This window comes from Hevea brasiliensis, unplaced genomic scaffold (assembly GCF_030052815.1).
Source record: "Hevea brasiliensis isolate MT/VB/25A 57/8 unplaced genomic scaffold, ASM3005281v1 Scaf314, whole genome shotgun sequence".
In the NCBI taxonomy this organism is placed as follows: Eukaryota; Viridiplantae; Streptophyta; class Magnoliopsida; order Malpighiales; family Euphorbiaceae; genus Hevea; species Hevea brasiliensis.
Window position 1 is genome coordinate 9,767 of NW_026614823.1, and position 72,089 is coordinate 81,855.

At 30.7% G+C, this 72,089-nt stretch overlaps 3 protein-coding genes, 1 non-coding gene and 2 pseudogenes across 12 annotated transcripts; 2 read left to right on the forward strand and 4 right to left on the reverse strand.

The window, feature by feature from the left end:
- The first annotated feature begins 18,745 nt into the window (after positions 1 to 18,745).
- On the forward strand, positions 18,746 to 18,853 carry LOC131177057 (small nucleolar RNA R71). Its single transcript, XR_009146777.1, has one exon. It is a non-coding gene; the product is annotated as a small nucleolar RNA R71 (small nucleolar RNA).
- Positions 18,854 to 22,423: 3,570 nt separating this feature from the next.
- LOC131177055 (receptor-like protein 7) lies at positions 22,424 to 26,054 on the reverse strand. Of its 2 annotated transcripts, XM_058142048.1 has the most exons (2): positions 23,994 to 26,054; positions 22,424 to 23,810 (listed from the first exon to the last, which is right to left on the reverse strand). In XM_058142048.1, exons 1-2 carry the CDS (start codon positions 25,906 to 25,908, stop codon positions 22,534 to 22,536), a joined length of 3,192 nt encoding a protein of 1,063 aa, XP_057998031.1. In that variant the 5' UTR covers positions 25,909 to 26,054; the 3' UTR covers positions 22,424 to 22,533. The 2 variants fall into 2 exon arrangements, with proteins under 2 accessions (XP_057998031.1, XP_057998030.1); XM_058142047.1 differs by having other exon boundaries at positions 22,424 to 26,053.
- A 9,876-nt stretch (positions 26,055 to 35,930) lies between these two features.
- LOC110662723 (receptor-like protein 35) lies at positions 35,931 to 39,203 on the reverse strand (annotated as a pseudogene).
- Positions 39,204 to 41,736: 2,533 nt separating this feature from the next.
- On the reverse strand, positions 41,737 to 45,259 carry LOC110662753 (receptor-like protein 33; annotated as a pseudogene).
- Positions 45,260 to 55,008: 9,749 nt separating this feature from the next.
- Positions 55,009 to 59,483, forward strand: LOC131168790 (transcription factor bHLH140-like). Of its 7 annotated transcripts, none has more exons than XR_009146776.1 (7): positions 55,009 to 55,177; positions 55,259 to 55,386; positions 55,795 to 56,750; positions 57,234 to 57,900; positions 57,995 to 58,165; positions 58,258 to 58,416; positions 58,859 to 59,001. XR_009146776.1 is itself a non-coding variant. In XM_058142043.1 (7 exons), exons 1-6 carry the CDS (start codon positions 55,141 to 55,143, stop codon positions 58,333 to 58,335), a joined length of 2,037 nt encoding a protein of 678 aa, XP_057998026.1. In that variant the 5' UTR covers positions 55,009 to 55,140; the 3' UTR covers position 58,336; positions 58,859 to 58,997. The 7 variants fall into 7 exon arrangements, 5 of the variants coding, with proteins under 5 accessions (XP_057998026.1, XP_057998025.1, XP_057998027.1 ...); XR_009146775.1 differs by having other exon boundaries at positions 58,258 to 58,530; positions 58,859 to 58,996; XM_058142043.1 differs by having other exon boundaries at positions 58,258 to 58,336; positions 58,859 to 58,997.
- A 3,797-nt stretch (positions 59,484 to 63,280) lies between these two features.
- On the reverse strand, positions 63,281 to 66,350 carry LOC131177056 (pyruvate decarboxylase 2-like). 2 transcript variants are annotated; one of them, XM_058142049.1, is made up of 6 exons: positions 65,570 to 66,350; positions 65,215 to 65,378; positions 64,453 to 65,103; positions 64,245 to 64,374; positions 63,775 to 63,963; positions 63,281 to 63,666 (listed from the first exon to the last, which is right to left on the reverse strand). In XM_058142049.1, exons 1-6 carry the CDS (start codon positions 66,092 to 66,094, stop codon positions 63,496 to 63,498), a joined length of 1,830 nt encoding a protein of 609 aa, XP_057998032.1. In that variant the 5' UTR covers positions 66,095 to 66,350; the 3' UTR covers positions 63,281 to 63,495. The 2 variants fall into 2 exon arrangements, with proteins under 2 accessions (XP_057998032.1, XP_057998033.1); XM_058142050.1 differs by having other exon boundaries at positions 64,245 to 64,362; positions 65,570 to 66,347.
- Positions 66,351 to 72,089: the final 5,739 nt, after the last annotated feature.

Genomic DNA, 72,089 nt, shown 5'->3' on the forward strand with positions numbered 1-72,089 from the left:
CAAAATAGAAAAACTTCAGAAACCAGTTTTCTAAAGTATTTCCATTGAAGGAGTGTTGGACACTGAAACTCTTCATTTTCAGTTTGTTCATTACTCTGCGATACCATCTCTCAGTTTCAGTTTTGTCTTCATCATCTTTATATCCACTTTTTATTTTCCAAGCTCAATCTCATTCCAACCCGGTTACTGTTATAACTTGGTATTCTTTATTTCAAGGCAAGCATTAGTCCCCAGACTATTAGCACGCAGCTCTACAATATTTGTGACTCCATAGTTAGTTCAATAGATTCAACCCCCTACAGGTGAGCGTCTAGACCGTTGCTTTATCAAGTGCTCATTTTTAATTTTTTTGTTTTCATGCTCGTAATTTTCGTCAAGTTTATGTTATGTCAAAGAGCCCCACGAAGGTGGTTATTCTCTTGAGTTTACCTTTTTGTTCATCAGTTCATGTTATTTATTTGTTCTTAGCCTTTATTACCTTCAAATGTAGGTGTTCTGGTTACGGGTAACGTGTAGGTAGTTTGATAAAATGTTGGTAGCTGTATCTTAACACGAGAGTTTCTTTAAAATAATAAAAGTTTGGATAATAAATCGGAGGAAAAGTTATGAAGTCGAACCACTAAACAAGCTCAGGAGATAGCCTGGTATAGTGGGGGATCGAGGTAAGATCGGATCCCAGACTAGTAAACGAAAGAGATCGAACATTGTCTATCAAAAGGTACTGGTAAGGCGATCACAAAGGAGATCGGTAAAAATTCAGTCTGGTATCCCCTACCTAGTTATAAGGTATCAATGGGTTAAGAGAAGCCTTGTTCGGGTTCCCAGCGTCTTCGGATGCCAGAACCCTTAGTCTAAGGTTCTTACGATATACGATCGTAATTAAATTCTAAGAGGTCGGGGGAGAGTTCTTACCCGATCCTCATTCAAACAAAAACAGGAGATCGGAGGAGAGTTCTTATCCGAGATCCTTCATTAAAACTCTAAAATTACAAACTTAAAGAGATCGGAGGAGAGTTCTTATCCGATTCTCAACTAAAATTTTAATAAATGCTTAAAGAGATCGGAGGAGAGTTCTTATCCGATTCTCAATCAAAATTTTAATAAATATGTGGAGATCAGAGGAGAGTTCTTATCCGAGATCCTTCATTAAAACTCTAAATTAAAAATTTAAAGAGAGCGGAGGAGAGTTCTTATCTGATTCTCAATCAAAATTTTAATAAATGCTTAAAGAGATCGGAGAAGAGTTCTTATCCAATTCTCAATCAAAATTTTAATAAATATGTGGAGATCGGATGAGAGTTCTTATCCGAGATTCCTCACTCAAACTTTAAACAGATTACCCCTAGAGATCGGGAGAAGTTTTTACCCAGATTCTCTCAAATCCAAACTAATATAGCACAATACGCAAAGTAACCCTCTAAACAAAAAACCGCTACGCAATACCAACTCACTAAGGGTCGTCTCATGTACTTATGTATCTGGGTGACCCGAAAAAGTGAAAAATCAAATATTCCCTTTTATCTAAGGGATTAACATCATCATTCTAACCCTCCCCCCTAACTATTGATTTTAATTTGTAAAGAGCATAATATTAAATCTGTTTACCCTCATAGAGGGACGAGGCGGGGTGCCTAACACCTTCCCCGCCCGTATATGGACCCCGAACCTAGAATCTCTGTTTTCGAAGTGGTTTCTTTTAATTTATCTTTTTTTTTTGTACAAATGGTTTCCTTTAATTTCTCTCAAAATTAAAGTGGTGACTCCTCACTCTTTCCCACTTTGGTGAATGTTCGTCCAGGCGACCGCAAAATACCATGTGACAGAGGTAAGGGACCAGGAACATTTGAGTCTAGTACATATCCTATATGTTCAAGGTTCAGGACATGTTTCAAATTTCTTAGCCAATCAGATAGATTAGGTCCTGTCAACCTATTGCGATCAAGTATGCTTGCAAGAATATTGGATGGTGGTGGTTGTTCTGTGCTCATTATTATCAAAAAATTAACTGCAGAAAATAACCAGATTAATTAGTAAATGTATCATATAATTAACCAAAATGATTATGGTCTTTTAATCAAATTGGTCCTCCCACTAACTTAGCGAATCCTACACTTCCAAAGTAGAAAACGGAAATCCTAGTTGGATGGATTTCTAGTGGGTGATTGAATTCTTATAATTTTATTGATCATCCTCAGGCACATCCATTATTGGAATTACAATAAACTATAAGTGAGTAACTCCTTGTCCATCACATCTCATGTGAGGTTCAATCCTTTACCTAGCCCCTAATACTCAAAATCTCAGGTACATCTATTATTGACTTATCTTGCATTAGTTAAGTTGATCCCATTAAGCCAACAAATATATAAATAATTTTAATGTCCTCAAGCACATCCATTATTGGCCACCAAACCATTTACATATTTACAACATCTCATGCTTAATAATTATTCTTAAGAAAATCTCTTAAATTAATTGCATCATATACAACTATTTAAAATTTCTTAAAATAATTGCTCCAATAGAGAGCCCATGTTATAATTACTTTAATTATACAATTTCCAACTTAATCATTTGTTTGGAAGATTTTGTAGTCATCCTAATTACTATTAAGGTCTCACTTTGCACATTATCCAATTAGCATGCATATATCATATACTTGCATACATTCCCATACATCTCATGCATTCATGGATAATAAATAAATATGGTATAATCATGACTTTCTAAGGGATTCAATTCTGAGCCGGCAAGAATTCAATCAGAGCATTCCTAGGTGCATTTCATTCATTTATATTACAAGAGTTGCTGAAGGAGTACATAATCAACACTTGATCTTGAATTCCTCCCACTGGTCCCACCAATGCTCTTGACCTCCTTGATTTTCTTGCAATCCAATTGCATAGTAATCCTTGGGACAACAAGGCGAATTTACAAGAACTAAATAAATGAAATTACAATCCAAAAAATATTATAACCTTTATAATACATGCCCAAAATAAATTAAAATAAATTAATTAATTTACAACTCAAAGAAACATAAAAGAAATAAATTCAATCACATTGGTCTTTTATTGTCCATGATCATCCATCATGCATATCACTATTTAACAATTAAATAAAACATACATACTTAAATTAAATTGAATATCTTATATTCAACTTAAAAATCTAGATTTGAATATGATTCAAACAAATTTAAAAATTCATATTTGAATCACATTCAAACAAATTTAAAAATTTAGATTTGAATCTTATTCAAACAAATTTAAAAATTCATATTTGAATCATATTCAAACAAATTTAAAAATTCAGATTTGAATCATATTCAAATAAATTTAATTGTGTGATTATATTTCTAATTAAACAATTTAATTAGACATAAAATGGACCTTAGATCATACAACAATTGCACATTCACCATCCATTTACCTTTGTGCACCACTGTGGTGCATCAACCATGCGCACCATGGTGTTCAACATAGATGCCGCCACCTTGCTTTGCAACCAGCAATGAACTTTTGATCTCATAATCAAATCACACAATTAAATCATATAATCAACAATCTAAATGGCAAATACAGTGGCTCTGATACCAATTGAAGCAGCAGAAGCATGAAAAACACAAGTTTAGATAATTGAATTCAAAAATTTTTCATCTAGGGTCACATGCACATGCAAGATTTATTTTTATCTATTTAATTTCAATGATAAACAGCATATTAAAAATTTTTTAATATATTTTTGGATCTACATTTGCTATTTGAGATTTTAAAATTAATAGATTAATTCATTAGAACCCTAGATTAGATCAAGAACAAGTGCACTAACATTTTTGATGCACTGCAGTGTGCTTGGCACCTTTGCGATGCGCCTAGGACACCAGATGTTGTCCCTCTAGCTTGTCCACACCAAAATCACCAATGGCAGCCCCTTGAACAGTTTATAAAGCTTTTATAATCAATTAGAAAATCAGGTTTTGCCTTTTGAGAGATTACAGATATAAACAGGACACCATAAATAATTTCTAGTATTTTTAATTCAAGAGATTGTTGGCAAATCTCTTTGAATTGATGAGAGATGAAGAAGATGGGAGGGAGAGCAAGGCAAGGGTGGCGGCACCAAAGAGAGAATGAGCAGCTTGTATTTTTTTTTCTTTTCATCCTTTCCCTTATATAGCTAGGTCACCACTTCTGATTGGCTCTAGGTTTAATTGACCTAATCACATTGTGCCAAGTGTCAAACCTATATTTAATCTTGAATTTGATCATCTTACATGATTAAAAGACATATGACAAGCTTATGTGTAGTGCCATGTGTCACCATCTCATGGTGCCACATGTCACCCTGTGAAATGACCAAAATACCCATGTGTCTTAATTTTGAGTTCTCAACCCAAAATAATTATTTCTCTTCTTCTAATCAATTTATATCAAATATAAATTAATTAATTAATCTCTATTAATTAATTTCTCATAATTAAATTCATATTTAAACACTTTAAATATAAATTTAACTTATATTATACATCCATTAACCTAGATTTGGTTTCAAGCTATGCTAGGGACTTTGCAATCTAATTGCAAACTAAACCTATTTAATTAATCAATTAAACTCTTTCATTAATTAATTATATCATATTTAATTTGGTGATTACTTGTGTATGTGTGTGACTTATGACTTATTAGGCTCATCACTAATTGGCAATGAAACATGATATCGACTCTTAATATCATCAAAACTCTTTCTTACCATAAATGATTTCTTTAAATCATTTTAAGCACCTCATAGACCATGGTTAACACCTAGCATAGCATGCCATGACCACCCAATTAGTAATAAGGTTTACCTTAAATGAACCTATAATCATATGTTACCATGCACTAGAATCTCTCTATTATAAAATCCCAATTTGAGCTGGAGTCATGGTTTATGTCAAACCCCATTTGCTATGAATATTATGTTCTCTTTTAATTCCAGTTCTTGATTAAAAAGATTTTCTCATCAGAAACTCTTTTCTGATTAAATCTATCTGTCCTGGTCAGGAACTTGAAACATTAAGAACAATTAAATGAACATAGGATTTTATCCCTACTTACTTAGGGTAGCAGATTCCATCTTGATCAACACCTACCTCCATATATAACTAGTAGGAGCCAATACATGCCCATATACCCATACACAGTATAAGTATGAAAGCAGTATCAAACTCAAATCACCTATATACAAGATAACTGTGCTATCTTAAGTCTAAAGATTATATGCACTAATATTATTTATGACAATACATTAACAAGAGTAAACTCCATGTGCTTGTCATAAATATCACTGGTTCGGCCTACTTATCATGTATAAGTGCCTATCATATTTGTCATATAGCATGAGACTCACCATTTCATCTTATTTACATCTCATATAAATAACTTGGGAACAAACATGATTACAATCTTTCTAGATAAGTCATATCCTTATTGTGAACCAATTTATGATACTTTGTGCTAGAAATACTGTCACTTATATTCTTAATAACTTAAGAATAGAATTTCTAACAAAATATCAGTGGACCTTTTCTATTACACATAAATATATTATATAAACGAAAAAGTGAACATGCCTTTTATTAATAAAACATGTACAAGATACATGCTAAATGATATGCTTTAGGGCATACTACTAACAATTTCCCTTTATTAGTGTTTGGTAAGACCTTTTTCTCATTCCTATTCCCATAAGTTAGAGAATGTCATTCCCACAAATAAGGGAATCAGCATTCCCAAATTTAACTAGGGAATCAAAAGTCGGGAATGAAAGAAACCCATTTGCTCCCATAAATGCCACCCCTCTCTGCTCATATTAAATCCACTGTTCTCATCACTTTTCGTCGTCGCCACCATCACTGTTCACAATCACTTCCTAGTAACTTCTTTCTCCCTTCATCAATTTCTATTGCTTCTCTTTTATAACCTAGATATAATTGTCTATGAAACTCAAGCCCCCTTCCCCCTAATTCCCTTATTGATGCATGCTAATACTTGTTTATGGTTTGTGGCTGTATGGGTATCTCTGGTTTTGGGGAATTAGAGTATAATCATGATCTAGGTATAACATATGAAGTCTTTGGATCCAAAAATCTTATGGGTTCTTTGGGTGGTGAATTTTTTATATTGGATAATTATTGATTTGATTAGTTCGATAAAGGGTCTTAACTGAAGAAATTGAATTGCTATTTAGCTGCCAATATATGATTTTCCTACTATAATATTATTTTTTGCTAGGTAAAACCTTGTTGCTTGCTTGTTTTTCATCAATAGCATTCATTTTTCTAGTTTAGTTTGAGCATATTGCTGAAACAGAGAATTTGTGGTAGAGGCTTGAGTTTGAGTCTCCTGCACCTTCATAATCTTTAAATCTTGTTAATCTAATTGCTAGAACATTGTTTATGGATTTTTTGAATACCATCTAGTAGAACTTCCTCCAAAGCAAAAGCCATTTGATTGGTTCTTAGCAATAGAAATAGCATTAGGAGCTGCTAAAGGTCTTAAAGTTCAATCTTTAAATCATATCTGCACTTTTTATTTTAAAAATTTGAAAAAAAAAAATAAAAACTCTCATGGAATGGTTTGCTAGCTTTAGAAATAATGAACTCTACTAGCTCGAGGCCATGCATGAGAGCCCTTTTGCATCAAATTTTAGAAGTTCTTTATCTGCATGATCAGAAAGTTCAGGCAAGACCACAACACTAAAAGATCTAATTTTTTATGTTGGTGATCCTAATTAATCTAATAAAAATTGCATCATTAATCATTATGATACTTCTTTTTTTTTTTTTTTGTAATAATTAATTTGTATGAAAAGAATCAGCCATCATCTGTGCATGATTTGAAGGTGGAAGTAAATAAGTTGCCTAAGAAATTAAAATGCTACAGATTTAGAAAGGGTAAATCAAATAAATATTAGAAAAAAAAATCCAAAAGAAGAAAGGAAATTAAATTCTATAGCTAATTATGGTGGATTTGTCTTATAGAAACCATATCTGACAAAAGAAATGAATGAATGAAATCATGAAAATATGGGAACAGAGAATATGGAATTAGAAATATGAAACCATTATTAAATTAATCCTTAATCTTTTTCTTTTAATTAGCATTTTAAGTGTGAGCTTGTACAAGAAAAAAGTTGTAAATTCTGAAAGAGAATATTTTAAAATTGATTATTTCAATTTGCTATTTTGCTACTTTGTGCTTCTTTGTTATCATTAATCAAATGTCAAAAGGTTAGAGTTTATTGGCCACATACTCCACACTTTATACCATTCAAAAAAATAAAATTACTTTGTCTAGATAAACAATTAATTAGGCATTACAAAATAAAATTTCTTTGTTAACATAAAGTGATAGCAATTTATTTCTTTCTTTATTTTTTTTTTCACAACACCACAATATGTTAAATTTATGAGAATATTAATTTTTCCTAGTAAAATTTTGTATCTTTTGTTCCTTAATCAAATACCCTCATCGTATGTTCTTTGCTTTTGTTACCTTCTTTTACCTTTCTAATTTTTTGCATTGTCTTTATCTTCCTTTTTTATTTGTATTCCTTTTTTTATTTGCATTTGGGACATTCAAACTTAGGATCTATTCCTTGATTAAATTAATGTCATACTGGAGAAAGACATTGGCATACTGAAACGCTTAGAGTTGGTTCCTATATTAAATTAATGTATATTACATATTCTTTAAAGTTAATTTTATATAAATCCAGTAACTTATATAATTGCATTGACTTAAGTAATAGAAAATAGCCCATTAGCCTAAGTTTAAATGCTATGTGTTATATAAATGGAATTATTAATTACTATATAAATCCATATTGCTTGCTTAATTGTTAGATTTATTTGTTTTTTGATGACTTTTTTATTTTACGTAAAGTTGATTGCTTATTTTGTGAAATATGCACAGAAATGGCTCGTTTTGGTATGTCACTACAAAGGAAGAGACAAGTGCAACAACTCCATTTCATGATTATTATGATTTACATTATTGTAGTTGCTTATATGAAGTGGTATTTTATGCATATGCATAGACCTAGGCTAGAAAATAGAAAACTGATAAAAAAAAGGAATATATTAGCTAATTTAAATGCCATAATTATAGAGAGTGATGTTGCATGTAAGAATGAAGTTCACATGAATAGACATACTTTTTATGTTCTTTGTGAGATGTTAAGAGATATTGGAGGATTGAAACAAACTCGAAATATGGAGCTGGAGGAGATAGTTAGGATGTTTTTATACACATTAGCTCACCATAAAAAGAATAGAGCAAATGCTAATTATTTTATTAGGAGTGGAGAAACTGTGAGTAAACAATTCAATCTTTGTCTTAAAACTGTCTTGAAATTGCATTCTGAGTTGTTGAAGAGGCCTACACCCATAACGGATAACTGCACAGATGATAGGTGGGGATGTTTCAAGGTACATACATATGTCTTACGTCATTGAATGATCATCACAAGTCCTTGATCAACTTAATGATTTTTTTTTTTCAATTTAATCCTTTTTTTTTTTGTAGAATTGCTTAGGAGCATTAAATGGGACATTATTAGCGTGTCTGTAAAATCTGAAAAAAGACCAAAATATAGAACAAGAAAGGGCAACCTTGCAATGAATGTTTTAGGAGTTTGTTCACCCGACATGCAATTTATTTATGTGTTACCTGGATGGGAGGGCTCAGCACATGATGGTCGTGTCCTTCGAGATGCTATTTCTAGGCCAACTGGTTTAAAGGTACCTCAAGGTAAATATAATTAATAATAAAATATATAGTTTCTTTAAAAATTTTAAATTTGAATTATATATTATATAATTTGACATCATTTTATACATTTTAAGGTTGCTATTACTTGGCTGATGCCGGCTACACTAATTGCAAGGGATTTCTCACCCCTTATAGAGGGCAACGTTATCATCTTAATGAATGGTAAAAGGCAACCACAAACAGCAGAGGAGTATTTCAACATGAAACACTCCAAAGCTAGAAATGTCATATAGAGATATTTTGGTTTACTTAAAGGATGATGGTCAATCCTTAGGAGTCCTTCATTCTATCCAATACGAACTCAAGGACGTATTGTTATGACATGTTGTTTATTACATAATTTAATAAGAAAATTCATGCCAACAGATATGGAAGAGGAAATTCTTGATGACGAAGATGAAGAGGAAGGAAGTATCAATAATGAAGTTGAGTTCATCAACATAATTCAAACATCTGACCATTGGACAAATTTTAGGAATTCCTTAGCCCAACAAATATTCAATAATTTTAGAGCTCATTCTGTTAGACATTGGATTTATGAAGAACCATTTTATTGTTATTTGATTATTGTAGTGTGTTATTTTAAAGACTTGAGATTGGTATATCATTGTAGTTGTGGTGTGTTTTTTTTTTTTTCTAGACTTGTGATAACTTTTCAATGTATCAATCAAAACTATTGTCATTTTGCTAATATTTATCTAACATAAGTGCATATATGTATATGTATTTATTTTATCATTTTTTATAGGATGGATTTTATTGAAAGTAGCCAAGTTACTCGTGGCAGAGGTAAGAACAAGAGAATATGGACAGGTAAAGAGGATAATGCCTTGGTGGAAGCGTTACAGGAGGTGGCTACAGATCCAAAATGGAAGAAGGAAAATGGATGGAAGAATGGCTATCTACTTCGGGTTGAGGAACTGATTAATGCAAAACTACCTAATTCTGGTTTGAAGGCTAGTCCTCATATTGATTCTAGGTGGAAAATCTTGAAAGAAAAATATAATGCAATGGCAGATATGTTGAACAAATCTGGATTTGGTTGGGATGAAATAAGGAAAATGATACAATGTTAGAAGAGTGTTTATGATGAATGGTGCAAGATAAGATTAGTACATTATAAAAGAACTTTTTAAGTTTTTTTTTTTTTTTTTGCTAAATGTTGTATGTGTGAAATTTAATCGTATATACTTTTATATTTTTTTTTCACGTTAATAGAGCCATAATGAAGCCAAAGGATTATGGAATGTAGTATTTCCTTTATTTGATATGATTGGAGAGTTGGTGGGAAGGGACAGGGCAATTGGAAAAGGTGTTGAGACTTTTGATGATGCCATAGAGAATATGAAAAAAGAGATGGCAGTTGACCATGACAAAGATGACTTGTTTGAAGATATGACTGGAAATCATACAGTAACCTACATCTCATTCTACCTCCAAAAGGCCAAAGCACCACAAAAATTCTAAAGAAATGAAATTAAAAGGTTCACATGATGATGACATGCCTACTAGTTTCAACATGTTTATAGAACAAATGAATACACACTTAGGTGTTATTACAAATGTGTAGTAGATCAACATGCAATCGAGAAAGAAATAGCAGATGAGAATAAAAGGGTGACTGAGCAAAAGAAAATGGTGGTGAATGAATTGCTTGAAATTGAAGGTTTTACTGAAACTGAAGTTAAGTATGCAGCTGTTATTCTCAAAGCTGAGGAGCATAAGCGTGAAGTATTTTATGAACTCCCTACTAATTTAAGAAAGCAATTCATCATCAATCTTCTTAGTGAGTGCACTTAAGAGATATTCCTTGTACATGATAGCTGAAAATCAAAGCACCTTGTATTTTGTTAAGTTACCATGCTTAAAAATTTATCAAACTTTTTGTTATGGATATTGTATCAAACTTTGGATGGTTTGTTAAACTTGTCATGGATATATTTTGTTAGACAATTATTGTGGTTTCTTTTTGTTATATTAGAATGATAATGTTAGCTTAGAATAATATTATTTAGCACTTCTTTTTATCTTATTTTATTTGAATGATGAGATTTAATCATTTAAATTAAACTATTATTTAAAAATTATGAAAATTTTACAACAATTTTCATTCAGGTGCAAAATAATTTTAATTCCGATTCCACTGTTTTTATGCGCAAACCAAACAACTTGAAAAGGAATCTGATTATGATTCCGCAGTGAACCAAACATAAATGAAAACACATCATTCTGTTTCCTATTCCCTTCGATTCCGATTCTAATTTCGATTTCAATTCTGATGTGCGAACCAAACGGGCCCTAAATATATGCAAGAAAACCCCAAATCCAAAGTCTTGGAGAGGAATTATGTTATTTAGAATGTAATTGTGTAATTCTTTTGGAGGAAATTGTTGAAGGTTTGGATGATTCACAAAGACTTAATGAAGAATGGAGGGCTTGTTGGAGATTTAAACATCTTTGTTTGAGAATCAGTAGGTGGACAACTTACAAGTAAGGCATAAAGGAAGTCTTCGACTTCTTGAAAGAAGTTGCAGTAGAGCCTAATCAAGAATATGATTTTGAATGAAAGGTATATGAAAAAGGCAGAGAAGAAAGAATATAGCATTTATTCCTGTCAAGGTGATGTGTCCCAACCGCAAGTGCACGGGTCGTTCAAGTAGTATAGAAAAAGATATCGTTCCCACGAAGAGTTGTGTTAATGATTGAATTTTTGATATAAAATAAAATACGTTAAAATTGTATTTTAATCAAATTAATAAAAGAAATTTAGGAATTTGAAGCATAAGGTATGAAAATGCAAAACTAAATTCAAACAATGACTAATTTAATAATTCGCAAAATAAAGAAATTGATAATAATGAAAATTAATAAAATGAAATTAAACTAAACACTCAAAAGTAAAATTCCAAGCAATAATTGATGAAAGACGATTCTGGAGTTAATGGTTCATATTTAAGTCTTTTTGGGATTTTTCCTAGCTAGCCCAATCCATGAAATTTATGGGTTTAAAGGAGATTAATTCTAAAATCCTTTGAAAACTCTTTCGAGTGAGACAAAGAGTGCCTTAATTAACTTAATCCTACTTTCGTGGAGTTAAAATTAACCAAGACCCATTAGGTTCTTTAATCAATCTATTAAAACCCTCTTAACCCTTAGTCTATTTCTAGATCTAAGTTAATTAAGTCCAATTTCTTGATTAACTATCACTTGGTTTTCTCCTTTCGGTGCTTCAACCAAGGATTAAGAACATAACTTAATGGGGCCCTTCATTAAGCATGTGAATAAGCACACAAGAAATGGATTAAACCTCATAAATTCATTAAATTGGGACTAACCCAGTTCAAATCCACAAAAATAACTAAATATTACATCCCTTACTCAAGAATCAAAGTAAAACTACTCACTATCCATAATGTTTACAAGAAATTCTGAGTTTATAAGGAAATAAAGCTTTAATCTAAGCTAAGAAACAAGAAACTAAACACTAGAAATGTAGGAAAAATGTAAGAAAAGAAAGAAATCTCCAAATCTGGTTGGAAATGGAGTGGGAGATGATTGTGACTCTTCAGCTGCTGCCTCCCCTATTCCTTTTCTTCCTCTACTTGCTTCCCCCTTTTCTAAAATGGGAAATTGGACTATTTATATCATTTTTCTGACATGGAGCCCTAAAATGGTGTGTTTTAGGAGGGATTTTCTGAGGGAATCTTCTGCCAGCTCATTAATGAAATCTTTGTGGGATCAGATAAGTGGATCGCATAAGTTATGCATCCCTTATGCGCTTTTAAACTTCTGGTTTACTTATGCAAAACTGCATGACTTGGCGCATAGGTTATGCACATTTCCGTGAGATTGCATAAGGGAGGCGTGAATCTGCATAAGCTATGCACTCTCCTTATGCACAATTCGGCAGGTGTTGGAACAGTGTTTCTTCTCCTCATGCGGATCTGCATAGCTTATGCGGCAAGTTATGCGCAATTTTGTCAATGCATATTTCCACTTGAAAACTTGTTTTTGACATCTTTAGAAGTCACTCCTCAATGGCAAAATTTCTTTTCAATTCCTTCAAAACACAATTTTTCCTACAAAACAAAGTAAAATTACAAATTAATCCAAAATTGACAATTATGAAAAACTAACTAAATAACTAATGAAATTAGCTAAAAGTGACTAATAATCAAATAAAATGGCTATGAAATTAAACCTAAATGATTATGCAAAATGTATGCATCAAATACCCCCAAACTCAAGCTTTTGCTTGTCCTCAAGCAAACTTTAAAGTGTGATGCAATTTTTAGGGGTGTCTTATCCAAAGAGCTATGAAAATCACCTATTAAAGTAACTTAACACACCTTTAGCCATACCAGCAATCCATATACCCCTCCTTCAAAATGCAAAGAATCTAATGCTTATCCAAGCTTTCACCGCTTAGCCATCAAGTCAATTATCATTCAAAATCCCCAAACCAACCAATCAAAAGAGAGAGTCATGCTCAAAAGGAATTCTAGGACAATCAATAGTCAAAGTGTCTCTATATGGAATGATGGAATTGAATGAATGAATGAATAGTTTTCCAATCCCATAGGCAAATTCCCTACTCCCATCTCCACTAATGTAGCAAGTACTATTAAGAGATCAAAGGTCTTTTTAGGGATATAATGGGGCCATGGGGTTCAAAATGAGGTTAAGAAGAAAGATGGGTAAAAAGGATTCAAAGCATGAGAATATTTTCAATCTTGACAACATAAGGTACACTTCTTATTTTATTATATTTTTTTCTTTTTCTCTTTTTTTATATATGGAGGAGAGAAATACACAATGAGAATTGTCAAGTGCTAGCATAGTTTACAAAACACATAAAAATGGAGGGACATTTTGATACTTTAAACTTGTATCTTGCATTTTCTTTTGATGATTGTCCCTAAAAATGCCACCCCCAAACTCATTTCTTTTAATACTTTGGGTGGATTTCTTTCATTTTGAATGACAATAGTGAAAAGCACATATACTAGCACTTTTACAAGATGACAAGCACTTCTTCTCCCTTTTATTGAATTTTTTCTTTTCTTTTCTTTTTTTTTTTTTATGTACCTAATGTTATAAATAATTATTCTCATGAAAAAGGTTGGAGTGTTTGGTTCATTGGCTAGGTAACAATAAGGATTTCAAGAAAAATTAGGGGTAAAAAGGCTCAAAGGGGTTTGCAAGGGTCAATTTTAATTAGGAAAAGGGCCAAAGGTTTAAAATGAGAAGGTTTAAATCAAAGAATGCCTAATCATCTCTCTTTTCAAGTACAAGCTGGTATTTCGCCTTGAAAGGTTTAGAAAATTTGTTCTAAGATTGGTGAGATATCATTTGACTACCTTGTATCCAATAACTCCCTCTAAACACTCCAATCTCTAAAGGACTAGTTGGGTGGCTTTTTGGCTAAGAAGATATAAGCAAGGGATAGACACTTCAAAACCTTGCACCTCTTAGGAGACTTTCAATCCACAAGCCCAACTAAAGGTAAGTCAAATCACTCTCATAGGTAGCTTTTCAATACTCAAGGGATTTGGCAAAAGATTTTAATGCATGATGCATGATTCCTAAAAATGAGTAATGCATTAACTAAATGGAGGAAGTCTATTTGTGTGCAATGTGTACAATTTCTAAGTGATGTATAATGTGTGTGTAAATGTGTTATGTATATATATGTAAGGATGTATATGTAAAATATTTACAATATATGTAAATGGAATGGGATGAGATGCTCCTATACTCAAAATGTGAAAATGAAGCAAAAATCAAAATGTGCACCCCCAAACTCAAAATTAGACATTGTCCTCAATGTCTCAAGGAGTGCATTATCAAAACTCAAAGTAAACAGGAATTACCAGGAATTGTGAGATTTAAGAGCAAAAAGAAAGAGTTACCTGGTATGGAGCAAATGAGAATTCAAGATATAATGGGGATGCATAAGAAGTCGCACAGTTATGCAGAGTAAAGTGTCAGTCGAGCAGTGCATAAGTGCAATGCTCGCATGAGTGGCAATAAGGACTGCACAAGCTATGCAAAGTATTTGCATAAGGGTATTCATAGCCTATGCAGTATATTCAAAAGCTGCTGCATGATGATGAGCAAGGGAAAATGTGCAACCACCAGTAGAAGCATGCAAATATATACAGAGTATGGACAAATATGCACAAAGTGAAAGATGCAGAGAAAAGTTAGGGCAAATGCGGCGAAAATAGGAGTGGAGAAGAAGAGGAGAGGTAATGCCGGAATAAATGGACGTGGGGGAAAAAGGAGTGAACAGGAATATCGGGAGGTGGAGGTGGGAAAAATGGTGCCGAAAACAAATTTGATTTGAACAGGGTTTGTGTAAAAACTGCATAAGTGAAAAGTGAGTTGTGCATAACTTATGCACTCTCTTATGCATGTTTCGGTGGGTGATAAAAAGGTGTGAAAAACTGATTATGCAGGAGTGCATAGCTTATGCACTAACTTATGCAAGTTCCGGCTTGCTTTGGACTTCAGAGAAATAGCTCATGCAAAAGTGCATAAGTCATGCACTGTCCTTATGCACTGTTCGGCAAGTTTTGACTTTCAGGGAGAGTGGTCATGCGGAAGTGCATAAGCTATGCACTCTGCTTATGCACTTTTCGGTGGGTTTTGAAATTTGGGGTTGGTGGTTATGCAGAAGTGCATAAGCTATGCACCCTCCTTATGCAGGTCTCGGCAGATTTTGGTGTTTGGAAAATGTGGTCATGCAGTTGTGCATAAGCTATGCACTCTGCTTATGCACCTCTTGGCAGGTTTTAGAATTTGGGGTTGGTGGTTATGCAGTTGTGCATAAGTCATGCACTCTGCTTATGCACCTCTCGGCAGGTTTTGGATTTGAGTTTACGTTATGCGAGTGCATAAGTCATGCACCCTCCTTATGCAGACTTCGGCAGAGAGAGAAAATGCAGGATTTGAAGTCATGCAGTTGTGCATAAGTCATGCACTCACTTATGCAAGGTTTGACAGATATGAATTTTGACAAAATGAGGCTATGCAGAATTGCATAAGCTATGCACTCTTCTTATGCACTTTGCAATAGAGATGAAAAATGGCAAGAATTGTGGTTATGCAGGATTGCATAAGCTATGCAGTTGCTTATGCACAATTCAACAAGATTGAGATTGCAATGGAAAATGATTTGCAAGTGTGAAAAAATACCCTAGAATGAAGAAATATAATTCTATTAAGCATAAATCATGAGAAATTATCACCAAAAACACATCAATATATACAAAATCCATCAAAATTACATCACACATGCTTGTAAAAGTGAATCCTGCATAAAAGGCATTTGTGACCCATGCCATTTTGACTCAAATTCTGCAAATCAACATTTAGCACATTAAAACTCAATAAAATCTGCATAAAGTTGCATTTATCTACAAATGATGAACTCCCCAAGTCATGCCAAGAAAATGCAGCATGTTCATCTTAAATCTCACACCCCAAATAAACTCAAAACTACAAAGATGACCCACTTACCACCATATTAACATTAAAAGCACATATACTTAAAAGTTACACACCCAACCTCACCAAGAACATAAGTAATCTGCTGCAGACACCCTCTTTGCTGCAGAATGTCATTTTTCCTCTGCATAAACCAGATAGCAGCCCCTGCACAGGTTATGCAGCAAAAACCAATCAGTTTTTGGGAGAGTTTGAAGGACAAAATTTTCAAGTTAAGAATCACTCCCCAGCAGTTCACCAGCCTTTCTTCATTGAAATACATCTACAAGGGACAAGATTCAACAATGTCAAAAATTGAATTTGGGGAGATTTAAGATAAAAACAAAAGTAATGTAAATAAAAGTAAATCAACAAAAGCAAAATTAAAGAACTTGGGGTGCCTCCCAAGAGCGCTAATTTATAGTCCTTAGCTGGACTCTTTTCATGTTTCATGGTGGCTGAAATTGGAATTTATTGCCTCTGTTTCCAATAGGTTCTTCAATGAATCTATATTTCATTTTCTTTCCATCACATGAGAAGATCCTTGTTGCTTTATCTAAAAATCCAACCATTTCTTTCTTGACAACCTTTGGTGCATCTTTTTCTTTGAGAGATGGTTGTTTTACTTCACTTTTCTCCACTTGCTCAACTTGAAAGATTGGTGCCATAGGACAAGGTGGATTACTATTCAAATGTTGTGCAAATGCAGCCTCTTTTGGATTTTCATCATTGATACTCCTTTCATGGATAAGACAACTTTCAAGAGAAGCCTTCGGATAGCTCTTTCTAAAGTGCTCTTTTACTAACTCATCAACTATATCAATTCTCAAACAAGAGTCTACATCTTCATGTTGCTTCTTCTTATCATTGCCAATGTTGAAGACTAAATGATCCTCTCCGACTCTGAGAGTAAGCTTCTCACCTTTCACGTCAATCAAAGCACCAGCTGTAGCTAGGAAAGGCCTCCCAAAATGATTGGGATATTAGAATCCTCTTCCATGTCCAAGATGACAAAATCACAGGTATATAGAATTTCCCAACCTTCAGAGGCACATTCTCTAAAATCCCTTCAGGATACTTGATTGATCTATCAGCTAACTGAAGAGAAATGTGGGTTGGCTTAAGATCTCCCATGTTGAGCTTCTCATAGATGGAGAGGGGCATAAGGCTTACACTAGCCCCTAAATCACATAAAGCTTTTATAGAACATGATTCCCAATGTGGCATGGAATTGAAAAACTCCTGGATCCTTGAGCTTTGGAGGAAGTTTCCTTTGGAGGATAGCACCGCATTCCTCGATTAAGGCTCTGATCTCATAATCTTCAAGTCTTCTTTTGTTTGAGAGAATTTCTTTCAAAAACTTAGCATAAGAAGGCATTTGGGAAAGAGCATCAATAAAAGGCACATCTATATATAGCTTCTTTAAAACCTCTAAGAACTTCCCAAATTGCTTATCAATCTTGGCTTTTTGAAATCTCTGTGGAAAGGGAAGCTGTGGCTTGTAAGGCTCTGGAGGTATATATTTCTCTTCTTTCTCTCCAACCTCCTCTTTACCTTTTCTTGCACTCCCTTTTCACTCTTTTGTTTTTCATCTCTCTCAACATCTTTCTCATTTTCTCTCTTCTCAACTTTTTCACTCTTCTCAGTATGCACTTTTTTACCACTCCTCAAGGTGATGGCATGACATTGCTCCTTGGATTTTCTGTTTGACTAGGAAGTTTCCCATAGAATTGGTACTTGATGAGCATGCTTGTTGTGCAACTGATTTTCCAAAGATCCTATTGTGTGTTTGCATTTGTTCCACCTTGCTTTCATCTCTCTCATCTCTTCATCACGCTTAGTTTGATTAGCAAGAATTTGTTGTAATAAAGCCTCTGTGGTGGAACTTTGTTCTTGCTGTTTTGGTAGAGGTGCAGGATTTGCATTCTTTTGCTGAAAACTAGGTGGTGGTTGCCAAGGTTGTTGGTATTGATGCCCTTGTTGTTGTGGTGGAAAGTTCTGAGTTAAAGCTTGAGTTTGCTGATTCCCCCATGAAAATTTGGATGATTCCTCCAAGCATATGAAGGATAATCTACTCCATGACTCATTGTTCCTTCTGCATAAGTAACTTGTTGAGAATTCCCAGAGCATGATGATGAACTGACTAGCATACTTAAATCCTCCATTTTCTTAGCAAGGACATTAGTGAGTGCATCAAATTTGGCATTGATCATGTTGAATGGATCAAGCTCATACATTCCAAAGACTTGCCTCTTTTGAGTTGGAGTGGTCCTCTTGGACTACTCCAAAGATGAGTATTCTTTGCTATTTTCTCTAACAACTCATAAGCTTCATCTTCATGCTTAATGATGAATTCCCCTCCAGTTTGAGCATCAATGATTCCTCTAATAGCAGGAGTGACATTTGTGTAAAAATTCTGGTTTATCATCCATTTAGGAATGGCATGATGTGGACATTGTCTCTCCAACTCCTTCCATCTCATCCATGACTCATAAAGAGTCTCATCTTCTCTTGGTCTAAAAGCAATCATTTGATTCCTCAACTCTTGAGTTTTTCCAGGTGGAAAGTATTGGGCAAGAAATGCATCAGTGAGCTGCTCCCAATTTGTAATTGAGTTGTGAGGTAAAGAATCAAGCCAATCCAATGCTCTATCTTTCAAAGAGAATGGAAACAATTTTAGCCTTGCTGCATCATCAGATACTCCTGGTTGCTTTTGCATGTCACAAATCATCGCAAACTTCTTCAGATGTGTGTGTGGATTTTCAGAAGGATGTCCTCCGAATTGAGAATTTTGAATCATTTGAAGAACCCCAAAATCCATCTTGTAACTATTTGCATCAATTCTTGGTCTTGCTATACTTTCTCTTAAGTCATCAAAACGAGGAAAAGCATGATCCATCATACTTCCCCTAGGCACATTAGCATTTACAACCTCTTCACCTTGGGCTACATTTTCATTGTTTCGATCATTTCCAGCATTACCGCCACCAATTCTAATTCTTTCATCAGCCATGTCTGCTTCTAATTCAGTTTCTCTCAAGGCTTCTTTCCTTTTTCTGGTTTCTTTCTTGTTGGCTTTACAAAATTTCTCTATTTCAGGATTGAACAATAAGGATGTGTCACTTGTGCTTCTAGCTCTTCTCATAAAAGATTAAAAGTACCTGAAAAAGAACAAACAAACACAAAATGAAAAGATAACAAAAATAAAACTATAAACAACTAAAATAATCAAGAATTCAATCTTAAACAAACAACTCCCCGGCAACGGCGCTAAAAACTTGATGTGTCCCAACCGCAAGTGCGCGGGTCGTTCAAGTAGTATAGAAAAAGATATCGTTCCCACGAAGAGTTGTGTTAATGATTGAATTTTTGATATAAAATAAAATACGTTAAAATTGTATTTTAATCAAATTAATAAAAGAAATTTAGGAATTTGAAGCATAAGGTATGAAAATGCAAAACTAAATTCAAACAATGACTAATTTAATAATTCGCAAAATAAAGAAATTGATAATGATGAAAATTAATAAAATGAGATTAAACTAAACACTCAAAAGTAAAATTCCAAGCAATAATTGATGAAAGACGATTCTGGAGTTAAGGGTTCATATTTAAGTCTTTTTGGAATTTTTCCTAGCTAGCCCAATCCATGAAATTTATGGGTTTAAAGGAGATTAATTCTAAAATCCTTTGAAAACTCTTTCGAGTGAGACAAAGAGTGCCTTAATTAACTTAATCCTACTTTCGTGGAGTTAAAATTAACCAAGACCCATTAGGTTCTTTAATCAATCTATTAAAACCCTCTTAACCCTTAGTCTATTTCTAGATCTAAGTTAATTAAGTTCAATTTCTTGATTAACTATCACTTGGTTTTCTCCTTTCGGTGCTTCAACCAAGGATTAAAAACATAACTTAATGGGGCCCTTCATTAAGCATGTGACTAAGCACACAAGAAATGGATTAAACCTCATAAATTCATTAAATTGGGACTAACCCAGTTCAAATCCACAAAAATAACTAAATATTACATCCCTTACTCAAGAATCAAAGTAAAACTACTCACTATCCATAATGTTTACAAGAAATTCTGAGTTTATAAGGAACTAAAGCGTTAATCTAAGCTAACAAACAAGAAACAAAACACGAGAAAGGTAGGAAAAATTGAAGAAAAGACCGACATCTCCAAATCTGGTTTGAAATGGAGTGGGAGATGATTGTGACTCTTCAGCTGCTGCCTCCCCTATTCCTTTTCTTCCTCTACTTGCTTCCCCCTTTTCTAAAATGGGAAATGGGACTATTTATATCATTTTTCTGACATGGAGCCCTAAAATGGTGTGTTTTAGGAGGGATTTTCTGAGGAATCTTCACACTCATTAATGAAATCTTTGTGGGATCAGATAAGTGGATCGCATAAGTTATGCATCCTTTATCAAGCTTTCTGGTTCACTTATGCAAAATTGCATGACTTGGAGCATATATTATGCACATTTCCGTGAGATTGCAAAAGGGAGGCGTGAATCTGAATAAGCTATGCACTCTCCTTATGCACAATTCTACAGTGTTGGAACAGTGTATCTACTCCTAATGAGGATCTGCATAGCTTATGCTGCAAGTTATGCGCAATTTTGTCAATGCATATTTCCACTTGAAAACTTGTATTTGACATCTTTGGCTGTAGAAGTCACTCCTCAAAGGGAACATTTCTTTTCATCCTTCAAAACACCATTTTTCCTACAAAACAAAGTAAAAATTACAAATTAATCCAAAATTGACAATTATGAAAAACTAACTAAATAACTAATGAAATTAGCTAAAAGTGACTAATAATCAAATAAAATGGCTATGAAATTAAACCTAAATGATTATGCAAAATGTATGCATCACAAGGGTTTGGTGAAGGAAAAATTAAAGAATCCAAAGTCAAATTGAAACCCTTAAATCAATATGACAATGGTAATGTTGTTATCTTTGAATTTATTACAATTCTTGAGAAAATATTTAGGGTACCATTAAAAGTTCTTGGATTTGCACAAGTCATTCATGAACTTGATTCTTTTATTGTTGAAATTCTTTGAAATATTCTTGATAAAAGGAAAAATAGGGGAGTTATGGCAATTATGAGGATTGTACGGAAGCTGCAATATTCAGCAAACCATGTTTATGAGTTCAGCTATTGTAATTCTATAATTCTTGTGGAAGAGAAATGGGAGATATTAGGAAGGTAGAGGAAAACAGAGAGAATATGATGTTTGCAGAAATGCTAAGTTGATGCACAATTCCTATTATCATATGCTCATTGTCAAATCAAGTCTGCTAGTATTCTTTACAAAGAGTATGCAAGCATAGCCATTTGTTGTGTCCACAACAAACTCAATATTCAACAACTACAAGAAACTTTTGATTCAAGTGACGAGTATTCAAGATTCCAAATGGGTAGAGTTTCTTTCATTCTACAACCTCCAGTTTCATTCCTGAGGACAAGAATGATTTCAAAGGGAAATGTATTATAGTTGCTACATTCATTAAGAAATGTATTTGGATTTTTTTTTTAAAGTACTAATTTTGTGTGCATGTAGTAGTAGTGATTGATTTGTGAGTGGATTTTTTTAATAATAAATTTATTGTGTGGAGTAAATTTTTATTAAATAACTTTAAATTTTACGTTTTTAGATTTTGTGAATTATTTTAATCACAATTACAATGAAATTTTTTGCCAGAGAGCTATCACCAGTCAGGGCGGAACCGGAAAATTTTTATGGAGTGGGCGAAGCTAAGCACACCAATGAAGTTTGAAAAAGGGCAATACAATTGCCGAGATGCTATGGATCCACATACTAAAGGCCCGTTTTGTTTTAACAAAGTCTGCAAGCCAGATTTTTATAGAAGTGAAACCCTGTGAAAAAAAATTTTCGGAGGTAAAAGGAAAGGCGTTTTAGACGTGGTGGTGGTGTAGCCTACAAACTGGGCAGAGGGAGGGTAGCTAACAGATTAGTGTGTGAAAACGACCTCAAACTGTTCGATGAAATTCCTAAACGAGTTCCTGTATCGCCAGGCTATGCCTAGCTAATGGGCCTGGTAGAAACTGCAGTTTTAACCAAGACAACCAGAATTGCATATGTTCAGGTTATGTTCTCATCAACATGAATTGCTTTCTGTACTATTTACATTTTAGAAAACAATAATAGAGAAAAATGTTAATAAAAAAAAGATGGAAAAAAAAATGTGCCTATTGAGAAGCAACTGAGGAGAAGGAAGAACAAGATGATGAAGAAGATAGGGGTGGTGAGTGATAACAAGTACATTTCAGGTCATGAATGGCCCGTTTCCTCATGATATCGAGTCTTGTACAGAAAACACAGAACCGTCCTTCAAGATCATCTTCACTTTCCTCATAGTCAGCATCTGTGCTATCTTCTTCAAAAATTTCCTCGGCTGCAATTCTCCAATCATTACTTGTGTAGTACACCAATCCCAACATTGGAAGAAGAACCATCAGAATTTTATCTGTACGATCATCATACCATTTGTTTAACTTCTTCCAGAGCATTAAAGGTGCAACAACAGCTGCTGCTCCTACCCCAAACCCCATGCCAGGGACTATGAACTGCCAATCAACTCCATTCCTTTTTTTGATGGTTTGTCCAGCAGGTGCTAATGAATTGGTATGTGAGCAAGATTTTGACAACTGAGGCCCACATAATCCTTTATTACCTCTGAATGAAATGTTCTCAAATGTGAGGAATTGATTACCTGTTGGGATGTTTCCTACCAACTGATTGTATGAGACATTCAGAAATGAAAGGAATGTTAAGCCTACAAGCTCCTGAGGAATTGTTCCACTCAACTGATTAACTGAGAGGTCTAAGGACTCAAGCTGTGATAAGTTGCCTAAAAATGGTGGAATTCGACCAGCAAGTGCATTGTGGGACAAGTTGAGAACATAGAGAGCATTAAAATTGCCAATGACATCTGGTATTGGCCCTACAAAATGGTTGTCAGAGAAGTCAATGGACGTGAAAATTGTTAGGATCTTCAACAGCTCCAACTGGAGACCTTTGATTGTAACTGTTATTGAATCTTGATAATACAGTCCACTGAGGCTTAGGGCCTCGAAACTAAGGTGACCATCTGTTTCATTTCCATTTCTTTTCATTGCCTCCCACGTATTCAAGCATCTATTTGGTAGATTATCACCAAAATTGTTGGAGGCTAGATCGACAATCTGAAGTTTTGGCCAAGGACCATGGTTTTTTGGACATCCAATCTTGCCATGAAAGTTGTTCTTCCGTAGAATAAGGACTTGCAAACTGGATATGTTCTTCAAAAGGCATGGAAATATGTCATTCATTTTATTGTTCCCAAGGTCTAAAACCTCTAACGTAGTGCAATTAGCAAGGGATTTTGGAAGCTTCCCCTCTAATAGATTTCCATTCAGATCTAGAGTCTTTAATTCACAGGTACTCGGAAATTTATCTGGAATACTGCCTCTGAATTTGTTCCTTCCTAAATTTAAAACACCAAGAGTCTTACTTCTCTCCATTAAACAGGGTGGTATTGTGCCACTCAAACTGTTGTTGGACAGATCAAGAACTTGTAGATAACTAGCATTGCATATTGATTCAGGAATAACTCCTACGATGCCATTGTTTGAAAGAGAAAAGAAAATGGTGAAGGAGAAAGACTTACCAATGTTAGGTGGTATGGAAGAAAAGTTATTGTTTGAGCAATCCACATAGGTAACAGATGGCGGAGGAAGTGGAACATTCCCTTGGAGCACGTTATTGTGCAGGTCCAATACAGCAAGACTAGTAGGGAGAGAAAGAGGTTCTGGTAGACTCACCAGCAGATTCTGTGAAAGATTCAGATAGAGGAGAGTGTCAAAACCAACTTCTCCAATCCATCGAGGTACTTTTCCATTAATTTGGTTATCTGACAGGTCTAAATAGACTAGTTTGGACTGATTTCTTAGATCAGGAAATACTCTTAGATTGCAAGAAGCCAGTTTTATTGTGGTCATCTGCGGAAGGGAATACAATGTGAAATTTGCAATCACTGTCAACTTGTTGTGTGAAAGATTAAGCGTGGTAAGTTTATGAAGCTTCTGAATCCAACCTAGCTTTATAGTGCCACTGAACTTGTTGGAGGAAAGTAAGAGGACGTTGAGTCTGCTGATATTAAATACCCAACGGGGAATATGCCCTTCTAGTTTGTTACTACTCAAATCCAGGGTATCCAAAGAAGAAGAAGATGCGCCTGAGATGTTAGGAAATTGACCTGTAAATTGGTTGAAAGAAAGCTGAATCTTCTGCAGTGATGGGATTGCGAACAAAGATGACGGAATGTTCCCATTAAGTGAATTATACCTCAAGTCGACATAGGTAAGATTCAGAAGGCCTGCCCATTGAGTGGATGATATCTCACCAGACAATTGATTGTAAGAAAAATCTATATACATGAGTTTCTTGGACCTGCCCAATGATGGGATTGGACCACTGAATATGTTGGATGAGAAGTCTAAATGGACAAGTTCAGTGAGATTCGCTATTGAAGTAGGAATCAATCCACTGAAGTTGCAAGTTTCAAGCTCTATTTTTGACAGATTCTTAAATGTACCGATGGAATCTGGTAGTGTCCCTGAAAAATTTGTGTAGCTGAGCACCAAGGTCTTAAGAGAGGCATTCTGTAAATGATCTGGCATGTATCCCCTAAGCTCTTGGTTGTAAGATAAGTCAAGAATCTCTAGTGTTGATACCTGGAATACTTTTGGAGGAAATGTTCCTCGCAAATTGCAATCGCTGAGAAGTAAGATCCTCAAATTGGAGAAATTTGCGAAGAATTCTGGAACTGGGGCAGACAAATTGTTACCGCCCATACTAATTACTGAGAGAGACTGAAGCTTTGCAAGGGAAGGATCAATAGGGCCCGAAAGAAAACAGTTGGACAAGCTCAACACTTGCAGATTAAGCAGAGAAGACGATAAGGCCTGACACCACTCATTCCCATTTGCAGATATACTTACACCGTCAAGACGAAGTTCTCTCAGCTGTGTAAGACTTTGAACCAGTGTTGCCAAATTTGGTTTCTCAAGTTTCAGTGATCGAACTCGACGGTAGTAGAGCATTGAAAGATCAAGAGTCACCAATTTTGTCATGGTTGAAATTTCAATTGGAATTTGACCCATAAATCCAGCGTAGGACAAATTCAGAGAAATCAAACGAGTGAGGCTGGCAAATCCAGCTGGAAAACTTGTGTTAAAGTTGTTGAAAGACAAATCTAGAATCTGGAGATATTGAAGGCTGAAGATTGCATCTGATTTGTCAATTCCGCCAGAAATTGATTCGTTGCTCAAATCGAGGCCAGTAACATGACCAAGACCACCCTTATCGCAGGTTACACCAGCCCACCCACAGCAATCTGCGTTGTAATTCCATGCCACCAGTTTTGTAGACTTGGATTGATTGAATTTGAGAGTGTTCTTCAATTCGACCAACAAGGATTTCTGATCGGTCTGGCATACGCCAGAAGCCAAAGCTACATGGGCACCAAAGAGCAGTGTTAAAAGAGGCAGCAATGGAAACCATAAGGAGAAAGGAATTTTCATTTGGTGTTTGGGTTATGAAAAGTAAACAAGCAAGAATTCTTTTTTGGTTTGTTGGGTTTAAGTGGTGGCAAGGGACGGCTATGAAAATTTGTTGGACGCGTAGCGCGTTGCTGTCCGTCAGCTTGTCCTCGTAGACTTTGTAGGCTTGTTAGTTCCGGAGACTATGAAAATTCAAACCAAACCAGCAAACGTGGCCTTCCATCTTTGTTCTTAAAATTGGTATTGGCACATGCTGCGTGGTGATTGCACGGACGTGGATCATGCGATGTCGGATGGCAACATTTCCTTTTCTCTCATATTTTTAATTTATTATAGTCAAATTAATTAATAATTAATAAAAAAAATATTTTATTTTTGCAAAAATTTAACTTATTAAATTTATTAATAAAACTATTAATTATGTTTCTATTTATTATTAATTAATTATGATAACATTAATTTTATTAAATTTTAATTTTAGAGCAAAATATTATTTTTACAAAAAAATTAATTTTAAAATTAATATTTGATTTGAAAATTAAATAAATAAATTTTAAAATTAATTCTTAAAAAAATATTAATCTAAAAATTAAATTTAAAATTTATTATAAAGTGCTTAATTTGACTACTTACATTAAATTCTTAATTTAAAATATATTTTTTAATTTATAAGTCAATTTAAAAATATATAATTTATTATTTAATGAAACTATTTAAAATTAATTTTTAAATAGTTTAAATTTTTTATTAAATTGTATTTAAAAGTAACTTAATTTATTAAAATTATAAAAAATTTATATAATTGAGTATTGTAGTTATTAAAATGAGGATAGTATTAATTTTTTAAAAAATTATTAAATAATATAAAATTTTTTATTTATCAAAGTGTAGTTTAAACAAAATACCTTATTATGACTTTTATTAACTTTAAATAACTCTTTAATTTATAAATAAAATTAAATTATAATCTAATAAGCAAAATTAAACAATAAACTATTTATATTTTTTTATTTATAAATAAATTCAATTTATTTATAAATTAAATTAAACACTCTTATAGTATGAATCAGTAAATAATTAAGTAAATGTTTAAGGGAAAAATAAAGAAAAAGTGGATACCAAGAAAAAGAATGAATAAAGCACCAAGGCCAGAAAACTACTAAAATGATAAATGGATAAAACATACAATTATGTGCTTGTTTGGCGTTAAACTTGGTGGGCCATATTGTTTATCTGATTAAAAATATTATTTTAGATATTTAAAAAAAATTATTTTAGTATTTATATAATTAAAATTTATTAAATTAATTTTAAATTATTTTTAATACTTTCTAAGTGGTATATTTAAAAAAATAATTTTTTAAATAGTAATTTAGACTGCAATGTTTATTCTTTTGTTGGATAACTACCAAAAGAAAGGTTTATAAACTATTAAAATTAATAGTTTATTCTTTACAATTAACTAATAAAAGAATGGTTTATAAATCGTTTGATATAATAATTCATCAATCATATTTTAAATGAAAATATTTTTATCAATTAAATTAATTAAAAAATCTTAAAATATGATTCAAATAATGATTTATTCATCAATCTTATAAATTAATATATTCCATTTGATGAAACATATTAAAAATTTATAGATTGATTGAATTTTTAATGGAACATTAATGAGTATGGATAATGAGATGGCTTGGCGTCCTTTCCACTTCACAGTGAGCAAGATTGAATCCACATGGATTAATAAATATGGCAACTTCTGACGTCCGGATTAGGTTTAGGTGGGTTTGCGCCTAGCAGCTCACTGATTGATTAACAACAAATGACCAAGTCAAAATATACTCTTGTAATAAACACGAAAGCCAGTCGTTGTTCTTGCTTTGTAATGATCTCGTTTGACTCAACTCACACCTTCATTCGCAGTCTTTCTTGCACCACTCCATGGTTTATTTTTTCATATTGAATAATCAAAGCACCACTTTTCACCTATTTTATATATAATTTTATTATATATTATTTTTTAAATTTATAACAAACTGAATTTAATAGTTATTCTGATGAAAATGGTCCCATTTCTGAACCCCACCTCTCAACTTGTATCCGTTTTAGTTGTCACATTTATTAAAGTTTATTCCCTTACCTATATGCTACGTCCAATTTATTTCAAAGGTTAATAATTTCTTAAATTAAATATTTTTAATAACAAAGTTAGGTTTTTTCAACTTTGTCATTTTCAAGTTTCGTGACTTCGAATCAATTTAATGACTTCAACTTTTCTATGGCTTTATAAATGAGAAATTTTTGTCTAAACCTTATTTATTATAAATTTAAAATACAAACATGTAAGATCCATGTATTTAATAAGTAGATCCCACTATATATCTTATATCTTGAGTTCATCATAAATCGAGTTTAAACCTGGTTTATTATAAATCAAACGCACAAACATGTGAGATCCACTTATTTTAATAAGTAAATTTCATCATACATATTATATCTGAGTTCATAATAGATCAAATTTAAGCAAGAAAAATCCTAAATGATATGAAGAGTAATAACCTCTAACCCTTAGCTTTCTCCACGTAATTTTAGAACAAAATTCTGTAATTTTTAGCTTAAAATTAAGAAAGTGTTTAGTACTTAAAAGAGAATATGTTAATTTTTCACCTGATTAATATTTATACTTTTTTAAGAGTTTAAATATTAACTTTGAGAGTCTAAATTAATAATTACCTTACTTAAAGATTGAAACTTACAAGAATAATATTTAACTTTTAATTTTTTAACTTTTTACCAAACATACCCTAAGTAACAACTTACGCACCCAATTATTTAACTGCTATTTGCCATATGAATACGATCAAGGAAAAATTAACAAATTCTGAAATCTGAATTATAATTCCTAGGAATTACTGAACGTGATGGTTCTCGAGATTGGAATTTTGGTAGTCAAGTTCTAGAGAAAAAGCAGCGTATGAAACAAAGAGAGAAGGGAAATCTGTCAAGGTGAGATGATATGTAGTTTAAGTCCCGCATTGTCTGCCATAAATTGTTGAATTTTAATCGAGGATGATAATTGATGTCGAAAACTCAAAATGAAATGAAAACCAAATTAAGAACATTTCATTATTTCATTTTCTGAATAATTTATTATGACAGTCACATGAATCTAATCTATAGTACATGTAATCACATAAATATAATATAAAATGAGAAAATAAAGGTTATTTTTCCGTAATAAAGACTATATTTGATTCAATAAATTTCACAAAATTTTAAAAATTTTAATTAAATTTCATATTTTATATATTTAGTTTGAAAAAAAAATTAAGTTCATAAAATTAATTTAGTTATAACTAAAATCAATTTCTATTAAATTTGATGAAATTTAAAATAAATTCCATAAATTAGCACAATAATTTTTTTGAAATAAATTGTCTATATATTATTCATAAATTCATTCTCATTTAAACTCAAATTTATATTAGATGCATCACACACATATATATAAATATATATTATTCAATTGAATTTTATATTTTAACTTTATATCATATCAATAAATAAAACTCATTTTTAAATAAATTTTAGATTTGTAATTGTTTTAAACTAATTATTATGTAATCTATGTGATTTAATTATAAAGTTTATATACACATATAAGATATGATATTTTCTAGTGTGATGAAAATAATAATTTATAAAATATACAATATTTATGGTAATTTGCACTATGCAGATTGCCTAACAAGATCAGTGGTTGACTTTTTGCACTACAGACTATTCAAAATCGGTTCTAATTCAAACTCATGAAAAAATATTTAAAATTTAAGTCACATCATATCATTATTACAATAACAAATTTTTTTTTTAAAAAAAATTCATTATCAAAGACCTTTAAGTCGCTTGAATAGTAAATTTAATTTTAATAGACAAAAATTACCCAAAAATATTTTAAACATAAATATATATATATAAAAAAAAAAAAAATTCCCAAGTGCTATTACTTCCTCCAAATGTATTCTCCTTTACCTGGTACAAGAGTTCCTCGGCGAAAAGTATATTCCTTTACCTATCTGCTACGTCGATTTTATTTCAATTGTTAATAACTTCTTAAATTAAATATTTTTAATGACAAAGTTAGGTCATTTTCAACATTCTCATTTTTCAAGTTCGCGACTTTGAATCAATTTAATAACTTCAGCGTTTCTGTGACTTTATAACCCACAAATTTAATTCAATGAAATTTTTTTTATTTAAACCTGATTTACCATTAATTTAAAATACAAGTATGTAAGATTTACTCATTTAATAGGTTAGTCTCATCATACATCTTATATATTGAGTTCATGATAAATGGAGTCTAATTCTTATTTATTATGAATTCAAAGATATAAATATGTGAGATCCATATATTTAATAAATAAATCCCACTATATATATTATATATGAGTTCATGATAAATCGAATTTAGGTAAAAAAAGAGCCCAAACGATACGAAGAGTAATGACCTCTAGCCCCAACTACCCCTAGCTTTCTCCACATAATTTTACAATAAAATTATGTAATTTTTACAGTGTTTGGTATGAGGTTAATAAGTATAATATTTAACTCTTAAATTTTTAACATTCTACCGAACATACCTAATTATTTAACTGCCATTTGCCATATGAATATGATCAAGGAAAAATTAACATATTCTGAAATGTAAAATATAATTCCTAGGAATCACTGAATGTGATGATTCTCAAGATTGGAATTTGGGTTGTCAAGTTCTAGAGAAAAAGTAGTGTGTGGGACAAAGAGAGAAGGGAAATTTGTCAAGGTGAGATGATATGCAGTGGAACTTTAAGTCCCGCATTGTCTGCCATAAACTGTTGAATTTTAATCAAGGATGATAATTGATGTCGAAAATTCAAAATGAAATGAAAACCAAATTAAGAAAATTTCATTTTTTTTCATTTTAGAAATAATTTATTATAACAGTCACACAAATCTAATATAAAATATGCACAATCAAATAAATATAATATAAAATGAGAAAATAAAGGCTATTTTTTTCGTAATAAAGGTTACATTTGATTCAATAAATTTCACAACATTTTATAGATTTTATTTAAATTTTATATTTTATATATTTAATTTGAAAAAAAATATTAAATTCATAAAATTAATTTAGTTGTAACTAAAATCAATTTCTATTAAATTTGATGAAATTTAAAATAAATTCCATAAATTACAAAAAATAAACACATATTACAATTTAAAAAAAACTTTTCAACTAAAAAAAAAAGAATGCCAAACAACATAGTTAACATACTCCTTTCACACGCAGAGATGAATATCTGAAGTATAAAATTTATAAGAAAATACGCAGACTCTAATATTATGTAAAAAAAATGAATCAAATCTAATTCAATTCTAAAAATTAGTTCAAGAAAAATAAATTTATCCAAATCTTATATTTAACATAAAATCTTTATACAAAATCAATATGGGATAACATTAAAATAGTAACATTCACATCCTTCAGACAAGCATAGTTGCAAATTGCACATTTCCTACGGACAAAACCTTATCATTGAATGAACAATGCTCAAATTTTTTGACCCAGAGTCAACTGCCACTCAATGCGCAACAAGAAAAGGATGCAGAAACTGGAAATAAATTAGCAATGAATTTTTCCTTCAATACTTTACAATTAGGGAATTGACCCTGCAAACGTAGTTATTAATAATTTTAATATATAAATAGAATATAAATAATTTTTAATTTTAATATGTAAAAATAAATTTTTAAATTTATTTTTAATTATTTTATATTTTATTTTTATTAATTTTTATATAGGCTAAACTTTTTATTTTACAGCTTTTTTAATAAATATTTCATAATATTTTAAAAGAAAATTTTTAATAAAAATAATAAAAAATAAAAATACAGATTAAAAATAAAATACAAATTAAAAATATGGAATAATTTGATATTGGTATCATAATTTTCATCATTTTAAAATCTCAGCAAAATTTTATATCCTCTTAATATATTAAAAAATATTTAAACATTTTCTTTATTAATAATATTCTTAAAAAATATACTAATAATATGAAAAGTATAATGATAATAAAAAAATAAAAAATTATATGTCTGTATTATATGAAGTTTTAGGTATATGCAATATATATTAATAGTATTGAAGCTAAAAACTAAGTTAATTGGCTACCATTATATTTATAATTATTTGCATCATTATAATTAGAATTTATATACATTTATCAAATAAATATAACTAAAATAATAAAAAAAATAATTTTTTATTTCAAATAAATAATTAATTATATGTATTAAATTAATTACTTATATTAGGCTCTTATATCATTATTTTTATTGAAAATTAAGTAATAATGAAGGAATTTATAAAAATTCTCATGATACAATATAATTACTTATAATTATATAAAAAAAAAATGCAAGTGTTTGTTTTCTGTGAAAAAAATTGTTTGGCTAACAATTTGAAATGCAGATATTTTTAAGTACTGAATATATTAACGAAAATACACTTCTCTAACTTTTTAATAAATTAACGAGTGTGAGAAGCGATTACATTAAATGCAATTTACTTAAACAAGTGTAAGCATATGGCTATCCACCTCTATACGTGGAAGTTACTCAAACCTCCCACAGCTCCACCTCTCATAACTCCCCCGAGCTAACTAATCTTTACAACTTTCCACTTTTTCATAACTTCTTCTGCATATTCATCCACCAAAAGTAAATAAATAATTCTTTAGGCCTTTTAAAAAAATAATTAAATCAATTTTAAAAAATTAATTTTAATTAATCATACAGTTAAAAATAATTAATATTTCTAAAAATTATTTTTAATATAAACAGTATTAAGGGATGTTTGGTTTACCTATTGGGTGTAGCTGATAACTGGTAGACACTAAACAGATAAATCAGAGTGTTTAGTAAGTTTAAAAAAAATAAAGCTAATAATTGATGGGTAGCTAATATGGTACTCGTCAACTGCAATTTGTATCAGCTCTATTTTTAGAACTGTTTCTCATCAGCTGATAGCTGATTTGATTTGATTTTTTATTTTAACCATATTGTTTTTTTTATTTAACTCGAAAATTAATATTATTAATATTTTTATATTTTTATTTATAATTTTAATATTTTAATTAACACATTTTAATTTTATTAAAATATTTTTTATTAATAACATAAAATATAAAATACTTATTTATATCTAAAAATTTAAAATTAATTATAAGTTTTTTCTTTATCAATAATAATGATTACTTTATTATTTTATCTATATTTTTTAAGTTATTTAATTATTTAAAAAAATAATAATTATTTTCTTATTTCAATAATAAAATAAATGATATAATATAATAGATTAATAATTTTATATTTATTTTAATAATATAATAAATGATATAATATATTAATTTAATAATTGTATATTTAATTTAATAATAAAATAAATAATATAATATAATAAATTTATAATTTTATATTTATTTCAATAATAAAATAAATTATATAATATATTCCCTTTATTAGTAATTTCAATATCAACAGCAATAACTAAATATAGTTTTATCAAACGCTTAATATAAATCAGCTATCATCAGCTACCTATCAGCTATCAGCTAACAATAACAACTACCAACTAACAGTTATCAGCTGTATTCAACAGCTAAATTAAACAGGCCCTAAATACATTATAATCCTATGTGACACAAATAAATTGTATTCTTTAAATAAATTATCATTTGACATAAATTTGTAATTTTATGTGACAGTATCATGAGATAACATGTCTACTTTATATGCTATATAATTTATTTATAATTTTTATAATGTAATTTAAAATTTTAAATAACTTTATAATATATTATCCATGAATTTTTATAATAGAATACATATAAAAAATTTAAAATAAATATTGATGAAATATTGAATAATTTCATTGAAAATTAATTTTTAAATAATGAAATAAATAAGTGTGATGTCAACATTTTGGTAACTCTAATTTAAATGGCAAAAGATATTGATAATTTGTGCCATTGTTTTAATTTTGATTATTTTAATTAAGATAGCTTCAGTGTATAGAACCTTAAACCTTGATCTGATCATTTCTCATGGTAAATTTTCAGACAATTGTAAGATTTTATCTCGTAATTAATATTACTATATGAGTCAAAATTAATTCTTTTAATATGGTCCAATATTAATTGATATTTACCTTAATTAATACAAATATTAATTGTATAATAATTATTTTAATTAAAGTAAATCCTAATTATAATCGTATAAGGTTACTTAATGAAGTACCAAATTAAGTGTTTGATATATATATATATATATATATATATAAAAGCTGATCCCTCTCTACCCATAAGGTCACACATATTCTATTTTATAAAGTCAGAGATAATAGGGTCATCTCAAAAAAGTCTTTCATCGCTAAAGTCTTGTGTGTAAATTAAGAATGGTCAAAAGGGATAAATAGTTTATTTAATTAAAGAGTCTCTTTCAATTATTACCATGAGTCAATTAAACTCCGTATCAGGTACGCTTTCTAGATATGTGATAATTTATTTGTTCAATATCCATTATTAGGATGATAGTTGAATTTTACGTTTATGATTCATATTATATTTATGATTTATTAATATTTATTTTTACAGCAATTTCTATAATAAATTTGATTTAGTTTAAATCCAACAAAAAAAAGAAAAAAAAAAGACAATTTCATCCTAATTCACTGAAAATCTGAAGAAGAAAGAAGAAGAAGACTAGATTCAAATCTAACTTGGGCAAACCGAATTGATACAACTCAACTGTATTAGTTTAATTAGGTATTTTAATTTGGATTAAATAATGCTAAAAACTAAGAGAGATGAATTTAACTAATAAATACTGCATTTCCATTAATTTTTTCTTTAACAAGAAAAAAAAGTCTTTTATGCCATGCTCACGTCTTGCTAGGGTTTGTTCAGTTGGCTACAGATAGCAAATAACTTATTAGAGTTGATATATTTAAAGTATACGATAAAATTACATCTAATTGTTACTGTTATATATAAAATGATAAATAAAAGTATATATCATATTTTTTTTAGTGAATAAATATATAATTATTAATTTATTATACAATGTATTAAAAATATAATTATTTATTAAGTATATATAAAAATAACATTATAATTATTATATTTATAATATTTTATATTTATTAATCATTTATTATAATTTTAAATAATTTATTGGTGTAAAAAATGTTTTTAAAAATAAATTATAATTAATAATTTTTTAAGAAGATAATATAATCTAAATAAAAAATAAAATAAAATTAATTATCAATTGATAAGAAAAAGCTCTAAAAATAAAATTAATATAAATAGTAGCTAATAAATACCTTATCAGTTATTTATCAGCTGTCAATTCTATTTTTATAATTGACTAGATCCCTCGAATGTTTATCACTTATTAACTAATTGTAAAAGGTAAATTAAACACCCACTTAAGTTAGAGTTGTAAGATTTTTTTTTTTCTTTCAAAGAAAAGTTTATGTGTTGGAAGTTAAATTTGCATTTTGGGTCAGACGTGAACTAATATAAATACAAACTTGTGAAAAAGGCTTTATTCCAATAACAAATAAGCTAGTTTGTACGGGCCCAAGGCTGGGAGCCTACCAGCTCAAGTGCTCAGGCCAACTACTTGGCCTGAGTTTCTATATATATATATATATATATATAGATAATCTATTAATTTTAAAATTTAAAATATAATAATAATTATTATAAAAAAAAATTTTAAACTTAATATGATAAAAATTCAAAATTTAAGTGAACAATTCATGCATACATACATACATTCTCCGATGTTAACGAGCAAACCATTATACATACGTACCTCAAATCAACTTTATACAGATACGTAACATTACAAGCACACCAAATTAGAAGCACAGCCACACCAACGATAATAAAACTACAGGAAGGCGAAAATCTTGATTTATTGGCAGAATGTTGTGGTGATGATGATGAGTGAATGGCTAGAAAGCATTTCTGACCTTTATATTGAAACCAGGAAAGGTTAATTAATCGCAAATACTCTGGCTGCATCCATTCTCTTCAGAGTTGCTGGTTTCTCCTTCTCAGGTTCCTGATTCTTTCACCTAGCTGTGGGAATATCTTTACAGTAACACTATCAATTCGTTTGCAATACCATATTCTACACCGATTCCAGAACATTAGAGGCCAAACAACAATTCCTAAGCCAAATATATACCCAATTTCAACACTCAGCAATTTCCAATTGATCACTATGCCATGCCTTGGTGGAAATTGAATCACGGCACTAGCCTTTGGGCAATCTTCTTTCAGAGGAGGTCCACATAATCCTACATTACCTGCAAAGGCATATTCTGAAAATGTAGCGAATTGGTTACCTGTAGGAATCCTTCCGACTAGCATGTTGTTTGAGAGGTTCAGGAAAGAGAGATATGTTAGATTTGCAAGCTGCTGAGGAATTTCTCCAGTAAGTTCGTTATCTGAAAGATCTAAGGACTCCAGATTTGAGATGTTGCCTAAAGCTGATGGGATTTGGCCAACAAAAGCATTGCGCGACAGGTTCAGAACAGATAAAGCATTTAATTGCCCAAACGTTTCTGTTATTAGCCCTTCAAATCTGTTGTGAGAGACGTCAATCGCTCTGAATGTTGGGAACTTCACCAAATTGATCTCAAGGCCATCGATGGTAACTGTTATTTCTTGATAATACAGTTGACAAAGACGTGTGATGGAGATTTTGAGGGGATCAAGGTTTTCATTTCCATCTTCCATCATTGCCTTCTATGCATTCAAGGCTCTATTTGGTAGTCTACCACTAAAACTGTTGGAGGCTATGTCAAAAATCTGAAGCTTTGTCGATTTGATATTGGTCCTGGGACATGACATGTTCCCATAAAATTTGTTATCTCGCAGAATAAGGACTCGTAAACTGCACATGTTCTTCAAAAGGCATGGGAAAGTACCATTTAATTTATTGCTTCCGACGTCTAAAACCTTTAACATGCTGCAATTGATCAGAGATTGTGGTACCTTCCCCCCCAAAACGTTTCCTCTCATATCTAGAGTCTTCAAATTGCATTTTGCTGGAAAATTGTCAGCAATATTGCCACGGAAGTTGTTTCTCCTTAAATTCAGAAAGCCAAGATTCTCACTCCTCTCAATTAAACAGGCTGGTATTCTGCCATCTAAGTCATTGTTGGACAAGTCAAGATACCTGAAGATTAGTAGCCCTGCATATTGACTCCGGTATAACACCTGTAATGCTATTGTTTGAAAGGGAGAAAAAAATAGCCTTAGAGAGGTTAGTACCGATGTTGTCCGGTATGACAGAAGTAAAGTAATTACTCGAGTAATCCACATAAGTAACACATGGTGGGAGAGTTGCAATCCTCCCCTTGAGCCGGTTGTGATGTAGGTCCAGGACAACAAAATTGGGGGCGAAATAAGGTTGCTCCACACCATCCAAGAGATTATGTGAAAGATTCAGATAGACGAGAGACGCATTACCAGCACTCCAAATCCAATATGGCACAACCCCAGTAATTTGGTTGTCTGACAGGTCTAAAGACACTAATTTTGATTGGTTGCTCAGATTAGAAACACACTCAGATTGCAGGAAACCAATTTTAATTTGCTCAGCAGGGGAGATGAAGACAAGGTACAGTTGCTAGCAATTTCCACTGCCAAGTTGTTGTAGGAAAGATCAAGCTTACTCTGATTATTAAGCTTCTGAATCCTGTCCAGTTGTATAGTGCCATTGAATTTATTGGACGAAAGTAAGAGGACTTTGAGTCTACTGATATTAAATACCCATTAGGGAATAGGCCCTTCTAGTTTGTTGCTACTCAAATTCGGGGTATCCAAAGAAGGAGATACACCTGAGATGTTGGGAACTTGACCTGTAAATTGGTTGGAAGAAAGCTGAATCTTCCGCAGTGATGGGATTGCAAACAGAGATGACGAAATGCTCCCATTAAGTGAATTAAACCTCAAGTCGACATAGGAAAGATTCAAAAGGCCTTCCCAGTGAGTAGACGGAATCTCACCAGACAATTGATTGTGAGAAAAGTCTATATACACGAGTTTCTTGGACCTGCCCAACGATGGGATTGGGCCACTGAATGTGCTGTATGAGAAGTCTAAATAGACGAGTTCATTGAGATTGGCCATTGAAATTGGAAGCGAACCATTGAATTTGCAATCTACAAGCTCTGTTCTTGACAAACTCCCAAGTGTACCAATAGAATCCGGTAGTATTCCCGAAAAATTTGTGTAGCTGAGCACCAAGGTCTTGAGAGAGGCATTCTGCAAGCTATCTGGCAAGTATCCATGATGTTCTAGGTTGTATAATAAGTCGAGAATCTCTAGTGTCGATACATGGAATACATTTGGTGGAAATGTTCCTCGCAAATTGCAATCGCTGAGGAGTAAGATCCTCACATTATAGAAATTTGCAAAACATTCTGGAACTGGGGCAGACAAATTATTACCGCCCAAACGAATTTCGTAGAGAGACTGAAGCTTTGCAAGGGAAGGATCAATAGGGCCCGAAAGAAAACATTTGGACAAGCTCAACACTTGTAGATTAGGCAGAGAAGTCGACAAGGCCTGGCACCACTCATTCCCATTTGCGCATGCATTTACACCATCAAGACGAAATTCTCCCAGCTGTGTAAGATTTTGAAGCAATGTTGCCAAATTTGGTTTCTCAAGTTTCAGTGATGGAACTCCAGGGCGGTAGAGCATAGACAAATCAAGAGTAACCAACTTTTTCATGCGTGAAATCGCAACTGAAATTTGACCTCAATACCCGGCGTTGGACAAATTGAGAGAAACCAAACCTGTGAGGTTGGCGAGCCTGTCTGGCAGAGTTGTGTTGAAGTTGTTGAAAGACAAATCTAGGTTCTGCAGATATTGAAGGTTGAAGAGGGCACCTGATCTGTCAATGCCACAGGAGATTGATTCGTTGCTCAAATTGAGGCCAATAACATGACCCAGACCACCCCCATCGCAGGTTACACCGGTCCACTCACAGCAATCTGCGCTGAAATTCCATCTCACTAGCTTTGTCGACTTTGATTGATCGAATTCGAGACTGTTGTGCAATTGGACTAACAAGGAATGCTGATCGCTTTGGCATACGCCAGAAGCCAAAGTTGCATGGATGCCAAAGAGCAGCATTAAAAGAGGCAGCGATAGAAACCACATAAAGAATGGAATTTTCATTTTGACACAATTACCAGACAACCATGTAAATGTCTGGAATCAGAATTTTGCACCCCTAAAGATGGCTAGTAATGAGGCTAAGTGTTTAAGAAACTTCCCAGTAGATATTAATGCTTCTTATTGTGCATGGATTGAAATTGTTATGCGTATGCATTGACATTGTTGCGGAGGCAAATATTAATTGCTAACAGTAAGACCTTGAATGGAAAAAATGGCACATTTGAATTTTGATTGGGACACGATGTGGCAAAGTAATTGTTTCGCTCTACTATGAATTCAAGACACAGAAAATATGATAGGTTCCACTTATTAAATACACGCATCCCACATATTTTAATCTTAAATCCATGATGAACGTTCTAAGTAAAAATTTCTCATCAAGTGATATTTATTAATTACATAAAAGTAAATTTGATCACTCACTAATTAAATCATTAAAAAAATAATTTAAGATATCGAAAAAAATAAGACTAAAACCAATTTAAATTATCAACATTGGTGATAATTTCATGAATTAGATTTATGTAGGTAAAAATAAGTTATTGATGATTCTATGAACTATAAATTTATTAAGGCCGTCAATAGTATGAAAATAGTTCTAACCTAAAAATAATATTATGCTCCTTTGATCTGTATCAAATTGTTGTTGCAAATAGCATAGCACTATAAAATAACCTACAAATGATACTAATCAGTTGCTAACAGTAATAATTTGCGTGAGAATAAGCTGCTAGACTTTGAAATTTTGAAATTTTGAAATTCCTTGTTTTCTGTCAAAATTAGCTATTAACTTTAATTTTGATTACCTTTACATTTTTCTTTTTATAAAAACATAAATTTATTAATAATATCAAAATTTAAGTATTACAAATAATTACAGGAAGGAAAAAAACCACATTCTCATAGATTAGATACAGAACTTACTATTATAAATAATAAATTTTATTGACTTTTTAATATAATGATATTGAATTTTTTTCTATGATCTTGATAAAAAATATAAAATCTTTTAAATAGTTACTAATTTTTTATTTGATTTAGACAATAAAATAATTTTTTTAGATCTTTCGTACTTAGACTATTTTCCTGGAACTTGATGCATATGACGTAGAGTTTCGGCTATTTTATTTATAATAACTAAAAACCAAATCTTCATAATAAAAGGGAAAACTATAAAAATTGGAAGAAATAAATTCAAAATATAATAAAAAAAATAGATCTGACAAAAAATTTCCAATATCATTTTAGTAGAGAATACATATGAGAGTTATTGAAAGAAAGAACTAAAAAATTAAAAACACAAAAATTACAAAAAAAAAAATCTAAAGGAGAGAGGGAGGAGTTGTCACCAACTGAAGCAACCCCTCCCTTAGATCTGATTGTGAGTTGAGAGAAGGTTTTATGGAGAATTTTTTTTAAAGATAAATCTTAATACATTATTTTTTAACAATTTAATTTTTTAAAAGATCATAATTAAATATAAAGATTTATATTTATATATATATATATATATATATATTTATATCTATATTATATGCAGTGGAAAGGGAGGAAGAGATATTGAATTTAAAAAAAATATTATTTATGATTTATATCATTTATAAAATTATTAATAAAGACTACATCATATATATATATATATATATATATATATATATATATATATAGGGATAAATACGTCTACGGGGTCTATGGAAAAAAAAATCATGGACTTGCGAGTCAATGGAGTCCTTGTCTTCCTCATAAAAAATTATTGCCTCAAATCGACGTTTCAAGTTAAATTAATAAATAAATATATAATAATAAAATATATAATAATTATTTATTAATTAAATGTAAAATTTTTAATATTTATTTATTTATTTATTTTCTCTTTTACTATCTCAATGGATGATCAAAGGACGAGCTCAATAGAGTATCAGTGCGTGTAAAACTGTCCTCGCCCTTGAATCTTTTATAAGAACGGTAGCAAGTAACATAATAATAAAATTTAAAATAATTAAATTTGAATTTATTTAATATTATTATTTAAATTTATTATAAACTATTAAAACTCATCTATTACTATTATTATTTATTATAAATTTAATTATTACTATCAAATTTATTTAATTATTTATATAAAAATATTTTCTATTAATAATTATATTTTAAATTTAATACCCATAAAAATATTTAAAATATAATATTTTAAATTCATAAATAAAAATATAAAATATATATTTTTATAAATTAATAATTTTTATAAATAAATTTGAATAATTGATGCTTAAATTCAACCTAAGTATTAATTATCCGATTCAAAATTCAAAATCTAATAATATATTATTTAAATTTAATTTATTAAAATTAAATTAAATTAAATGCTCAAAAGTATTTGATCTATTGTCATTTCAATCCGCATTCACTACTTTCTTTAATGCTAAGTGACTAAATTTTAGTATCAATTTAGCAATAATTAAATGAAAAATAAATAAACCATTTAAACATACACACGTACATAGATCAAGAAAATTATAATTTGACACACACAAGAAGCATAACAACCACACTAAAGATAAACCTTCAAGAAGGCAAATCTTCGTTACAGGTAAAATGCTGTGGGGAAGATGATGCAAGGCTATCTCACCTTTAGTTGACCACCGCGAAACATGAAATAATCAAATGCTCTGGCTGCCTTAATCCTTTTCGGAATTGCTAGTCTCTCCTCAAGTTCTTGATTCTATCACCTAGCTGCGGGAGTATCTTGACAAGAAAACGATCAACGCGTTTGTAATACCACATTCTCCAACGAGTCCAGTATATTAGAGGCCCAACAGTAATTACTAAGCCGAAGATGTATCCAAATTCAACGCTCAGGTATTCCCAACTGATCGCTTGACCATGTCTCGGAGGAACTTGAATTATGTGACTATCATATGTGCAAGCTTTTGACAAAGGAGGCCCACATAATCCTTCATTACCTCTGAATGAAGTGCTCTCAAATGTCAGGAATTGATTACCTGTTGGGATGCTTCCCACTAATTGATTGTTTGAGAGGTTCAAAAATGAAAGGAATGTTAGGGCTACAAGCTCCTGAGGAATTGTTCCATTCAACTGATTAACTGAGAGGTCTAGGGACTCAAGTTGTGCCAATTTGCCCAAAAATGGCGGAATTCGGCCAGTGAGAGCATTGTGTGACAAGTTGAGAGTATAGAGCGCACTGAATTGGCCAATAACGTCTGGTATTGGTCCTACAAAATGATTGTCAGAGAAGTCAATGGACGTGAAAATAGTTAGGATCTTCACCAGCTCCATCTGGATACCTTTGGTCGTAACTGTTATTGAATCTTGATAATTCAGTACACTAAGGCTTAGAGGCTCGAAACTGAGGTGATCATGGTTTTCATTTCCATTTCCTTTCATTGCCTCCCACGTATTCAAGGCTCTATTTGGTAGAATATCACCAAAATTGTTAGAGGCTAGGTCGACAATCTGAAGTTTTGGCCAAGGACCATGGTTTTTTGGACATCCAATCTTGCCATGAAAGTTGTTCTTCCGTAGAACAAGGACTCGCAAACTGGATATGTTCTTCAAAAGGCATGGAAATATGTCATTCATTTTATTGTTCCCAAGGTCTAAAACCTCTAACGTAGTGCAATTAGCAAGGGATTTTGGAAGCTTCCCCTCTAATAGATTTCCATTCAGATCCAGAGTCTTTAATTCACAGGTACTTGGAAATTTATCTGGAATATTGCCTTTGAATTTGTTCCTTCTTAAATTCAGAACACCAAGAGTCTTACTTCTCTCGATTAAACAGGGCGGTATTGTGCCACTCAAATTGTTGTGAGACAGATCAAGAACTTGCAGAAAACTAGCCTTGCATATTGAATCAGGAATAACTCCTACGAGACCAGTTTTTGAAAGAGAAAAGAAAATGGTGAAGGAGAGAGACTTGCCAATGTCGGGTGGGATGGAAGAAGTAAAGTTATTGTTCGACCAATCCACATAGATAACAGATGGCGGAAGGAGTGGAACATTCCCTTGGAGCACGTTATTGTGCAGGTCCAATATAGTAAGACTAGTAGGGAGAGAAAGAGGCTCTGGTAGACTCACCAGCAGATTCTGTGAAAGATTCAGAGAGAGGAGAGCGCTACTACCAACTTCTCCAATCCATCGAGGTACTTCCCCATTAATTTGATTGTCTGACAGGTCTAAATAGACTAGGTTTGACAGATTTCTTAGATCAGGAAATACTCTCAGATTGCAAGAAGCCAGTTTTATTGTGGTCATCTGTGGAAAGGAAGACAATGTAACATTTGCATCCACTGTCAAGTTGTTGTACGAAAGATCAAGTGCGGCAAGTTTATGAAGCTTCTGAATCCAATCTAGCTTTATAGTGCCGCTGAACTGGTTGGACGAAAGTGAGAGAACGTTGAGTCTACTGATATTAAATACCCATTGGGGAATAGGCCCTTCTAGTTTGTTGCTACTCAAATCCAGGGTATCCAACGAAGGAGATACGCCTGAGATGATAGGAACTTGACCTGTAAATTGGTTGGAAGAAAGCTGAATCTTCCGCAGTGATGGGATTGCGAACAGAGATGACGGAATGTTCCCATTAAGTGAATTAAACCTCAAGTCGACATAGGTAAGATTCAAAAGGCCTGCCCATTGAGTGGATGGTATCTCACCAGACAATTGATTGTGAGAAAAATCTATATACATGAGTTTCTTGGACCTGCCCCATGATGGGATTGGACCACTGAATTTGTTGCATGAGAAGTCTAAATAGACAAGTTCAGTCAGATTGACCATTGAAATTGGAATTAATCCATTGAAGTTGCAAGCTGCAAGCTCTATTCTTGACAGATTCCCAAGTGTACCGATGGAATCAGGTAGCGTCCCTGAAAAATTTGTGGAGCTGAGCACCAAGGTCTTAAGAGAGGCATTCTGCAAATGATCTGGTATGTATCCCATAAGTTCTTGATTGTAAGACAAGTCAAGAATCTCTAGTGTTGGTACCTGGAATACTTTTGGAGGAAATGTTCCTCGCAAATTGCAATCGCTGAGGACTAAGATCCTCAAATTGGAGAAACTTGCGAAGAATTCCGGAACTGGGGCGGACAAATTGTTACCGCCCATACTAATTACTGAGAGAGACTGAAGCTTTGCAAGGGAAAGATCAATAGGGCCCGAAAGAAAACAGTTGGACAAGCTCAAAACCTGTAGATTAGGCAGGAAGACGATAAGGCCTGAGACCACTCATTCCTATTTACTGATATATTTACACCATCAAGACGAAGTTCTCTCAGCTGTGTAAGATTTTGAACCAGTGTTGCGAAATTTGGTTTCTCAAGTTTTATTGATGGAACTCCAGGTAAGTAGAGCATAGACAGATCAAGACTCACCAATTTTGTCATGATTGAAATTTCAATTGGAATTTGACCCATAAATCCAGCGTTGGACAAATTCAGAGAAATTAAACCAGTGAGGTTGGCAAATCCAGCTGGAAAACTTGTGTTGAAGTCGTTGAAAGACAAATCTAGATTCTGGAGATATTGAAGGCTGAAGATTGCATCTGATTTGTCAATTCCGCCAGAAATTGATTCCTCGCTCAAATTGAGGCCAATAACATGACCAAGACCATCCCTATCGCAGGTTACACCAGCCCACCCACAGCAATCTGCGTCGTAATTCCATGCCACCAGTTTTGTAGACTTGGATTGATTGAATATGAGAGTGTTCTTCAATTCGACCAACAAGGATTGCTGATCGGTCTGGCATACGCCAGAAACCAAAGCTACATGAACGCCAGATAGCAGTGTTAAAAGAGGCAGCATCCAAAACCATAAAAAGAAAGGAATTTTCATTTGGTGTTTGGGTTATGAAAAGCAAACAAGCACGAACTCTTTTTAGGTTTGTTGGGTTTAAGTAGAGACGGCTATCAAAATTTGTTGGACGCGTAACGGGTTTCTGTCCGTCGGCTTGTCCTCGTAGACTTTATAGGCTTTTTAGCTCCAGAGGCTATGAAAATTCAAACCAAACCAGCAAACATGGCCTTCCATCTTTGTTCTTAAAATTTGTATTGGCACATGATGCGGGGTGACTGCAAGGACGTGGATCATGCGATGTAGGATGGCAACAAAACAGATAATAATAGCACTGAATCAGGATATTTTTACTCACCTTTCAATTTCAAAAATTATTTTATTTTTATTTCTTTCCTATAAATTTATTTTTGAATGGGCTAAAGATAAATACTAACAAAATTAAACAAAATCCTAATAAAAATATAATGATTAAAATAAAATATAAATATAAAGAAATTAAAATTAAATAATACAAAATATGAATAAAATTTACATGAAAATTTTTAGGATAAAAAATTATATTAATGGCCAAAATGATTAATTTTTTAACAAATATATTAAAATTTTCAGGTAAAATTTAAATTGGACAGAAATTATATAAAATATATATATATATATATATATATATATATATATATATATATATATATATATATATATATTAAAATTTATGGTAAAATTTTAATTTTAAAAACTTTTTGGACTATGGCCCCTAAGCCATAACCTAGATACTCGACACCCTACTTTAATACCATATTTACTAATTAAAAAAATAAAGTTACTTTTTTACTTTTTTTTCTTAAAAAAAACTATTTTACCCTTCTTCCCTTTATTTCTTCATTTCTCTTATATTTTTAATTTATTATAATCAAATTACTTAATAATTATTTATTAATAAAAAAATATTTTTTTTTACAAAAATTTAATTTATTAAATTTACTAATAAAATTATTAATTATATTTCTATTTATTATTATATTAATTATGATTACATTAATTTTATTAAATTTAGAAATAGAGTTAAATATTAGAGCAAAATATTATTTTTACTAAAAAATTAATTTTAAAATTAATATTTGATTTGAAAATTAAATAAATAAATTTTAAAATTAATTCTTAAAAAAATAAACATATTAATCTAAAAATTCAATTTAAAATTTATTATAAAGTACTTAATTTGACTATTCTTAAAATATATTTTTTAATTTATAAATTAATTTAAAAATATATAATTTATTGTATGATAAAATTATTTAAAATTAACTTTTAAATAGTTTAAATATTTATTTAAATTATATTTAAAAATAATTTAATTTATTAAAATTATAAAAAATATATATAATTAAGCATTATAATTATTAAAATAAAGGTAATATTAATATTTTTAAAAATTTATAGATTGATTGAATTTTTTATGGAACATTAATAATTATAGATAATGAGATGGCTTGGCGTCCTTCCCACTTCACAGTGAGCAAGATTGAATCCACACGGATTAATAAATATGGCAACTTTTCTAACGTCCGGATACGACTTCAACCATTCATATTTGTTGGATAACGTACGGATTTTTCTATTTTTTTCACTATTATTCTAAAAGAAAAGGGTCATATTTTCTGAAAAATAAAAAATCAATTTCCTGATATTTTCTTATGTGAAGTGAAATTTTCTGGTTGATGATTGATATTGCTGTGGATTTCCTAAATATTGAGTCTAATTGAATTAAGAGTAACATGAAAAGTTAAAGTTTAAGTGAGAGTTGATGGGTGGTTAATAACTACTTCGACGCTTAAGTCAATAATTAAGTTTAGAGTAAAATATTCAATGTAATCTAATATTTTTTATTATATACCTATTTTTTGAAATTTTACTTTATTTATATAGTGATTGGGATAGCAATTATTTATAACGGTAAAGTTATGCTGAGATTTAGGCGTGGTTAACGATGTGATCTTTAATTAGTTCGAACTCAACTAGGGTGCCGATCTCTTTAATTTGCCCAATCTCACAAAATAGGTCTTTAGGTAATGAAACGCTTTTAAATGTCAGTTCCGAGCTCGAATCCCTTAGGTGTTCGGACCTGAGCTTAGATGGCTGAGTTCTATCCAGATCAACTTTGGGGTCTTTTATATCATTGAGTAATAGTAAATAAAATAGAAAATAAAGAAGCATTTTTTGTTTGCTTGTAAGAACAATCAAAATTAATTGCGGGGGAAACATTGAAAAGAAGGCAGATTTCAGGTTTGGTGGGTTAGCACCTAGCAGCTCATTGATTGATTAACAACACTTAAAAAAAAAATAGGATTAGCAATCGACCGAATCGATTACTAATATATTAAAATCGATTGTTAATCGATTTAGTAATCGATTCAGTCAGTTACGGTGAGTCTAGTTGCAAATAGCAACCGAAAACCAAATTAATTGTTAAATTAATTAAACTTAAAAAAATAAAACTGTTAGTAGTAGCAACCGATTTAGCAACTGAAACATAATCAGTTGTAAAAAAACTTAGTGTCTTTAATTTTGTAATTTTATAATCATTTTGTAAATCGATTACTATTTGCAACTTATTTAGCAATCAAAAAGTCATTGCTAATTTTTAAAAAATTATATAAAAAAATAAATTTTCAAATAAAAAATTCAATTAAATAAATTTTCAAAAATTACTAAAATAATAAATTATTAATAAAAATTAGTATTAAAAATGTAAAAATATTATAAAACTATTACCGATAATAGCTATTATAAAAAATATTAACAAAAAAATTAAATATAAAAGTATATTTATAAGACAAATTACTAAAAAAAATTATCATATATACACATATATATAACAAAAAAATTACTAAAAATTAATACTCCAAATAATTTATTAATAAAAAATATATTTGTATAAAAATTTTTATTTTATATAAAAAATAAATTAAATAAAAAAGATGATGAAGAAAATATGTTAGAAAATAAAAGATGAAAAATAAGAAAAAAAGAGAGAATGAAAAAGAAGATGAAGCAAATAAGAGAAAGGGAAGAAAGAGAAGGAAAAAAAAAAAAGAGTAGTGGAAAAAGAAAATGAGTAGTAGTTTATATAATCGAATTAGCAATCAATTGTTGATCGCTAATTTTTTTTTAAAATTAGACGGGAATTTTTGGGAAAGAAATTTTGCAACTAATTAATAATTAGTTGTAAAATCGGTTACTAATAGCAACCAATTACAATAGGTTGTAGAAATCAGTTGCAAATCAAAATAAAAAGAATGAGCGAAAATATTTTGGGGGAAAATTTTGGTTACAAAATCGGTTGTCAATAGCAACTGATTTTAATCAGTTTCAAAAATCGGTTGCTATTAGCAACAAATTCGCAAATCAGTTGTAAATAAAAAAAAAGAAGGTCGGGTGAGTACTATTCAGTTTAAAACAAATAAACTGAGCCAAAACGCCTTAATTCGGTAATTCAGTTTAGTTTGGTTCTACATTTTAAGATTTTCAATTATTTCAGTTCAATTTTGCATTTTTTAAATTTCGATCATTTCGGTTTGGTTTGGTTTTGAAAAAAAAATTGATTAAACTGAACCTAACTAAATTGCTTTATTAATTTCTAAATTAGTTTATTTTTATAAAGAATTTATGAATTATATGTAATTATATATATATAAATTATTTAATTTCATTAATTAATGATTATTAGGTTCAAACCATGGTCAAAATCAGACCAAATAACTTGAAAATCAAATATAATTAAAAGAAAAGATCAAAACTCAAAACTGATCGATTCGAACCAAACCGAATCGAAATAAAATGATTCGATTCGATTCGATTCAGTTTTTCATTCATTTTAGTTCAGTTTCTAAAATATGTTAATTTAGTTAATTCGGTTTTGATGATTTAGTTTGGTTCAATTCGGTTCGATTTGAATCGAATGCTAATCCTAAAATTGGGTAGTCTTTGGAGAAAAAAAAATCAGTTGCAAAAATCGATTGCTATTAGCAACCAATTCACAAGTTAGTTGCAAATGAAAAAAAAAAAAGGGCAGAATTTTTTTTTTTTTTTGGAGGGGGGGGGGGGGCAGGGGGGGGGAATTGGATGCAAAATTAGTTACAAAAATGCAAATCGATTGATAATCAAAAATAAAAAATTAGATGAGAATTTTTTAAGAAAAAAAATTAAGCAACCGATTTACAATCACTTTTAAAAATCGATTGCTATTAACAACCGATAAAGAGTCAATTGCAAATAATAACCGATTTTAGTAACTAATTTGCTAATTTTTGTAACTGATTACAAATCAATATCTAACTCTAGAGCCAATTAAAATAATTATTTAATTTAGCAATTGATTTTAAAATCGGCTAATAATCGTATATTTAAGGCTTTTCTAATATCAATTAGCAACCAATTATAAATCAGTTACTATTAGCAAATCGATTTTGGCAATAATTATTGAATCAGTAGCTAAATTTTCTTAAAATTAATTATTTTACTAAGAAAAATCGAAATCACAAACCATTGATTTTGTATAATCCTTTTGTATCAGTATTATGAGAGAATATATTTATCTTTTTGAGCATTAATTTTATCAAAGATGTTGAGTCTTATTTCTGAATACTGTGTGTATCTACATACTAACAAAAAATATATATCTATATTATATAAAGTGAGAGGAGAGGGGTATATATTAACTTTGAAAAAATGTTATTCATAATTTATATTATTTATAAAATTATCAATAAAGACTACATCACATAATTAGAGCGAAAGATACACCTATAGAGTCTATGGAAAAAAGAAAGCATAGACTTGCGAGTCAATGGAGGCCTTTTCTTCCTCATAGAAAATTATTGCCTAAAATTGACATATCAAGTTAAATTAATAAATAAATATTTAATAACTAAAATATATAATAATTATTTATTAATTAAATGTAAAATATTTAATATTTATTTATTTGTTTACAATCTCAATGGATGATCAGAGCACGAGTTCAATAGAGTATTAGTGCGTGTAAAATTATCCTCGCACTTGAAGCTTTTATAAAAACGGTAGCAAGTAGGATAGTAATAAAATTTAAAATATTTAAATTTGAATTTATTTAATATTATAATTTGAATTTATTCCAAACTATTAAAATTCGTCTATTACTATTATTATTTATTAATAATTATATTTAAATTTAATACCCATAAAAATATTTAAATTATATTTTAAATATAATATTTTAAATTCATAAATAAAAATATAAAATACATATTTTTATAAATTAATAATTTTTCATAAATGAATTTGAATAACTGATGCTTAAATTCAACCTAAATATTAATTATCGGATTCAAATTTCCAAATCTAATAACATATTATTTAAATTCAATTTATTAAAATTAAATTAAACTAAATTAAATTAAATACTAAAAAATACTTGATCTATTCCCATTTCAATCCGCATTCACTACTTTTTTTTTAATGCTAAGTAACTATATTCCAATATCAGTACAGCAGCAATTAAATAAAAAAGAAATAAATCATTTATACACACACATATACAGATTAAGAAAATTACAATTTAAGTCACACTAAAGCATAACAACCACCCTAAAGATAAACCTTCAGGAAGGCAAATCTTCATTTATGGGTAAAATGCTGCGGGGAAGATGATGCAAGGCTATCTTGCCTTTGCTTGACCACCTGGAAACATGGACAAATGCTCTGGCTGCATTGCTTGTTTAGCCAAACTTATTTATAAGTAAAAAATATAAGGAAAAAATTATAAATATAACTTATTTATTTATTTATTTATTTTAAAATTATTTTAATTAACCTTCTAAAATTGTTACTTGATGAAAATTTTATTAAATATTATTTCTGCAAATTTTTTTTTCAAAAATTAAAAATTCATTAATCCTATAAAAATCATTATTGGTCCTATTATAGAAAATTTAATTTGACTTGATTATTGTAAATTTGTTTTATTAATTACAGTGCAATAGCTCCAAAACTAGTTACATTAAATCAATAAGACTATAAATGAGATTGAATCAACACTTTAAACTGATCATTATATATATATATATATATATAGAATCTCACAAGACTCAAAAAATGAAAAATTATTCAATATTCTTAAAGCATATATTCTTCTCTATAATATATGAAATTCAGAATAACTGAAATTTATGTTTGTGAGAAAATTATTTTTCATTGTGCAGAATATTTTATAAATTTCACAAGTGGGAGACTTGACAATACTAATAATAATAATGCTTATTTAATAACCAGTTTGATAAGCCACAGAATTGACAAAATTAAATAGAAAATGGTTGACCGTTGATTTCACGAATTGACTTAACCAAAAGGTTACAAGCGGCTGCTTGTCTTTCTCCACAGCTCTTTAATGACAGCGCTTGCCCATATTCTACGCATAGACGAAGACCACAAAGTCCTCAAATGGAACATCATTTATCAATTTTTCTTTTAATATGAACTTATTTTAGTCGCTTTAAATATTGATGCAAATTTAATGTCAAAAAAATTGAATAGAAAAGTCATATAAGGAAGACAAATTTTTTTTTTTCTAAAGTTGAGAAATTGTGCACCACATTCAAGCCATAAATTATAAATTTCAAAGACAAATTAACGACAACGAAAAAAATATTTTAAAATAAAAAGAAAAAATAATAACAGATGAGGAAGAATGAATATCACATAAATAAAAGGTAACGAATGCTTTTCAGTGGAAGAAAAATAATAACTTGCAAAATGCATTCATAAAAGAAAAATGAAATTATATGTCTGCTACATGTTCAGCTAACCCCTTCTTCTCCATCGACGGACTCTTCTTTATTTTATTTTACTTTGTTAAGCAAGCAACTGAACTTATGCATTAGTAGATTCAAAATAAAACATCACAAAGGAATGGTAGTAATAAGGAACCCCACTAAGATAAAAGAAACAGCAGCCCTTGTTCACATGTGGGCTGAAAGACGGACAAAAGAGAAAGAAACAAATCCCTATAGCTCATTGCTTATTTCTCAATTTATATCTTAAATATTTTCAAATTTTGGAGAAAATCATTTTTAAAGATTTATTATAAAAACATAATTAAACATAAAAGAATATAAATCCAATGTAATTAGAATAGACATGCCTATCTTTATATAATTTGGATAAAATATGGATATGAAAATAAAAAGTTTTGTGTAATCGAAAATTTAATGGCATTCATAAAAAAACTAATAAGGTTTTTTTTTCTCCCTTATATTAACACAAAAATTCTATAACAAAAATGAAAATAGAAATTGATTTAAGAAAAAAAAAATGAAGAATAATTTTAAAAAAATTATTTTCTTTGACCGACTAATGTTGATTGGCAAACTTATAAGATATTTATCTTAATTTATAAGTTAATTAAATCAATTTATAAGTTTTAAAAATAAATTTATCTATTTATTTATAATTTTTTTAAACTTATAAGCTAAAAAAAAAAATTGAAAATGAAAAGCCTTTTGTTTATAAGTTAATTTGATCAAATATTTTATCATATTACATTCTTTTAATTTTTAAAATTTTACTGCATGTCTTATTTAATATCTTTTTAGTAATATGAATAATAAATATATTAATAAGTTATTTTTTTATTAAATGTGTTAATCACTTATCATAAGCATTTTAATTAAATATATAATTATTTAAAATTTTATATTTTTATAAACTTAAGTTAACTTATAAGTAGTTAATTTTAATAAGCCAAGTCAAATACCTTTTTAGATTTAACTAATATTTATCTACCTCACGTATTTACTCTGCATAATGACAATTCAGACATAAAAAAATTGACCTATGCATAGATAATTATTCGTATTGCTGAAACACCGAATTAATAATATTAACTTCTTCGGGTTTTGTAAAGACTGATAGAATGATACTGACCATGAGATAGTCAGATTTATATTTCTCGCCTTCAGAATTAAGCATATATGAGTATGATTAAGACTAGGAGGCATTATCCTACATTGAAAAATATGGTTGACCATTGAAACACATTTGGACCAATAACATTCCAATATTTCTAATAGATCAAAGGTGGAAGCCCATCAGGGCTCGAAGCCTTCGAGGGTCGCGTTTGTTTTATTGTAGTAACAATCTCCTTTGCAATGCAAGGACGAAGAAGAGATGATTTTTCTGCTAATAAATGGGAACCCAGAGACTTGCAACTCAGTGCTTAAGGAGGAAAACAAATTAGATTAAAAATTAACAATATGATTATAAAGGACCGAACCTGACAACTCATTACTACTAAATTTCATCTTTCAAACCCAGTATAAAATTAATTATCTACCCGGTAGAGGCCATATAATGAAAGAATCTGGTATTTTGATCCCCTTATGTAACCATTGTACCACAAATCTTTGCTTATACATAGTGTCAGCTTCCAATGATAATTTAGAATCTATTTAGTATTATTATTAGAAATGCCGCTGAAAAAATTATTTTTTTTAAATATATTAATTAAAAAATATTAAAATATAATTTAAAATTAAATTTAATAAATTTTAATCATAAAAATATTAAATTAATAAAATATATTTTTTTAAATTATTATTTTTTTATAATATCTAAAATAACACAACTTTAATTGCTTACGCTCGTTATCTGGAGTAACATTAGATTGTCAAACAGCAGCCAGAGTCCTTTCAACCCAGCCTATGCCCGCATAAATATTCCCAAAGCATCCAAGTAAAAAGTCCATTTGGGCGAGAGGATGGCTTGTATTGCCAACACTTGAATCTATCCGTCTCCACGCATCCACTGCTACCTCATCAAATCCCCTCTCGTGTCCACCCCCCTTTTACTCCCTCATCTAATCTAACCCTTCCGTATCCAACAATATAAGTAAGTGATTAGACTCAGAATGAAGTTTATGAGATAGGGTCGCCCGAGGGAATAGGACCCCATACTTTGCTGAAATACAAGCTCGATTAAGTATCTTCTCCATAAAAGCATCTCCAGTCTGATCATTGTCCCAAGAGAACAGATAACCCTTATAGCATAAATCATGGAGAAATTTTATTTAGTATAATTATTATATATATAACGATTTAATTAAAATTATTAATCAAGAGTAACGTGAAACCTATCACGATTATAATAAAATTATTATATATAAGTTTTATTATATTATTTTTCATAAATAAAAGCTTTCTAAAAAGTATTTATCATAGAATTGGTCATAATAATTTCCTACACTTCTTAAAAGGGCTGAAAATTTCATTAAAGTTTTGATAACTATTTAGGAAGATTGCGTATCGGACATAACCTTTGTAACAATTTTTATCCCTTTTTAAACTACCAAATTATGGTTTGAAATGATTTTAAATTTTTATATTTTCATTTTATATAATAATTATTTATATATTTAAAATAATAATAAAAATATTTTAATATTTATTTTACTATTATATTATTTTTTAAAAATATATTAACAATAAAAATTATACCACAACATTAATAAATCATACTTTATTTAATCAATAGAAATATTAGGAGATTTATTGATTTTATCATTTCAGGCCGCACAAAAATTTTAATAATTGTTTAATATATTTTATATATTGTGATAATTAAATATTATAAAACAACTTTAAACTTCTTATAAGTGATTCAAAATTTATCTATTCAATACAAAAAATTATATATATATATATATATATATATATATATATATATATATATATATATATATATATATATATAAATGATGCAGTGTTCGGTTAATCATAATTTACAAAATAAATTTTATTTTTTCAATAATTATTATTAAATAAATTGTTTTTTTTTCGAGAACATTATTAAATAAATTGTTAAAATCTAATCGAATTGTGAAATGCACAAAGTAAAATGGAACGTAGAGTGAACTAAAATCAATAGATGGGACCCATTTTTAATTACAAGTTATTGGAACTGTTATTTTCAAATTCCATTTTTCATTGTTTTGGGTCACCTCTACAGTCTACGGTTACACAACCCAAACAACGAGTTCGATAGCGCTGCGTCCATCTCCTGCCTCCCGTAAGAGCTCCCCAAACACTGGATCAATAATGGACATGGATTGCGACGATACTTCAAAACCTGAAGGTATGCACCTGTGTGGAATTCAATCTTTTTCTTTAGGGTTTTGAATTTGCCTTCTTATAGATATTATGGATTTTCTTACAGAGAAAAGTGGAGAGGAGGAGAGAAAGCCAATCGTGGTGATCTTGGTGGGTGCACCGGGCAGTGGCAAGTCCACTTTCTGCGAACACGTCATGTGTTCTTCTTCTCGACCTTGGGTTCGCATCTGTCAGGTCTCTCTTTTTATCTTCTCTGAATTGTTATCCACATGTTTGTTGAAATGCTTCATCAGTGATAATGGAATTGCTTCGATGAATAATGATTTTCTAAAATAGAATGCCAATCTAAAGGTATGTGGGAAATGAAGTGACGAAGGGCAGTTGATGTTTGCGCATTGAACAGATACTTTCGTTTGCTTTCGTCTTTTGATCATATGAAGTCTCCATTTCCAAGCCAAATAATTGCGATGGGCTTTCATTGATTGGTAGTCACTGCTTCCAAAGGGATTCTTCCTACGTTTTTTACATATCGTTTACTAATTATTTGGATAATGCATGTATATTGGTATTCTCTACGATGATCGTAGACCACTGTAGTGCATCTTATTTTTGTTTCATATAGAAAATTGTTTTGGTTTGCAGGACACTATTAATAATGGAAAAGCTGGAACGAAGCCCCAGTGCCTTAAGGCCGCAGCAAGTGCATTGAAGGAAGGTAAAAGTGTATTTATTGACAGATGCAATCTGGACAGAGAACAGCGTGTAGAGTTTGTGAAGCTCGGTGGTTCCCAGATAGACGTTCATGCTGTGGTGCTTGATCTTCCTGCTCAGCTTTGTATATCTCGTTCTGTGAAGCGCACTGGGCATGAAGGAAATTTGCAAGGTGGAAAAGCTGCTGCTGTTGTCAATAGAATGCTGCAAAAGAAAGAATTGCCTAAGCTTTCTGAAGGTTTGTCTCGAATCATGTTTTGCCAGAGTGAGAGTGATGTTCAAGCAGCAATTAATAGTTATTGTGCACTTGGTCCTTTGGATACCCTTCCAAATGGTTCTTTTGGTCAGAAGAACCCTGATGCCAAAGTTCAACTTGGTATCATGAAGTTCTTAAAGAAAGTAGATGTTCCTTCCAATGCAGGATCCAGTTCAGGTAGTGTTCAGGATTCTGCATTTCCTCAAGTTAGCAAGGAAAGGAATAATTCTTTCAAAGGGCCAGATAATTTGTCATCATTATCGGCTACTCCTTGTAAGGACGTAAAAGAAAGTGAAGACCTGCCTAAACACTCCATTGGCTGTGATGTTACTCCTGGCAGCATTCCCACTCTTGCATTTCCATCTATTTCAACAGCAGACTTCCAGTTCAACAGTGAGAAGGCATCTGATATCATGGTTGAAAAAGTTGAAGAGTTTGTGAAGAAGCTTGGAAATGCCAGGCTGGTTCTTGTGGACTTGAGTCATGGATCAAAGATTTTGTCCTTGGTTAGGGTTAAAGCTGCACAAAGGAACATTGACAGCAAAAAATTCTTCACATTTGTCGGAGATATAACTCAACTATATTCACAAGGAGGCTTGCGCTGCAATGTGATAGCTAATGCTGCCAATTGGTAAGATTTATGATTTAGCTATTTGCGGAGTCGCTTTATTCCCTTTTAATGAAATATGTACAATACACAGCATTCAATAAAATGTTAAAAAAAGGCTTGAAAAGTTAAAGCTGGAAAGTACACTGTAAGCCATAACTTTTCCTTTTGAACTATTTCAGTTGGATACATTTGTGGGTCTGCTTTTGGATTGGACTGTTCTATGTAATTTAAGTCTCTGGTGACTCATGATAATTCAACGGAATATATGATTGAGCTATTTGTGTAATGTTGAAGCATTAACAACCTACTGGTCAGGTCATTCTTTGCAACATTCAGGCTACACAGATCTGTTAATGCAGAATTACATCAACTTCTTTTCACATTATCATGCTTATTTCTGATTCTGACTCCAAATATTGTCCACCTAGTTGTAATGTGATTTTTTATTTTTTAGGAACTTTTTTCTGGACCATTGATATTGTGATTATGTTATTGATTCTACAGGCGACTGAAACCAGGTGGTGGAGGTGTGAATGCTGCAATTTTCAGTGCTGCAGGTCCAGCCCTAGAGGTTGCAACTAAGGAACGAGCAGCTTCTCTTCTCCCTGGACATGCTGTTGTTGTTCCCCTTCCTTCAAATTCTCCCTTGTATATCAGGGAACGGGTATCTCACATCATACATGTCCTTGGCCCAAATATGAACCCACAAAGACCTAATTGCCTTAAAGATGACTATATTAAAGGCTGCAAAATTCTTCGTGATGCATACACATCACTTTTTGATGGTTTTCTCTCCGTACTGAGGAACCAAGCAAAGTTAACAAGTAAAAGCCTTGTATCAGAGAAATCATTGAAAGATACCTCTTGCGGTGACCTTAGAAATTATTTGGCAAATGGTGATCAAAAGACTAAGAGAGATGGTAATTCTGTATCTGAGAGAAGCAAAAAATGCAAAGGATCTCATTATGAAATTGGAACTGATGGTACTGGTTCTGGCTCTACACAAGGAAAGATAAGTAATGACAACAGTAAGATTGATGGAAGCACTTCGAAGAGCTGGGCCTCATGGGCTCAAGCTCTTTGCCATATTGCTATGCGTCCTGAGAAGCATAAAAATGTGTTACTGGAGATATCAGATGATGTTGCTGTACTAAATGATCTCTACCCTAAGGTAAATATCTTCTGTTTAGTGTTGGCCATTTTCTCTCTGTGACTCTAATGCTTGAGTTTAATCACTTAGCAGAATTGGCATTACATTTTTGCAGGCACAAAAGCATGTCCTCATCTTGGCAAGATGTGAAGGTCTTGATTGCCTTGCTGATGTACAGCAAGAACACCTTCAATTGTTAACAACAATGCATGATGTGGGCTTGAGATGGGCTGAAAAATTTTTGCATGAGGATTCATCAATGATCTTTCGCCTTGGATATCACTCAGTATGCAATGCTTACGCTCAGCTGTTTGCCAATTTCATTCATTTCCTTTTCCATATCCACTTTTGAACAATTGATGAGCTTAATTAACTCAGGTGCAATACCTAGTGCCAGATTGGGAGTTGGTGTTAGAAGTTATTTTCTCAGCTTGGAGATGGCACTATTTGTCTTAAGGTCCAGAACACATAAATGGTTGAAAAATGGGAATCCTAATTTCAAAAGCTGCGGATAATAATGAGGACTAAATTGGGAAGGTTTGCTAATGTGACATTCCAATCAAAGGAGCTAAATTATTAATGAACCAATAACTTGGGTTGTACCTTTGAGAAAACTGATGATTTTAGCAATATAAAACATCGCTACACCTGGTAGTCATCATTAAAATTATTGATCACTTAGTTATTTTTGCATCAGTAATTAAGTGAAGTAATATGTATCTGTTCATGGACCCAAGGGGCTGTTTTGTTGCGTTTGCTTGTTTACCTGTATTTGTGTTTCTGCATCTTGGCATATTTTATATCTACTTTATTTAATATCAATAACAATACCCACAGCTTTTTAACTCATGTAATGTTTTGTTTATAGTTACCCTTTTTTGCTTATTTTTCTGCCCAAATTGTGCTCTGACTACACAAGGAAATAGAAAAAAGTGCAAAGGGGATTTCCTAATAGGTGTTTTGGATTCTTTCGTTGCAGGTTCCTTCCATGCGACAGCTTCACCTGCATGTTATCAGCCAGGATTTCAATTCAAACCATCTAAAGAATAAGAAACACTGGAACTCTTTCAATACTGCCTTTTTCAGAGATTCAGTTGATGTAATTGAAGAAATAAAAAACCATGGCAAAGCAACAGTAAAAGACGACAGCTATTTGTCAATGGAGTTGCGTTGCCATCGATGTAGAAGTGCACACCCTACTATACCCAGGCTGAAATCACACATCAACAACTGTCGAGCCCCCTTTCCTCCCTTCCTACTTGAAAATGGTCGTTTAGTGCTTCCAGAAGATAACAATACGAATGATTCCTAGGTGTCTATGACTTATGCCTTGTCAAAATCTTGTTGTACGTAACTTTATGTTTTTTCTAGCACAAAATATAGGGCAATAGTTTTCAGGCAGTGTAGGGAAATCTGTTCTTGTGTAACATATGCAGTTGCTTCTTAATTTGCCCTATTTCGTCTTGGAGCTGCACTGCGGATTGAAACTCTCAGCAAACTGATGTGTTGCAACCTTTGCTCCCAAAAGCAACCTGTTGGGTAAGTATTAAATCTTTTACATCAATCGTGAAGTGAGAGGTTTCAGAAATTTGAATTCGAGACAATCACTATGCTCATTTAAATTTCCCTTATTAGATCAATTGCATTTGCCTTATTGTTGGCGACTGGATTTATCATTTTGCAGGTTACCGATGGGTGCAATATAATGCTATTAGATTCTGGTAAGTATCTAGTAGAAGTAGACTGCAGCAGTGTCAATTCCAGTTCCATTCTTTGCTAGCGTTAGGTCTACTGTACTGGTTGGATATATTTTGAAAAATTCGAGTTCAAGTAATCATATATTTATTACTATTAAATTTTAGTTTGGATATATCCGATTAAGTCAAACTCAGAATTCAACTGCAGAAGTTATTATTTTCATAATTATATATAATAATTAAAACTATTCTTTCTAGATTATGCTCCCGAGTTATAATGCTCAAACTGCTTTACTTAATTAAAACTTAGACGAATTCAAATAACGAGCTGAGTTCGAGTCGTTTATGAGTGGTTGACTTATCTACACCCCGAAGTGGGATTGCAAAGCAGGTATGATTCAGAATAAAAATGAAGAACTACGATGTGATTAGGGGGAGTGCAAGGGTAAGGCATCAGAAAAGGGCAAGGCTGTAAAGGAAAGATAATAAAACCTTTTTAATTCATTAATTTATTTAGGTTAAAAAAGTGAAAATTTTAGAAATTTAAAATTTTCAAGAATCTTCTCTCTTTTTTTTTTTTAAAAAAAAATTGCCATTTTAAAAATTCATACCTACTTCCTCCGAAACAAAAGAACCAACAAATTTTGAAGTTTATCGGTGGTAAGTGGACACGTTCCAAATGTTCTTTGGTAGTATCCTCCTTGTGAACAATAACCTCGATGAAGCATAATCTTTCATCTACTCTTTTGCGTTGTCAATTGCTTCAATTAGCTTTTCCTCATGGTGGAACCTGCAATCATAGAAATTGGGACAAAAAATGTAACAGAAATTTGCATTTTTAACTCCATTACCATTCGTGTATTGATGCCAAAGCAAAATGTATTCAATTTATTCTAACAGTTTTCGTTCGAATTGCAATTTATTCTAATAGTTAATCATGATAAATTGTACTTGTACAATATAAAACCGCGTGGCAAGTTGACACATGTCTCGTTAGGAAGTTCCACCTGATTTAGTATGACTCGTGATCTCTTCTTTTCATATCGTGGCATTGTTGACACATCTTGAGCAGTCGCTTTCTCCGCTGATTACCAATTTACCATTTGTCTTTCGCTTATCAATTCCACAATTTTTTTTTAAATTTATTATTACTCGAATTTGAAATGCATAATTTCTATAATTAACAGTGTAAGTAAATTTGTTATGCTTGGAATCGAAATACATAAACATATAATAATAATAATAATAATAATAATAATGAGCCCATACCGTCTCGTTTTTGTTTGAATTTTTTTATTTGAATTTTATTGGTTTGATTTGTAGTTTGGTATATGCTTTATGGCTCTGCTGTAAGCGGAAAAAATGAACTTAGAATTTAATGTTTGGAATTATAAAATGACTTGTGGAAATGTCTCTAAGACTTTTTTTTTTGAATATTTACTGTTATTCTTTTGCTATGATAAAATATGGAAAAGGATTAGGTCAAGCAATTCTTCTTCTCTCTCAATTCTTAATTTTGTATATATGTTTTCTCTTCTTCAATTTTATTTATATATATATATATATATATATATATTTATAAATAATTTCAATTGTTACTCAAACTTAATATTCTACACTTAATATTCTACAGTTTTGAAAATAACTCTAATACTACTAAGTTATGCTATATGTTAACTCGGTTCATTCATTAAAAATGCATATAAACCTTTTTAAATAATCAAGCAAACGTTCAAAAAGTGCTGAAAATTAAAAGGAAACATTTATAATAATCGGCACTTTAACTTTACACACACTCCTTAAAATATTCTAGTAAGATTTTATCTCCACTAAATAACTCTTTTTACGAGCAAGAGTTAAACCTTTTACACCAATAAATTTTTTAATAATACTTGTCTAATCATTTATAAGTGTTTTTATACTCAATTATCTTCAAATTTTTCTATGATATCAGCCAAGTTTTTCACAATCTTTAATCTTGATGCTACCAACAAAATATAATTTTCTTTTGTTTAAATCTCTCTCAAACTCTCAATTATAATGTGAAACTTTGTCAATAAAGGCTAACACTTAGATTTCTAAATGATGAAAGCTTTCTCTAGTTTTTGACACAAAATACTCTTTGAAATCAATGGCTTTTCGTCAAGTAAAAATGGGTAAAATAAAGGTCTATAACTAAGGTTTCGAAATGTAATTCTTAGACACAAAAATCAAAACAAATGACTCTTGAAAGACTGAAAACTATTCTTTGTTTTGTCTATTCAAAGTCAAAAAGTTGGCGGGTCATAAAAAATAGCTAACTACTTCTCAAAATTAATCAATTACTTTTTTGCTTATCAATCTTCAAGCCTTTTAAAATATGATTGTTCTATCAAAATCCTTGATTACTTAACAAATTAAAGGTAACCTGAAATTTATCTGAAACATAATGTTAGATTCATTTCATTAGTTTTGTCATTATGAAAATCATTTGGTTGGAGCTAACAAAGGCTTTATGTTGGAATATGCAGTTTGGATTGGATGAAATTTGTGAAAAGGAAAAGAGTTTCCTATTGTGTAGAATGAAGATGTATACCATAAAATCTAAAATCTAAATTTTAAATTTGGGGTAAGCAAAATTTTGGTAGATGTCATCTTTAGTTCATCAATTTACGTCATCTTTCAATTGTATCACAAAAATTCTTAAATTTCAATTTGTATGTCATGAAAGTTTTTATAATTCAATATCATTAATTTACAAATTAACGTGCAGGTAAATTTTATCCATTGTTTTTTAACTTAAGTGGATACATCGTATTCCTTCTAACTTTAATTTATAAAATAAAAGTCTCTAAATTTAAATTTAATATATAAACAACTTTAATCAAATAATAATTTAAGATTGGAATACTATTCTGCTGATATGAGAAAGAAAGACAAAAACTATATGTAAAATCAATTTATTAAAAAAGAAAACCATTCATATTTAATTAGAGTTTGAATACCTTAGAAATAAAGTAAAACAATGTTTATTATTAGATTTTTGTTTACATTAAAATAAAATCAAAGGAATTAGACACATTAGATATGAATCCTTTAACTATTAATCTAAAATTCAATTAAAAAGTAATAAAAGTATAATGATTTTGTTAAATTTATTAAAAAAATAATAATTACATTAATTTTAGTAAAATAAATTAAATAATTAATCAATTTATATATCAAAATAAATAAGACTTAAATTCTTAAACTAATTGTAAAAGTTTCAAAGAAAATTTATATAATTATAATTTATTATGTATATTTTTATAAGTATTAACTGAAGTTTAAAAATTTTTATGATATCATACCATAAAAATTTCAATGTTATCAAACTTAACGTCTAAAAATTTTTTCGATATAGATTAAGGAACAACGAATGTTATTTCCAGCCAAATCTAGTAGGATATTTTTATTCCTGGAACTACAAATTCAGAAAGTTGCCAAGAGATGAAAGGGCCATGACTTCCATCAGCCACTTTTCATCTGATTATCCCAACTCGATCAATACGAGACCGATTCTAATATTGAGAGAGACTGAAGCATTCAGGAATTTGGAAGGATATTTGCACTTTGCAAAACTTGCCAAATAGTTGAAAGGTCCATAATGGAATTTTCCACGAGGTTCATTTTCATTCATATGATTTTAAAGCAAATTAGACAGTGGACATTATTCAATGTGCAAATTTTCAACCACTCAAAGAAGCAGGCACCATTAACATTAGAAATGAAACTTCAAAGATTGTCGAGAACATCAAATTGAGATTTAATATAAATAGGCATCAGCTAAAATATTTCAGAATGCGAAGACTGATCAAAAACCACAAGCTCAAAATCTTGTCCTGAAAGAACAAAGGATAGACCATCAACTTTGAATTGAAAGATCAACACGTTTTGAAGTCTACTGAGGATTTGGTGGTCGGCTATTGGCAGCAGAGACCCTGGAGCCCCATTCCAAGAGTTCTTTGCTAGTGTCATCCTTGTGAACAATGACCTCGATGAAGCACAAGCAATCTTTCTTTGGCCCTGTTGCATTCTCAATTGCTTCAATTAACTCCTCCTCACATTGGACCTGCAATCATAGAATTAGCAAACAATATCAGAAATTTGCATTTAGCACCATTATCATTCATGCAAGATAGGAATTAGGAAGCATAATGCACCCAGTTCGGAAACTAACCTTGGCTGTCCAGCACTTGCCTTCACCGTTGTGGATAGCGTCAATCAAGCCAGTGTAGTTCCAGTTTTTTATCACGTTGTACGGGCCATCATGGATCTCAACTTCAATGGTATATCCACCATTATTGATCAAGAAAATGATGCTGTTCTGTCCACATCGCAGCATTGTTGACACATCTTGAGCAGTCACCTAGTAGGCATTCACCAAAGAAGGTACAAGCATCTAAATAACTTTTTTCCAGGACTCAAATCATCGGTCACATTAAATCAGATAAATCATTTGAATTAAGCATGATAACCGATATGCATTGAATAATTTAAGTTGAGGAAGCAAAGACCATCAACTTTGTAAAATAACTTATGCTATCTTTTGGGAATTGCCATCCCCTGTTTCATGAATGGAAAATAAGAAATTGCGGTTTAAGTTTTAGAAAATAGAATTGACATGACGCAAGATTCTTGGTTATATACCTGAAAGCTACCATCACCAATACAAGCAATCACGCGTTTCTCCGGCACAGACTGCGCATATCCAAGAGTTGCCCCTACTGACCAACCAATTGATCCGTATTGCATTTGGAACTCATATCTGCAAATCCAACTTTATATACTTGCTTAGAGTCCATGAACCAAAAAATTATGAGCCTAAAGATCACAAAAAAGATTATCTATTGCTCACCCGCATCCCATTGGCAATTTCAGCTTCTGGCAGTTAAACCATGAGTCCCCTGTCTCAGCAATCACAGCAGTTTCACTAGACAGCAATTTCTGTATATGTTGAAAGAGAACATTAACCCTCAGTGGTTCTTTAGGTTTACTTTTCAAAGGTTGTCCATCAGGAACAAAAATTCTGCGGTAGTTCTCATATGCAGTAGTATTGAGCTTGAGCCTCTTTGCAAGGGCTTTGAGAAAATCTTTCATCAGAATACATCCAAATGCAGGTCCATTTGCAATAACCACTCGATCTGGATTCACTATGATTGCCTTCTCTTTCTTGAGAAGGAGAGAGTATCCGACAGAGCTATAGTCATTGAAAATGGGTCCAGCAAACAAGTAAGCATCAGCAGATTCCACAATCTCAGAACAGAAAGAAGTGCTCACAGCACCCCAGTAAGTTCCAATGAAGTGGGGATGGAATTCTGGCACAAGCCCTTTCGCTGATGGCATCACGGCGAGAGCATAACCACAATCATCAGCTAACTCAACAAATGCATCACATGCCGTTGCAACCCTCAGTTTAGGCCCACCCACCAGAACTGGTTTCACCGCTTTGTTCAAGAACTCTGCTGCTGCTTCAACTGCGGCCTCCAAACCTAATTTATTACTTAATCTGTACCAAAAAAAAAATTCAACAGTATTTATGAATATTTTTATTTTTTTCATCATAATTTTGTTTTCTTTTATTATTAGCCTATGCAAAAATCAAGAAGCCAAAGGCTACCTGGGAGAGAGAAAAAATGGAACTGGCTCCCGGCTAAAAGTAGGATGAGGGATGGCAGGCAAGTTGCAGCTAATGCTTAGATAAACCGGCTTGCTTTCTTTCAAAGCAGTCGATATAGCAGTATCGATCAGCTCATGGGCATCTTCCAAGTTATTCACCACAGCCTATAAAAAATGATCAAACACAACAGATCATCATCAGTACTTAATTAACAGAGAACACCTACAGAAATCCTTTGCATTGTAAATACACGAACCCAATTCCATGAAGCCAAATTACCCCTAAAAAAAACCACTTTACGTATCGATTCTATTAAGACAACTAAACAAATGATACACAGTAGAGACTCATGTACCTGGAAGCAGGTAACAGTCTGGAAACACCTTAGCTCCTGGCTAAAATCAGGCAATCCAATGGTATGGTGCAGAATCCTGTTAGTCCCATTATCATTGGAGTTAGGCCCGCCAACAATGCATATCACAGGCAGATTTTCACTGTAAGCACCAGCAATTGCATTGAGAACACTAAGCCCACCTACAGTAAACGTAACAACGCAAGCGCCAACTCCACGTGACCGTGCGTAACCATCGGCAGCGTACCCTGCATTCAGCTCGTTACAGCAGCCAATGAGGTTAAGCCCAGGCTCTGCAATAAGATGGTCAAGGAGAGTAAGATTAAAGTCACCGGGAACAGAGAAAACATCATTGATGCCTATTTGAACCAGCCGGCGAGCAAGGTGGCGGCCGAGAGTGGAGTCAGGAGAGTTGAACACAGTGGGTGACACAGAATTTTGGATGGTAGAAATGGCACCGTTTGGTGGGCTGCACATGTCGCCGTTGGCGAGCTTGCATGTGTCAATAGATCCAATCTTGGTATCCATAGACAAGAAGATTAAATTGTTTTGGTTAGTGTTTTTTCTAGTTTGACGATGAGAAGGAAGAAGACCAAGAGAGAATAAAAGAGAAGAGTGAATAAAGAAAAGGAAAAGAGCTTTGCTTGTTTGTGTGTAATGTGAGGAGAAAAAGAGGAGTAGGAGGAATTTATAAGAGGGTTTTGAAAGAAATGGAGGATACTGGGGGCGGTTGCAGGAGAAAACCTTCTTGGTGTATCGGTGGTCTGCTGATTCCTGTACGATGATCCAGTTTGGATCTCGGACAGAATATACTAGAAGAAATGTTGCGTACTTAAATTATTCGCCTTTGTTATCAGATTCTCTTTTTTTTAAGAAAATTAAATTTAAGCATTAATAAAATTATTTTCCCCCAAATTAAATAAAAAATATTTTAATAAACTCGATTAGTGATATGCTCTAGTCTTAATTAGAGGATCTCTTCTTATTTAAACTCTTTTTAATATAAAAAATTAGTGATAGTTTGAATTTTACCCGTCATTTCTCTTAACAAACAATTTGTAAATTCTATTATAATATATTTCTCTGATTATATATATATATATAAGAATTACTTTAAAATTACTCATAAAAAATTAATTATTTTTTAATTTTAAAAGTGTAAAACTCAGATTTTATGAATAAAAATGCACAATAAAAATGTTCAATAAATACATAATTGAATTATAAATGAGTTTTAGGACATTAATAATAAAATTGTCCTTATTTTAGTTAAAATTAAATAAAAATTAATTATATTTGTCCAATTAATCTTTTTATAGAGTTTTTATAATAAAAAAGATGCATAATTAATAAATTATTAAAATTTTATTAAATAAAACAGTTAGCGGCACATGTCGACTATGTTGACGTGGGTTGATATGAAATTATTTTAGTGAAATTATTTTCGTTTGATTTTTTTAATATATATATACTATAAGATTTATTATATAAGCATATAAATTTAGATAATTATTGACTGAATGATATTTTTGTAAGATTTATACGCATAAATTTAAAGCAATCTTAATAATGTGAGACAGATTTGAGACCTTTCATTTGATCTTTTATTCATTACAAATATATTTTTAATATAATTAACTCTAAATGTTTTATATTTGTATTACATAAAAATTTTGACTACACATATAAGTTGATATTTATTATTTTAAAATTAATATTTTTAAATTTTTAAATGATATTGTGAAATTTTTTTAGATAAAATAATAAATTCATCTTGAATTTTAATAAAAAAATTTTATGATATCTTAAAATTTTAAAATATCTTATAATATATCTCAATTCATATAAAAATTCTACAATATTCTCAACTCCTATAAATATAAATATAAAATTAAAAAACCTTTTCAAAATTTAATAAATAAATTATTTTATCAGCACGTTTAAAATTCATGGGAGATCTTAAAGATATTTTAATTCAATCTTATAAAAATTGAAGTATCTTAAAATATTTTAAAAATTTAGAGAGTTAATTTTTTTTTATAAAATTTAGGTGTAAAATGATATATTTAATTTTTTTAATATTATTAATTTTAAAATAAAAATAAAATATATTTAAAGAAATTTTTTTGAAAATGTTGCGTAATTGATAAAATATAAAATGCATAGTGGACGAAGATTCTAGTGACTAGTGAAGCATGTGATATGCAGTCACTGTGCAGTCATTTTAGATTGAGATGGGTACAAATTACCCACCAATTTGCCACCAAACTTGTCTGGAACGGCAAATTATTTTCAAATTAATTTGTATCTAAACTAGTTAAAATTTTATTTTTTAAATTAAAATTTTTTAATATAAACACTACTTTAATTCAATAAAAACTAAGAGAATTAATTATGAGATAATTTATTTATCTATTTATATCAAATTTATAGGACAAATTGAAACTGATAGTTTCTAGTTGGGGTATGCCGACATGGACAAAAAATACAATTATTTATTAATTTACAGGTCTTTGCTCCCCTCCTTTTTGGCTACTTTTCAAATTCCAGGTGTGATTTTGTCAAAATCAGTTGGAAAATCATGATACGTCCATGGTATTAGCATCATGCGGAGCAATATTTGCCACCAAAATTTACCTTAGACCAAGATTTCGGATTTAAATTTTTAATATTATTGGTTTATCAACCATGCTTGAGCTAAAGACATCCATCATCCGCGCGTGAGGCGTTTCAATTTTAAAAATTGCCCACTACACAGCACATTACAAAAATGTGTTTTCTATTTTATTTTTTATTTGATTTACTATGTACCTATTTAAAGGATTCAAACTGTTTTTTTAATAAAAATATTATTTTAAATATTAATAAAAAAATAATTTTAAAAAATTTACTTTATTATTTTAATATTTTTATAATTAAAATTTATTAAATTTAATTTTAAATTATTTTTTAATACTATTTAATTAGTATATTTAAAAAAATAAATTTTTTAAGTAGTAATTTTAATAATAATGTCAAACAAGTCATATGTATATAATTAAAAAAGAAAGTAAGAGTTTATTTAGAATTAATATTAAAAAATTATTTTTTAAAATATATTAATTAAAAAATTATTAAAAAATTAAAATTATAAATTTTCATTATAAAAATATGAAAATAAAAAAATTAATTATTTTTTTTAATAATGTTTAAAATAATAATTTTATTAAAAAAATAATTTAATTCTGAACTTCATGCCAAAGAAGCGCTAGAAGAAAAGGAAAGTCACAGCGCAGATGTGATGATTAAGAAAAAAGAAAAGCTAGCGATCTTTGGACAAGGATTCGTGGGCAGGAAGAAAAAGGCGGTCCAATCGTCAAAGTAGGTATCCAAGCTCTGCCCCGGTTTTTTCCAACCCAACTTGGCATATTGGCATTGGCACAGCAGGTAGGAGCAGCCGGTGGCCATTCTTATTTTGGTAACAAATTTTGGGGAAAACGACTCCGTAAAGGATTAAAAACCACGAGCAAAAGCTTGTGATCTGATTCTCCAAAACCAGTGGTATCTTCAGAAACTAGAGGAGTCGCCGGTAATCGCTAATTGCAAATTAGTGGCCATTAATTATGATTCAGGGACAACCAGAAGGGAATGTGTGTCACGCGGTGGCCATGCATACGTACACGTCAATATATAATAGAATGGCCCCTTTCATGTGATGCGACTTGTGTGAGTACTACCCTAGTCAAGCGTTATTGTTCTGAATTTGAATTAAATCAAATATTTTTTCATAAAACAGAAGTAGAATGGGATTTTAATCTCCATTAATCCCCATGTGATATATATATATGTTAATTAATAATGTGAGAAAAGAGAATAAGTAAATGGGAAAAAGAATTGTATTTTTATTTATTTGCTTTATTATTTTTCAGATATTACATCTATTTATACATAATAATATTAAATTTAATTAGAATAGAATAATAATATTGCGAAATGAATACAACAATCTCCTCTAATCATAATCCAATAATTTATTATTATCATAATAAATTTCTTATAATCATACTAATTGTTGTAATTATGCTAACAAATAAGAATAATATGATAAATGTATAATAACATTTTTATAACAGAAAAAATATAAATATAAATAATTAAAATATTTTATTTATAAATGATTTAAATAGAATATAATAACTTTCTGATAGTAATCAGTCATTTTTTATTTTAGACGATAAAATGACTCTTTTGTAATACTGTATTTTTTAAATTTTATTATCTTTGTGATTCACAGAAGATATTAAACCATCAAATATCAATGGACGAATAGGTTGCAATATTAGACTACATTGAAAAAAAGATCATTACCCATACTAAGTTTCCAATCAACAAAAATAATATTATATTTTGAATTGCTAAATAATTTACTCAAATATTAAAAAAAATAAAAAAAAACTCCTGGATAAAAAATAAAACTTCAATTCCAAATCAATGAGAAACTCATCAGTGACCACAAAAAAAAAATTTAAAAGAGAAAATAAAGAGAGGGAAGGAGAGGAGGAGTGAAAAATAACATCAACTTTTTAATAAATTAAAAAATAATCTAAATTAAAAAATTAAACTGAGAAGTAAAATTAAACGCATGTAAATAGCCAAACAAAAAAAAATCACCAACTCAATCACCCAACCAAATGCCAAACAAATTGTTAGTAACAACAAGAGTAAAATGATTTGTCGAGAGCGAGAGATGGAGGATGATAGTCACAAGCGCAACACAACCATTTTGTCTCGAGAGAGAGATAGTGACTTCACGGAGGAGAAAAAATGGAGTGAGGGAGAGGCGCTAAAGGTCTAATTATCTGAAGTAGTGGATGGCGACCAACGATGGTTGATGAGAACTGAAAGCGACTAGCAGTGCAGCTGCATGCAGCAGGACACCTAACCTGACTCCCAACGACAGAGGGAGGGAGGCTGCCCCTGCTTTAGAAAAAAAAAATTAATTTTTAGTATGTTACTCTACATTTAAAATTAAATTGGCCCCTTAATATTTGAGAAGAAATAAATTTTAGTATGGTATCATATATTTAAAATTAAATTGGTCCTTAAATTTAAAAATTTTATATTTATTGAACTACTTGCCCATTTGAATTTATAATGTTTTATTTAAAATATTAACTTCTTTTTTAATCCCTAATTTAATATATCTATTGATTTTTTTACTTTGATATTCATAATAGTTTTCTTAAAAAAATAATTTTATTACTTAAATTTTGAAATAATTCTATTAATTTTATTGAGTTACTAACTAGCATAATAACCCCACCATATATGATATGTAAATTCTGAAGTAGTAAATAAATTGTGAAATCAATTTTACTTCATTCTTTGATATTAGGTAAGTATTTAGTTTTTTATTTTTATTTGGTCTTTGAAACTATAGTCAATGAAATGCATTTACTTTTTGAGACAAATTAGTAAAAATAATTTTGATGAGTGTCTATAATTTATTTACTGTCATGATGTATATTAGGTGATTTATCAATTATTAAAATTCAATTTCATGCATGTTTGAAATATTATTTTTCATGCAAAAAATTATTGAATACTCCAATTTTAGGGTTTTTTTTTTGTCTTTTATATAATTACATACAAATTAATATTAATATGTTTATGTTATTTATTTTGACATTTAATATATAACATGTATTTTTATAAATAAAAAACTATTATAAATAAAGATACAAAATAAAGCTATGCTAGTTTCCTTTAAAAAAATTTCTTAATTCCATCACTGCTAGCTCCTTATCTCATGACCCGATTTTTGAGCCGGACTGGTAGTGGGACTTAAGTCAGCATAAAATCTCCGAAACTTGTAGTAAATTTAATTATATCTAATCCATTCATAAAGCCCATTAAGATAGTATAATTTCAAGAAAATAAACAGACAGAGTCCCGCCACGAATTAAACTATTCAACGGGGAGCATTAACTCATCCGACCTATAAACAAATAATATCAGTAATATAGGGAGCTCAGTTCACTCTCATAATCCTCAAATCACATATATCAACATTTGGGAGCTCAGCTCCCTCCATCATCAATCATAAACATCCCATACATCTATGCAATCTCATATAATTAATGCTACAACTATTGGTCCACGCGAAGTTTTAGATTTAAATAAAAGACAATGAAAGCAAATCAAAATATTTTTTGTATAAACCTGCAGGAAAAGAAAGTAAGCAAAACTATCTGTTATCTGAGTAAAAAAATAGTTGAACGGAAGTGAGCATTCAACTTAGAGAGTAAGATATTGATTTTAAATATAATTTCTATAACTATCTAAATATAATATATTCCTATGTATGAAATACAATACATTTACACAATTTAAATAATTCAATCAATATTCACACAAAAGATAATTTAATGCATGCATGCACCCATGTGTCACATCAATACATATATGGGAGCTGATTCTCGATACAGCTCTCTTAATCCGATATTTGCTAGCGAGGTCAATTCAAGCCAGACTTTCACTTAAT

Bases quoted from the DNA above. Each gene is read 5' to 3' on its own strand.
- LOC131168790 (XM_058142040.1), top strand. From the start codon at position 55,141: ATGGACATGGATTGCGACGATACTTCAAAACCTGAAG. The intron at 55,387-55,794 runs GTCTCTCTTTTT...TTTGGTTTGCAG, and splicing joins CTTGGGTTCGCATCTGTCAG to GACACTATTAATAATGGAAA. The intron at 58,166-58,858 runs GTATGCAATGCT...CTTTCGTTGCAG, and splicing joins TTCGCCTTGGATATCACTCA to GTTCCTTCCATGCGACAGCT.
- LOC131177056 (XM_058142049.1), bottom strand. From the start codon at position 66,094: ATGGATACCAAGATTGGATCTATTGACACATGCAAGCTCGCCAACGGC. The intron at 65,104-65,214 runs GTAGCCTTTGGC...TTTTTGGTACAG, and splicing joins CCATTTTTTCTCTCTCCCAG to ATTAAGTAATAAATTAGGTT. The intron at 63,667-63,774 runs GTTAGTTTCCGA...CTATGATTGCAG, and splicing joins GCAAGTGCTGGACAGCCAAG to GTCCAATGTGAGGAGGAGTT.
- LOC131177055 (XM_058142047.1), bottom strand. From the start codon at position 25,908: ATGAAAATTCCTTTCTCCTTATGGTTTCCATTGCTGCCTCTTTTAACA.